General features: G+C 41.5%; 3 protein-coding genes across 3 annotated transcripts in view; all 3 read left to right on the top strand.

The window, feature by feature from the left end:
* The first annotated feature begins 30408 nt into the window (after positions 1 to 30408).
* LOC124272321 (vegetative cell wall protein gp1-like) lies at positions 30409 to 31570 on the top strand. The gene is made up of 2 exons (XM_046707496.1): positions 30409 to 30499; positions 31086 to 31570. Exons 1-2 carry the CDS (start codon positions 30409 to 30411, stop codon positions 31568 to 31570), a joined length of 576 nt encoding a protein of 191 aa, XP_046563452.1.
* Positions 31571 to 32498: 928 nt separating this feature from the next.
* LOC124272320 (RNA polymerase II degradation factor 1-like) lies at positions 32499 to 39522 on the top strand. The gene is made up of 5 exons (XM_046707495.1): positions 32499 to 32901; positions 33910 to 33988; positions 35407 to 35471; positions 36272 to 36323; positions 39244 to 39522. Exons 1-5 carry the CDS (start codon positions 32526 to 32528, stop codon positions 39365 to 39367), a joined length of 696 nt encoding a protein of 231 aa, XP_046563451.1. The 5' UTR covers positions 32499 to 32525; the 3' UTR covers positions 39368 to 39522.
* A 17719-nt stretch (positions 39523 to 57241) lies between these two features.
* Positions 57242 to 72089, top strand: part of LOC124272322 — a 23010-nt gene continuing 8162 nt past the window's right edge. Inside the window, exons 1-4 of the mRNA XM_046707497.1 lie at positions 57242 to 57780; positions 69266 to 69347; positions 70909 to 70966; positions 71612 to 71733. Coding sequence (XP_046563453.1) covers positions 57712 to 57780; positions 69266 to 69347; positions 70909 to 70966; positions 71612 to 71733 — 331 coding nt within the window. The 5' untranslated portion in view covers positions 57242 to 57711. The remainder of the gene's footprint in view (positions 57781 to 69265; positions 69348 to 70908; positions 70967 to 71611; positions 71734 to 72089) is intronic.

The following is a 72089-nucleotide window of genomic DNA, read 5'->3' as shown; positions in this document are numbered from 1 at the left end:
CAAACCTCTTCCTGAATACAAAATTTTCCAAGAACTCTCATTCCTTTCGGGGTATTTAACACGGTGTCGAATTCCTGGGCAGTAACACTGTATGAAGGCCAGCGTGTTAAGAAACAGTTCATTTTCCCGTGTCAAACTGTCAATAAGACACTCAAGTTCAGTGGCACACGTGTATGACTTGTGTTGCAGTAAAGGTGATTCGTCAGTAACATGGAACCTTCGAAAACTAGTGAAACGAATTGAACCGTCCACGTTTTCAAGAGTAAATATAATCAAAATATAATTCTAAAGTGTAACTGCATATGACTGATTCTATTCATTCCATTTAGGTGGAACATGACTCTCCCGTTAGAAACACGGTATTCTGTTCAATAGTACGAGTTGTCCGTCGTCAAATTTAGCCAGGTCCAGAAAACAAAAACAGTTCTACAGCAACCTTCGAATTTGATATTCATTAAGTCTTTATTGACAGTAGCAACGCGCTGTTAACCCCATTTCAAGTATTTTGATGTGGTAGTGTTGCCAAGTATCAGGGGAATTTGAGATGATGGTCAAACATATTTAACACGCCACAATTTAATTCTGGACTCACAAAAGTCCAGAAACTCTCCACACTGTGGACACTTTCTGACAAAGGGATTGGACAAAATTAAACATGCACTTGTTATGAATATATACTAAGGATGAAAAATGAAAAATAACTCAAAATTTAAACTTGCTCGTACATGGGCCGGCCCATGGGCGAGAATGTTTAGTTTCGCTCAAATGTCATCTTTTGGAGGTTGTAAATGAATAAGTGTATGTTCATAAGCATCATGACACAAATTTCAAGTCATTTCGATTTAATTCGGCTAATTTAGAGAGATATCAAAAATCTCTCGCCCATGGGCGAGAATATTTACTTTACTCAAAATGCATGTTTTCCCATGTTTTAGAAGTTGCATATGAATGAAAGTACGTTTATAAGTGTCATGACACAAAATTCAACTCATTTTGACTTAATTCGGCTAATTTGGAGCGATATTAAAACGTTTTGGTGCATGGGCGAGAATTAATGTTTTCTTTTCTAACTGTGTTGGGTTACAAGCTCAATGTGTTAAGCCCATTTCTGGTGTCCCCGCCGTGATATTGCTGGAATATTGCTAAAAGCAGCGAAAACTAAACTCAGTCAGTCAGTACAAGCTCAGTTTACTATGCAGTATTCCTTTTCCCATACTGATATATTAACGGGTTAAAGGTGATGGTCAAACTTAGGCAATGTTTAGATGAAATACTCAAAATAAAGCAACAAGTATTTTTCAGTGTTAATGTCTTCATCAATCTCGATAGCGATTTTCGCCGACATGTTACTGAAAGGTAAATATTCAAAGAATACATAACCTTTAATGACTGTCAAATTGATTTATCTGATAACATTGACAACATAACCAGAACACAACCACCTTCAGAAACAACATGCAAAATCTGTGGCATGAATGTGCTCCACATTTCACACATGCAGTCTGATCGGTGTAAACCTACCTGTAATCATTCCTCTGGTACAACAAGCGGATCCTAACTTTATTTTTATGGATGATAATGCCCGTCCAGGATGATAATGCCCGAGAGTTTGTTAATGATGTTGTTTAGATCAACAACATCACACATATGGACTGGCCTTGCAAGGTCACCTGATCTTAATCCCATTGAACATGCTTGGGACATTATTGGCAGTCGTGTTTACGGTCTCCATGTTCACCCCCAGACTCTGGATGAACTTGAACAGGCGTTACAGAGAGAATGGCAGAACATTCCACAAAGCAACTTTAAAGGCTCATTTGGTCAATGCAGAGACATGTAAAAGCTTCGTGCTCATGATGGTTATACGCATTACTGAACACTGCTTCACTGTCCAAAACTGACTTGAACTTTAATGTTAACATTTTGCTCCATCAATGCAGCACAATTTGCACGACTGTTTCACGGGTTCATGCTTTTGATGATTTGTAAATCTATTATTGCTCAATGTCATTTCATTCATTTGGTAATCGTGTGTACATATGTTTCACCTTTCTATTGCATCATTCCATGATTTGCAATTTCAATAAATGAAAATGTAATGAGACTAAATATTGTGTTGCATAATTTTTTGTGAGGAGTATATATCAATAATATCTGCTTGAACTGACACACAGGTACAGTGCGATGAAACCGAAAAGAAACTGATATTTACATATCTTGGTGAAACACTGACCATATGCTGGTTGTATTTTCCTAATGCTATCCCCGAGTAGCTAACGCGGTAATTGTATTTAGAATTCATCATGATAATGGAAACTTTGAAAGTGAAATTTATGTGCTTAGTCTGAAATACTGCCGAAGTAAACTCACTCTCTCGGATTGTACACACAGCCGCTCAGACAACGATACTGTGCATCGTATATTGGAATAGTCTCCGTATGTATCTGGAAGGTTTTGTGATTGGGGAATGTGCGCGTGATGCCTTCGGTGTAAATGTGCGTGTATGTATATGTATGTACAGTTGATGACAATTGTACCTGAATATATTTAATTTGCACGTTGTTTTAACTCACTTATAGTTTTAAGGCAGTCTAGTGTCTCGAAGGCCTGATGGCTGGATGCTGTTTTATCATATCTGTATGTTTTGTATTTTGTGTTTTGTGTATGTGTTACATGTTTGTCGAAAGAGGCGACTAACGGGATCGGGTGGTCAGGCTCGCTGCCTTGGTTGACACATGTCATCGGTTCCCAATTGCGTAGAACGATGCTCATGATGTCGATCACTGGATTGTCTGTTCCAGACTCGATTACTTACAGACTGCTGCCATGTAGCTGGAAAATTGCTGAGTGCGGCGTAAAACTAAACTCACTCACACTCACTCACTCGCGTGTTTGTAAATCGGAATGTAAATGCGATTTAATGTTTCTTCTTCTTAATCTTTTAGGGGATCACATTTTACTTCTCCCATCTTTTATACCCTTATTTGACTTTCACCAGAAGTACAGTATTGTATTGGCGCGCGGTGGGCGCCAGGCTAGTGATCCAGCGAGGTTGAGGTGTCGGGATCGAGCCCACCTGTGACCGGTTGTAAACAGCTTGGAGTCAACTTTGTGTGCAGACTCTTTCAGTGTTGTCACAACCCCTAAGCCTAGTGTACAGTACACAACCCTGTGCACTTAAAAGAACTCATGAATCCGTTGGTATATGACCAGATGGTGGCCACATGAATACGTGCAAACACCTAGTTGCGGGTACAGCAACGTGCAGTAAACTTGGACAAAGTACTGTGACTATGTGTCCCAGTCCACCCAGCTGTGAATGGATACCTCGTTAGGATGAGAAAGACACAATAAACTCGGTGCGCCTAGAGGCAGCAAGAGTTGTATACTCCCAATGGAGTTGAGATTGATAATACGATGTGCCGTTGAGATTGACATCTAATGATCGAGGGGAAAGTACCAACGCCTTGAGCATGCAATAGATATATAAATATCCTATAATAATTGTTGATACATCCGAGTGAATCCTGGATACAGCTAGCGCTAGCTATCCGATCACGTTCGTCTCCATGGCTCATTGCCCTCGTTGTCTGTATGGCTGGGACTGGATTGTTCAGAGCTGTTGCTGAAACTCTATCACCGTCATCTCGGTGGATGATTGTCTTCTAATCCTTATCTTCTCTTTCTCACATCAATTTTAACACATTCTAAATTCAATTTTAGGATATTGTTTTCAATTTAAACTTTTCAGTGTCGATTCTTATTTGCAGATATACGGCGAGATGTAGACCTGCGAGTAGAGTAGTTTTGGAATCTGAAGCTCGGTGATTTTGTGTTGTTTCCAAGTGTTTCGAACTTTCTTTTTATAATAAGATTGCTATAGGATTCAGCAACAGATTGACAAACACAATAATGATGCTGCCGCGAAACATTATTCTCTATAGTCGAGACGTTGATATTAAATCTGGAAACGCCCGAAACCATACAGTGTTTCACAACTCGAGGTGATCATGCTGAGCGAAGCCTTTGGAAAATCGTTGGCAGAAGAAAGGTAAATATTATTTGAATGTGTATGGAATGGGATTTGAAGCCATTTTGGTGTGAAGCAACTTTCATCACCTATAATACAAAATGGTCTATTTAAGCTGCCCTATGTAAATGGGAAATGCTTAAAGTTTAATTTAATTTAATTTTAGTGTGAGTGAGTGAGTGAGTGAGTGAGTATGGTTTTACGCCGCTTTTAGCAATATTCCAGCAATATCACGGTCAGGCCTACCATAGTGACGAAAAACATTATGTACCAAAGCCTATTCGTCTCCCCTCGCCGCCATCTTAGAAGATTTGTATGCCGCTTCGGGATGCTATGACTGCCGCGTTGGGATGCTATGACTGCCGTTTTGTACGCTCCGTGCGCCCATGGAGCTGATATGCGAGTTTTGTTTCCATTTCAAACGATTAGTCTTCCATTACAGATGTATTGTTTCGGTTTGAGAGGATATTGTTGCAGTTTGGGAAGTTTATTTTCCTATTTTGGTGATTTTCGTTCTGTTTTGGTGTGTATGAGTTCAGTTTTGATAATTTGTTCATCATTTGTATGGTAGGCCTGACGGCGTGGGACACCAAAATTGGGCCTCATACATTTTACCCACGTGGGGAATCGAACCCCGGTCTTCGACGTGTCGAGCGAACGCTTTAATCACCTGGCTACCCCACCGCCCATCGCGCAAAAGATATTACAACTGTCCTATCTTTATGTCATACCACGTCATGCCAATAAACAAATACCGCTCCTTTGAAATTATTAAATTGTTAATATACCCCCGCGGTGTAATTTGGAAATTAAAACAAACTTACTTGAAGCGCTCTGTCAATGACAAAATGCCTACAATATCTGAACATATAAAGGCCTAATATGGCTGGACTATTGGATGTGATGATCTGTTCTACGCAGATGCGTTTCGAAATACCACCATCTATCATTGCTGAGAGAGAGAGAGAGAGAGGAAAAAGGGGAGAGAGAGAGAGAGGGGGGGAGACACCAAAATATGACTTTACCGAATAAACTAAAATGACGAATCAAACCCCAGCATGACAAGGGAACACCCTAACCACTGGGATACCCTACCATACCCAGCAACATTTTAGGTGTATTAGAAACTTGGAACCTATTCTGTTCCACTGACATTTGGTGCTACAAGAAATTAAACAATATTTATCTTATTAAAGCAGCTATCAGGGAGAGGATGAAAGAAAACTCATGATCTGAATCTGTTGAAGAAAAGATGCAGACAAGGCCAAACTAAATTACTTTAAAGTCAACTAATTTATTGCTTCTTGTGTTAATGCCGCAACAATTTAGCAGAAGAAAAGCTCCCTCGGAAACAAGATAACTACCGCAACGCCCCTTTAACTATTACTTGTTAGATCTCAGATTAAATGTAAAGAATGATTTGGCTGAATGAATGTCATCGTAAACCCAGGACGTGGGTCATTGCTCGTAATATCAACCACTGGTGTATCTAGCGCAGCTTCTATAATATACAGGCCATCATCATAGTGTTGGGGTGTACTGTGACGTAAACTAGCAAACAAGAAACATTATTCCTTCCCAGTTTTCCCTCAGATCATACGTGTTTACACACAAGTGCACCCGACCGCCTCCGTGGTGTAGTGGTTAGAGCGTCCGCCCGGAGTGCGGAAGGTCGCGGGTTCGATCCCCGACCACGTCATACCAAAAGACGTTAAAATATGGTACTTGTTGGTCCCTGCCTGGAGCTCGGCATTAATGGGTACAACAAGGACTGGTCGGCTCGGAGTCAGTATAATGTGTCTGAGTGGGGTATTCATGCTTCACTGCGGCATGGTATCTCAGTGGGCTAGCACTATAAAACCAGCTTCAGTCTGGGCTAGTACAAGCAGCTGCACATACACATACACACGCATGCACGTCGTCATATGAGCGAAATATTCTCAAGCACGACGTTAAACCCAATTCCACCGCCACCACCACACAAGTGCACCCTACTTCATGCTCTTCGTTGTTTGGAATGGGAAGTGTTGGTTAGTACAGTGGGTAAAGCATGTACTCGTATCGCCGAAAGAACGGGTTCGATTCCCTATAACGTATCTCTTTTGAATATTGCTAAAAGGGATGATTGACCTGATTTATTTGGTGACAGTTGTGGAAACGTCTTCATGACAATATGGCACTCGATGGGCATGGCATGATTTATGTGAACTGGGAATGGGAGTACATTGCCTCGTTGGCAACAGTTTCATCGGGGCTGGGGGTTGGGGGTCTTGGTGTTTGACTTGAAACGGCTTGAGAAGGAATTTATTTCAGGCAGTGCGAATGTGTAAATAAGCACTTCAATGAATCTTTGTGTTAAAATTAAATGTGAACTGATTGTCCGACATTGCCGTACCCTCTGACCTTGGTAAGCAAGAGAGACAACAGAGAATTGTTCAATTCGAGTACTCCAAGTAAAAAGTACTTCCGGTTAAAAACCGTGTAAAGGTCAAAAGGTACAGTTTATACCTTGTAAACGTCACTTTTGGACGTTATTGAAAAATGCACTGGTTGTGTGATCTGCAAATAAACCAATCAAATCACCGGGAATCCATTAAACTTCAGAATATGAATTTACAACGAAATACCCTGTCTAAGTGACATGTTCTCTTGGTACTGTTCAGTCAAGAACCTTTGTGTGACGTAAAGATTAATTTGTTATTTTGCCCGTTTGTCACTTTTGTCGATTGAGATGTTATGACATTCGACTTTAAAAATGGGTGTGTTTACGAGATAACTACATGTATTACACATTGCTATGCATACGACTTTATGGATAACAACGCCTTGTTTATTGCACAGAGCAATGTAGATTCTTGTATAGATTTTTACACCGTTTTCAATCTAAAAGTGACAATAACCAAGTTCAGTGGCCCGCTAGCCCGTGGCTAGTAAATATCCAGTCGGGTCGCTCCACAGTCACTGCCTCGACTGGCTAGTGAATGTTCACGGGGTCATGCATATATCACTTTCTCCGACTTGTTATAATGCACTTTTAAATCCTGCAGGATTGTGGCCTGATAAATGATGGTATTTTACCTTTTTGTAGTTTTTTGCTTTAGTTTCTACATTCAAATTTCCGGAAAGTGAATTATTTTGTGGGCTAGTAACTTTAAAGCATAGCTAGCCCGACTGGCTAGCAAACTTTGGAAACTATGTCGCACACTGCAGCCAGGTGAGGAGGAGTATACATGCAAGGTAAGTACATGTACATGTTTCGAAACAAATCAGGTGGGATATGATTATTCTCTATCGAACTGGCTTCAATCTAATATATTTACTAAAGAGACATATAACAAGAGTCCAGCTGATGCCATATTAGGTCATTTGGATGTCCCGCTGTTGTTGGTAACGTGTATTAGTGTCTACTACGTCTGTTGCCGAGTGACCCCGACAGTGAAGACGTCATGTCGCCAGAAGGCCATATATCTTCACACAGTGACAACGGTATAAGCTGGACTGGATATACACAAGTATTCATAATGACGACACATTCTGGGATCAATTGTCAGCGTCCTCAAGTCTGTGAGGAGTAGGGCAGGGAGATATCGCCACTACACCTGTGCTCAGGTATTTTGTGCTAGGTTCACTGAGGGCAGAGATATACGGACACAAGTGTTGACCGTTTGTGTTTCTGCCCATAACGATATCCAATGTGTCACGTGCGTCGATAAATATCCACATGATCAACTGTATATAATTCTGGTATATCTGCATGTGCATGGGTGTGTCTCTGTGTGTGTGTCTGTGAGTGTGTGTGTGTGTGTGTGTGTGTGTGTGTGTGTATGTGTGTGTGTGTGTGTGTCTGAGTGTGTATGTGTGCGTGTGTGCATTTGTGTTGGTATTTACCCCGAGTTCATTACGAGCTATAGTATATCGGTGGCGTGTGGCCCGGTGCATAGCGCTCAGGTCACAAATCAGGTGAAGTGAAGCAACGTTGGGCGCGGAGCGTATATTGGATGGGTGACCGTGTTTAGCAGCTTGACTCCTGAGTGTGTCTAGGACTTCAGCCCCAAAACGAAGCACATGTGATACATGTAGTCTTACCATAGGCAAGTGAGTTTGTTAAAAATTGCCTCTGTTCATCCAGCAGGAAATGGGTACCCGGTGAAATAAGTCGTGAGACTGTTAACCTTCTATCGCCTAACCGGCAGTTTGGGTTATCCAGGGTAATAATGATCAGATTGTGTGCTTTGAGCAGGATATCTAGCCTGGTAAAAGCGCGTTATAAATATTCTCATTATTATGATATCGGGCAGTAGAAGGAGTAATCGAGCTTGACAAGAGTGATTGAGTGAGTGAGTGATTGAGTGATTGAGTGAGTGTAGTTTTACACCGCTTTTAGCTATATTCCAACAATATCACGGCGGGGGGACACCAGAAAAGGTCTTCACACATTGTACACATGTGGGGAATCAAACCCTGGTCTTCGGTGTGACGAGGGAACGCTTTCACCACTAGGCTACCGCATCGCCCATCTCCCCACTCTTCTTCCCCGACAATGACATTATGAAAAAGCAAGGCTTTCTGCTTGGTCGGTCGCTGGTATAGAAGATAAATATCCTAATAAATTTGGAAACCAGTCCAGCCGCACTGGTCATTTGGTTGTTTAAAATGACAATGACGTCTTTTGACTTGAGGTCCGCATTCGAGCAAGAGCTGTTAACCACGTCACGGAACAGAAGGAAACCGTTCAAGGTCTATTTATCAAACCATACATGGGTCTTAGGGTGTCTGGTGGTTAAAGGGTTAGTTCTTCTCGCCGAATGTGTGAGGCTCATTTCTGGTTTCCCTTGACCTGATATTGTTGAAATATTGCAAGAAATGGCGTTAACCCCTAAATGCCAGCGGGATACATATATCACTCCTCTTCAACCCTCACGTTCAAGTCGAATAATATTCAACATACATCACGCCCGCAAATACAACTGTTTTGAGTTATGAAGGAAAGTTCCTGGTTTTTTAGATAACCCATAGTCAGAAGCAAAAGTACATCGTAAATCTGGCCATTTTGACAACGGCTATTTTTTATGAATGTGTTGGAATGTAAATATCGGATATTTAATCGGAGAATGAAATATGATAAAAAGTGGCGAAATCTACTGTTTTTCAGTGCATTTAATCGGAGAATGGAATATGATAAAAAGTGAAGAAATCTACTGTTTTCAAGCGCATTACAAAATTTCTGACCACACTTAGCAGTGTTTTATTTTCAAATCGCCTGAGATTTTAACACTTGCTTGTACACCATCTGGTAAGGGATTTAATATTCTACATTTCTGTATAATTTTCCAGTCGTTGGTAGATACAGTGCCGAGTGCAATTCTCGCATAAAGTTCACCTATCAGATTTTATAACAATGTTGTCAAAAATAATCTCGGCATCAAGGGGTTGAACCCACTCTACTCGCACCAAAAACCACACACATGAGTCATTTGGACTAATGTTGATGTGATGTTGATTTTAGGTAGGTTTTAGATGCATCAAACTTCAGGGCAGTGTTAGTGAAGAAAGGCTCTAATGCCTTAAAATTAACTTCTGGCGGTTGACCGAGCTTTGCCATTTTAGCTGGCTTGAAATTTTGTGGAAACTCTACCTCAACCTCTAGATCCCTTTCAACAAGCCTGCCAGGCTCTGTATATAATAGGGGTGACTATTGAGGGGAAACAACTATTGCGATAGCGATAGTCTATTGCAACATACTATTGGGATAGCGATAGTCTATTGCTGTGATACTATTGCAACATACTATTGCAACATACTATTGCGATAGCAATAGTCTAGTATTGTGACAAACCATTGCGATAGATTTTTTCTCCTTGAATTGTCTTATTTGAAGCCATTCCCAAATGAATGTATAGTTTATATGAAATAAAAACTAGCTGAAGCAGTTTGAGTCTCTTTTAATAACTGACAAAAACTTGAAATCCAGATCAAGTTTGTTTAAGAGGTAACGGGACGGATAACTCTAAATCAAAGTGAACGAATCTGGTACTTTCTGTATTTTGCGCTGCGCATTTATCAACGGAAGTCAATTACTAAACATCGATAGTCACATAAACTATCGATGCATCGATAGTTTGTCTTTTCTATCGTCGATTAATTCCTATCGGAGACTCAACAATTGCAATCCATCGATAGTTCGATGCATCGTTACAGCCCTAGTATATACTTTATGTAAGTACCGTGTAGGTACATGCTGCTGTTGAAGGGCCTCTAGTGAACTAAAACGTCAGTTACAACATGGCGGTGTTGAAGTGTCTTCTCTCTGGGGACAGGTGGTGTTCTGGCTACCGTTGTACACAGCAATCTTGGAGCTAAGATGATCGTAAGTCCCACACCATAACATACCCTTACGACAGTCGTTGTGTTGTATAACGGCTCCTTGCCCCCGTTCCCGAAGGGATCTAAGCGCTGAGGTGATCGCAACTCCCATACTTTAACATTGGCGTAGGCTGAAAGTAATCGAATCTGGACCAGCCTTAACGACCGATGTGGTGAGTCGGTTTCTTACGTCAAACATGGGTTACTGAAGATTTGTTCTGACACGGGTAAGGTAAGGTGAGGTGAGGTGAAATGGGGTTTAAATGTCGTGCTTAAGAATGTTTCGCTCATATGACGACGTGTGACTTGTGTATGTGCGGCTGCTTGTACTAGCCCAGACTTAAGCTGGGTTTATAGTGCTAGCTCACTGAGATACCATGCCGCAGTGAAGCATGAATACCCCACTCAGACACATTATACTGACTCCGAGTCGACCAGTCCTTGTTGTAGCCATTAATGCCGAGCTCCAGGCAGGGACCAACAAGTACCATATTTTAACTTCTCTTGGTATGACACGGCCGGGGATCGAACCCGCGACCTTCCGGGCGGACGTTCTGACATGGGTCTTCAGGGGCCATTATGTTCAAACCAGTGCTCGTCATGCTATTCAACCTGTACACACTTCAATAGCTCAGTGTGTTCTATGACGGTCTTCACGGGGTCATTTTGTTCAAACCAGGGTGTGTCGTGTTATACAATCCAGTACACACTACGGTGACTCAGTGTGTTATCGGGTTGATCCTAACCATTAATGTCACTCAAACAAGATATTGAAAGAACTTTGAGTTCAAATGAAATTAATGAATTTTATATAAAACTGTCATTGTTTGTCCTGCTGGTAGTTATACCCATGTGATGTACCTACATTACACAAGGTTAATACGAATGAGTAAGTGGGTTTGGGTAGTTGGGTGAGTGAGTGAGTGCTTGAGTGAGTGAGTTGGTGGGTGGGTTATGGAAGGATGAGTGAGTGAGTTGGTTAGTGTACAAAGGTAGCCGACACGTTATCTATCAATACACTGACTAGAAGACATTTCCACGTCTTTCAGATCGTGATTCACAGTTTGGGGGCGGTGGAGTAGCCTAGTGGTTAAAGCGTTCGCTCGTTACACTTAAGACAGAGGTTCGATTTCCCACATGGGTACAATGTGTAGAGACCACTTCTAGTGTCCCCCGCCGCAATATTGCTGGAATATTGCTAAAAACGACGTAAAACTAAACTCACTCACTCACAGTTTGAATGTTACTGTGTTTGTTGGAAGCATGACACATACGCACGTGGTGTTTGAAGGTGAAGAACACACACACACACACAACACACACACACAGCTGGACAGCTGCCACGAAATCTTAAAACACCTTTGTTTAACCTATACAACGGTGACACAATGCCACGGCTTGCTGAAAATCAACGTCTACGTGCCATGGATATGCTGCAAACCGAAATGGCGCAAAGTACAGTTGTCAGATTCCATGTTTATCACGACACAATATCAACCAGGAGTCATGTCAACCAAAGAACCCGATTCCGTTGGTGCCTTCACGGCATTGTTACCAAACTGCTAAATTAATAGCGCGGACAAATTCTGGTAGGACACATCTCAAAATTGATAAGGGCAAACAAACAGATTGTGACAGACCAGACAGACCCTATAATCAAGACTAACAGTGAGTGAGTGAGTTGGGTTTTACGCAGCTTTTAGTAATATTCCAGCAATATCACGGCGGGGGACACCATAAATGGGCTTCACACATTGTTCCCATGTGGGGATTCGAACCCGGGCCATCAGCGTGACAAACCGACGTTTTAACCATTAGGCTACCCCACCGCCCCTGTGGGGATTCGAACTCGGGTCTTCAGCGTGACGAACCGGCGATTTAACCATTAGGCTACCCCACTGCCCCTCAAGACTAATAGCTTCCCTTCAATAAAGTACAATTATGTCTAAATCAATCAGTTGGAGCTATATTGGTTGTAGTTACTGTCCGACCAATCACGTACATGTAACAAACTCTCCAGACAAAGTAGGGGATATCGGAAAATGACAGATGATGACGGAAATAGAAATGGGTGTCAAATAATTATGATGGATGGATAAGAAAGTAGTGTGTGTAACATGACAATCGACAGGGTGTGCTTCCGCGGTATTGTTAGATACAAACAGCAGCCAAAGACAACAAGGATGTGAAGTCAAAATTGAACGTTTGACATGATTTGATACATAATGGGTGGATCTTCCCCCCAACATTTATAAGGCCTTGCATGGCGTGAATCAGTCTTCCAGTGACAATATGAGGGAGTCTTTCCTACTCCTCTTGCAGTGCCTAGCCAAGTTCGACTAACAATGTGGTTGTCATTTGATATCGCCTTACACGTCTCCAGATAATGTCTTATGTGAGAGAGATCATTTACAATGTGTGAATGGAAGGCACGAAGATTACAGTCTTAAACGAGTGAGTGAGTGAGTGAGTTTACGTTTACTCCGCTTTTAGCAATATTCCAGCAATATCACGGCGGGGAACACCAGAAATCGGCTTCACTCGTTGTACCCATGTGGGAATCGAACCCAGTCTTCGGCGTCACGAGCGAACGCTTTAACCACTAGGCTACCCTCACCGCCCCATCTTAAACGCCAAAACGTAGACCAGCATGACAGAAAGGCACAGTTATAGAGGCCAGTATCTTGCCACAGTGATACTGTTCAGTCACCATGAACACTATGCGTTCTGTATAGCTCGTAGTCATTGAGATCCTGCCCCGTATCAGTACAAACCCACCCCTGAAGTTGTTATGGTGCCTTACGATGACGTTCGCATGACGTGCGTTAATACACCTCCACTCCTATCTAGAGATTTCGGAGTGAATTTGGTTTCATCTGAAAGCATTACAAGAGGCCATCGGGGCGTCCTGAACAATCTCTGTAGATCATCTCCGCAAGGATCAAGCGACCGCTCAGACCATGACAAATAGCTGTGACGTATTTAGTGATGGATTTTGTTTATCATCTAAAGCATTAATGTGTTATTTATTGATGGAGAAGCGTCATACACCTGCATGTAACACAGGGTTACCTCTACCTGGATAGTAAAAATGTCAGACTGTATTTCGTGACCGATCCTCGCCCATTCACAAATGGTCACATTCGCATTATTGAAACCGACACACTGTGTTTCAGGTGATATACTATTCACATTTTGCTAAGGATCAAATCATGGATTCAACAGAAAACTACTATGATGTGGGGTAAAATTTGGTTTAAATATCTAAGCGTATTGTAAGCATGGATCCTAGGTTTCAGTATGTCATTTCATCTTGTGGATCCCATACCTGCTATTGACAGGTGTTGTGTACTTGTCAATGACTCGTTCCATGATATGCAAAATGGTTGATTGGTGCCGTGAAACCACTTTTATGGTTACTCATGTATCAAGTACATAAGGTTAGGTTAAAGTGACTGTTTGCCTAAGGAGGGGTTACCATACCATTATTTATCCAGTTTTGATTGGATACAATTTCAAAATATAAATCTACGTTTAAGTAAAGTTGTGAATTTTTGTGATCCTTAGCAAAGTGTGAGTAGTATATCAATAATACTCGTTTTCAAAAAGTTTAGGCAATTCAAAAAGACAATAAGTTTGAGTTCAGACACGTTGACAACCCTTTTGCTGTTAGAGTGATTTTCTTATTTACTGACATGGACATACGGAGGTTGATCACACACCCCATCCAAACGTGGACTGGAATTCAAATACAGGTTAAAGAACATGATATACGACCTACAACAACTTTTGCCTATGAAATAGACATTGAAGCATGTGATAAACTTTCTAAGGGACAAATATAACCTCTGGGTAGTAATACGCCTGAGAAATAATAATAATGGCCATTTGTTATGCGCTAAAATCCACACACTAGTGCATGCTCAAAGCGAAGGAATTTTACCCCGGATAACCCCAACTGCATTTGAGGCGCTAGAAGGTTAATAGTCACATGACTTATCCCACCGGGTACCCATTATCTGCTGGGTGAACAGAGGCAATTTTGAACAAACTCACTTGCCTAAGGTGAGACCATACGTATCACATGAGCTTCACGTGTGCTTCTTTGTGGGGCATGACTGAAGTCCTAGAAACTCTCAGGAATCAAGCTGCCAAACTGCTGTATCTAAACCCAACGTATCAGTGAGTGAGTGAGTATGGTTTTACGCCGCTTTTAGCAATTCACACATTGTACCCATGTGAGATATCGAACCCGGGTCGTCGGCGTGACGGGCGAACGCTTTAACCACTAGGCTACCCCACCGCCCACCAACATATCAAATAGCTTCGCTTTTCAGTATGTTTGGACAAGTTATATAAAACGTAAAGCGACTCATTTTGTCAGCAAATTCACATTAGTCGATCCCGGATCAGCTGATTCGTGGCAATGGGTTCGAATCCTGTGACCCATAATATAGACGATCGGTCCACCTCATGCCCACGCCTAGGAGTCACCAAAAGGAGCAACGACCAACTATGACCATATAGACGTCCCTTAGTTTTCCTGATTTATCCCTAGTAAATGTGAATACCCTTTTCCCGCCTGTATAGCCAGTGACCATATTTGGAAGTAAATGTCACGCGAGAGGATTCCGGGTTCGAACTGGACCAAGGAACATGTTACTAAATGGATCAGTGGTCAGGCTCGGCAACGTGGTTGACGTCAAGGCATCGCACTCTGACGGTGGTGCTCATTATATCAACCACCTGCCTGTCAATCCAGACTCTATTACGGCAGTCGTAATAATAGCTTTAATGATAGCTGAATACAGCTTTACCTTGAACAAGAAACAAGTCCGAAACAGTTGTAAATATTCGTATGAGCAATTACTCAATTTTGCATAGCTCGTGACCGCTCCGTCCCTCCATCATAGTAATAATTCCGCTATTCGTTGTCGTAATACACTGTAGATCGACTCTGTACACCGCAAGTACGTTACAAGTACAGTAAACTATTAAGTCAAGAAGTGACAGGCGGTTTCACGTTGACGTTACATATACTGCGTGTCCCAACAAAATATATCGTAAGTTGTGTGGACAATACGATCTATTACCAAAATGACTTCGGTCAAAGGAGCACGTTCTGTCAATTACGTGCTGTTAACAAAGACGAATGGTGCTACTTGTCACACAACTGTCCATCAACTGCTCGTCCTGCACACGGTGTGGGCGGAGTCTAAAGTAGAAACGAAAATAAATAGCAACTTTTATGCAAAAACACCAGAGTCACTGGCAAGCCTGCCCTCGTAGAGGTTCTGGACATACTGCACTAACCATGGCTTTCTTTCGAATTTTGGCGGTAAGTAGCCATTCATTTCTATCTGAAGTTGATGAAACGATACAGAGAGATAAGAAAGTACTTATTCCGGTTCTTTCTCTAACACGTTAGAAGACCCGGGTTCGATTCCCCACATGGGTACAATGTGTGAAGCCCATTTCTGATGTTCCCCGCCGAGACATTGATGGAATATTGCTAAAAGCAGCGGCGTAAAACCATACTCATTCTTGGATACATTCAGTAGCAGTAATAATAGGAGTAGAAGTTGTAGCAGAAGTAGTAGTAGAGTAGTAGTAGTAGTAGTAGTAGTAGTAGTAGTAGCAGTAGCAGAAGTAGTAGTAGTAGTAGTGGGAGTAAGGAGCTAGTGCTTTCCAGAAATGAGCTGGCGGACTGTGTGTCCATTGGATGTTGACCAATCTACTCTGTGTTTGACTGATTATGTCCAGATAACGGACATTGAGCTGTAATGTTGCTGACACAACAGTTTTCACTAATTCATTAACCGACTTACACATTAAATGCGCCTGGACATCATTGATCACCTTGTCTTACCCTCAACACTGTTGGCACTCAGTGTTAAACTATTTCAACATAAAAATTTAATTTGTATTATTTACGAGAACATTTGTTAAAATTATATGGCAATGCCAGAGAATCGCAAGTCTCGATTACCGTCGATATAGAAAATAGAAAGCGGCGAACATTATATGAATGAATCACTGATTATGGTGATGACACCGGGTGTCTTCGAAAGGGATAAGCACGCCTGCCGTGCCGATAACACCCGCCACATACAATTTTCAAAAAAGGTAGAGTTTGTTGCCTGACTGCACTACAGCCATGTGAAGGCGACTGTGAACAACCAGACCATCAAGTTTATGTATCTGTACATTTTTAATTAATTCCGCTGCGTACAATTTCTGATCCTGCTGCTCACAAGTAAAGATAAGGGTTTAAGAAGTTTGTTTGTTTAATGGTGGGATATCGTCAATTGATGAAGGTTTAACGTTTGATAGCTGATGTAGTAGTTTCATGGTAGAGCAATACCGCCATTTAAATATCAAATATTGTATTCCGATAAATATTGGGATATTGTAATTAAATGATTTCGAATGGAGTCACTATCTCTAATCTACCGACACCAAACACGACGTTGTCACGCGTGACTCCAAAACATTAAGTCAAACCTTGTTTTTTGTTTAACGCTCCAGATAGCAATATTCCAACTGCAGGTGACGACAGCTTCCGTTTATAAGGAAGAACGCAAGAAAAGTTGCCAAATAAAAGTGTTTGTTTGCAAAACCAGAATAGGTCAAATGTCCAGGGAGACACGTCTATTACCAAACGACAAAAAATTAATATGATTACATCTTATGTCGTCAATGTGAACGAAGTGGAGGCAGCGTATCAACAGTTTCGTCTCAGTGGTTATATATTCAGTGTACAATCAACTACCTAGACTGAAATCAGCACATGAAATAATGTAATCGTCGCGTTTCTTCTTTGTGGTCCGGTGCTAAACGATTACTGCAATACAGTGACCAGATCGTGTTCTACTTTGACAGGGGGCGGTGGGGTAGCCTTGTGGTTAAAGCATTCGCTCGTCACGCCGAAGACCCGGGTTCGTTTCCCCACATGGGCACAATGTGTGAAACCTATTTCTGGTGTCCCCCGACCGTGATATCACTGGAATGTTGCTAAAATCGGCGTAAAACTAAACTCACTCACTCTGCTTTGACGGTTCAGGTGCTCCAACAAGTCTGGTGACGCGCTGACCAAAGTAAAACGTTCACGTTATTGGCTTGCATGAGATCTCTGGCAGGACGGGATAAACGGGATGTTACCTTTCTGAAACCCGCCATGTAGCTGGAATATTGCTGGAATATTGCTGAGTGTAGCGTTAAACAACAAACAAAACTCTCTGAAACAGTTCCGGGATTTGGTTAATTGATCAATGGCAAGTATCCTGATGATATTTTCCTCCCCCAAACCACCAGCCCTATTCGGCTGGTTACGGATGCCGTCAACCCATAATGCTACCCCTCCAAACGGCTCGACGTCTTGAACGTGGAAATTCATGCCGTTAGTTCTCCTCGTAGATACGAATTAAGTCTTCCATCTGCTTTCAAAAAACTTAAAACTGCTTTTGTCTGTGAACACGATTCTTAGCCAGCTTCTGTTCTGGAACTGTCGCAGTGTGCGACGTATCGCTTCGTCGTGGTTTCTGTGCTCCGATAGTGTTCCAACACAGGATGGACAATAAATGTTACCGCTGATGACGTCACCGTTAGAATCCATGTGCACGGTATCTCGGTTAACAGTAAAAGATCTGCCACCGCTATACCTGTCTACAATTACCCCTCAACTTCAACTCATTTCCCCTGATCTTGGTACTGTAGCACGTGCACTACTCAGTAATTACTCGTTGAGTTTGAGAGACTCATTTTTCAAACATTTCGTAACACTCTTCGGGGATACGCCGCAACTTATCAAAAGTGCCAAATGTTTAGTAACGTTTCTTTTGGTCGTCAGTATAAGAGCTTCTGTATACGACAAACTTCAGATTGAGATTATGACAATCCACCCCGTCGGTGTACGAGGCCACGCAATCGACGTCACCGACCCTGAACAAGCGATCATTACGTCATCGTGTACGACAATTATAGGTTACTGGGGAACAGCCTAAACTTGAAATCATTTGAGCTGGAAGAGGATAGTGGGGTAGCCTAGTGGATGAAGCGTTCGCTCGTCACGCCGAAGACCCGGGTTCGATTCCCCACATGGGCATAATGTGTGAAGCCCATTTCTGGTAAGCTATTACTGGAATATTGCTGAAATCGGCGTAGAACTAAACTCACTCACTCGAGCTAGGTAAATGTGAAGATCCGGGTTAGAATTGGTCTTCAGCAACCCATGCCTGTCGCAAAAGGCGACTAACGGGATCGGGTGGACCTACTCGCAGACCTGGTTGACACATGTCATCGTATCCCAATTCAGTAGATCAATGCTCATGCTATTAAGCACTGGATGGTCTGGTCCAGACTCGATTATTTACAGACCGCCGCCATATAGCTGGAACTTGCTCAATGCGGCGTTAAACAACAAACCAACCAACCAACCAACCAAACCAACACTCGAGCTGCAAGGCAGCAACACGACGGAATCTCCTCCACCTCTGGTTTGTCTCACAGCCATTACACTATTCATCTTGGTCCACTGTCACCCGAGTTACAGTAGTCACCTAGATGACAAGCACATCCTAAAAGTTAGTGACAGCTAACAAGGCTCCTCCCGTTTCAATCATTCATGTCCCCTGGCGCAGACTGGAGTCAAGGGGGAATCGTGACTAAAAAACAAATCTTCCGCCATCTGTTACAAATGAGAGGTAATAAATGGAACGCAGTACGGTAGCTGCTTCTGTCTATCTCTTCTCTGTATATGATTCCAAAAAGGGTAGTTTATCTTAAAACTTCTAAAAATATTTACGGAAGTTGCTAATACGTGGTATGGATGAATAGGCAATACTAAAGATGTTCATTATCTCATCTACGACAGTTTATATTTGCCGTGTAAATAGATGTTTATAGACAAATTATATGTATTGTTTTACGTTGATGTACCATAAACAGAGATGACTTTGGCTTAGAGACAAATTACCAAAGATATGGCGTAGTATATCAAATATAAACTGAATTTTATTTAAATCCATTTTACAACTGGTTGACCTAGTGGAAGCGTGAAGGAGTGTTGGCCCGCAACCTTAGCCTTGTTCGACGTCAGTATATGACAGCTAAACCTTCCAGTTTAATGTCACTTTATTTATCCATTTCACAGCGTCTTCTCCCCGGTTTGTGTGTTTGTGTGAGTGTGTGCGCGTGTGTGTGCGTGCATGCGTGCGTGTGTGTTTTTCTCTTTAGATTAATTGGAAGATTTTGATTGGTTAATAGCCAATGTATTGTATGAACGACCTTACAAGTTTCCGACCTTAAAATCCAACACGCTATTAATATCACAAAAACTTCTTTTAATCATCATTTTATTAAAAAAAAAATCATCTATGATCTATGATATTTTTTATCTATGAAGTGGTAACAGATTGGTCCTAAAGATATATCCTAAACGGTGGTATTATTACAAGTCCCCGAAAACAGAGTTTGTAAGACTACAAGAGTTATGCCCCATCCCTCATAGAATACACAATGAATTGTCTCATTTGTAGTTTCGGTTTATCGTAAATATTAGATTCCACTTAAGTATATTTCTAGGATCGGATAATAGGGGTTGAGTACACGGGTACAAAATCCGTCCCATCCCTCTTACAGTACATTGTAAATTGTGTCGGTTTATCGTAAATATTAAACTCCATCTAAGTAAAAATAGCAGCAAAAATAACTTAGTTTCCGTTTTTCCACTACCTTCACTGCTACAAATGGTTCCACAAACGCGTTTTTAACGCAGCTGCATGATCCTGTGGCGATTATGAAAGCAACTTAAGTTCTTCAGTGTCACTGCAAGACACATTTTACAACCACATTATGTATATCCCGAGGGCGTCCTCATATACTTTGTTTGTGCACACAATTGGACCGTTGTCTGAAAATATGTCCATAAGGAAGCGGCCAAGCTTACCATGCTTCAGTTGTTTCTTGGTTGTCTTCTTTGTGCGTATTAATGTTTCATTGCGTGAAGACTTAGCCTAGAGAGCCTTCAAGCATTGCGTGAAGACTTAGCCTGGGGAGCCTTCAAACATTGCGTGAAGACTTAGCCTGGAGAGCCTTCAAACATTGCGTGAAGACTTAACCTAGAGAGCCTGCAAACATTGCGTGAAGACTTAACCTGGAGAGCCTACAAACATTGCGTGAAGACTTAACCTGGAGAGCCTACAAACATTGCGTGAAGACTTAACCTGGAGAGCCTTCAAACATTGCGTGAAGACTTAACCTGGAGAGCCTTCAAACATTGCGTGAAGAAGATCTTAACCTGGAGAGCCTTCAAACATTGCGTGAAGACTTAAACCTGGGCGCCTTCAAACATTGCGTGAAGACTTAACCTGGAGAGCCTACAAACATTGCGTGAAGACTTAACCTGGAGAGCCTTCAAACATTGCGTGAAGACTTAACCTGGAGCACCTTCAAACACTGCGTAAAGACTTAACCTTGAGCGCCTTCAAACATTGTGTAAAGACTTAACCTGGAGAGCCTTCAAACATTGCGTGAAGACTTAACCTGGAGAGCCTTCAAACATTGCGTGAAGACTTACCATGGAGAGCCTACAAACATTGCGTGAAGACTTAACCTGGAGAGCCTTCAAACATTGCGTGAAGACTTAACCTGGAGCACCTTCAAACATTGCGTGAAGACTTAACCTTGAGAGCCTTCAAACATTGCGTGAAGACTTAACCTGGAGAGCCTACAAACATTGCGTGAAGACTTAACCTGGAGAGCCTTCAAACATTGCGTGAAGACTTAACCTGGAGAGCCTACAAACATTGCGTGAAGACTTAACATGGAGAGCCTTCAAACATTGCATGAAGACTTAACATGGAGAGCCTTCAAACGTTCTGTGAAGACTTAACCTGGAGAGCCTACAAACATTGCGTGAAGACTTAACCTGGAGAGCCTTCAAACATTGCGTGAAGACTTAACCTGGAGAGTCTTCAAACATTGCGTGAAGACTTAACCTGGAGAGCCTACAAACATTGCGTGAAGACTTAACCTGGAGAGCCTTCAAACATTGCGTGAAGACTTAACCTGGAGAGCCTTCAAACATTGCGTGAAGACTTAACCTGGAGAGCCTTCAAACATTGCGTGAAGACTTAACCTGGAGAGCCTTCAAACATTGCATGAAGACTTAACATGGAGAGCCTACAAACATTGCGTGAAGACTTAGCCTGGAGAGCCTTCAAACATTGCGTGAAGACTTAACCTGGAGAGCCTTCAAACATTGCGTGAAGACTTAACATGGAGAGCCTTCAAACATTGCGTGAAGACTTAACCTGGAGAGCCTTCAAACATTGCGTGAAGACTTAACCTGGAGAGCCTTCAAACATTGCGTGAAGACTTAACCTGAGCTTCAAACATTAACGTGAAGACTTAACCTTGAGCCTTCAAACATTATGCGTAAAGACTTAACATGGAGAGCCTACAAACAATGCATGAAGACTTAACCTGGAGAGCCTTCAAACATTGCGTGAAGACTTAACCTGGAGAGCCTTCAAACATTGCATGAAGACTTAACCTGGAGCGCCTTCAAACATTGCGTGAAGACTTAACCTTGAGCGCCTTCAAACATTGCGTAAAGACTTAACCTGGAGAGCCTACAAACATTGCGTGAAGACTTAACCTTGAGAGCCTTCAAACATTGCGTGAAGACTTAACCTGGAGAGCCTTCAAACATTGCGTGAAGACTTAACCTGGAGAGCCTTCAAACATTATGTAAAGACTTAACCTGGAGAGCCTACAAACATTGGTGGAAGACTTAGCCTGAGAGCCTTCAAACTGCGTTCGTGAAGACTTAACCTGGAGAGCCTACAAACATTGCATGCAGACTTAACCTGGAGAGCCTACAAACATTGGGTGAAGACTTAACCTGGAGAGCCTTCAAGCTTTGCGTAAAGACTGAACATGGAGAGCCTTCAAACATTGCGTGAAGACTTAACCTGGAGAGCCTTCAAACATTGCGTGAAGACTTAACCTGGAGAGCCTTCAAACGTTCCGTGAAGACTTAACCTGGAGCACCTTCAAACATTGCGTGAAGACTTAACCTTGAGCGCCTTCAAACATTGCGTAAAGACTTAACCTGGAGAGCCTACAAACATTGCGTGAAGACTTAACCTGGAGAGCCTTCAAACATTGCGTGAAGACTTAAGCTGGAGAGCCTTCAAACATTGCGTGAAGACTTAACCTGGAGAGCCTTCAAACATTGCGTAAAGACTTAACACGGAGAGCCTACAAACATTGCGTGAAGACTTAGCCTGGAGAGCCTTCAAACGTTCCGTGAAGACTTAACATGAAGAGCCTACAAACATTGCATGAAGACTTAACATGGAGAGCCTTCGAACATTGCGTGAAGACTTAACCTGGAGAGCCTTCAAACATTGCATAAAGACTTAACATGGAGAGCCTACAAACATTGCGTGAAGACTTAACCTGGAGAGCCTTCAAACATTGCGTGAAGACTTCTAACCTGGAGAGCCTTCAAACGTTCCGTGAAGACTTTAACCTGGGCGCTTCAAACATTAAGTGAAGACTTAACCTGAGCTTCAAACATTGCGTAAAGACTTAACCTGGAGAGCCTACAAACAATGCGTGAAGACTTAACCTGGAGAGCCTTCAAACATTGCGTGAAGACTTAACCTGGAGCACCTTCAAACACTGCGTAAAGACTTAACCTTGAGCGCCTTCAAACATTGCGTAAAGACTTAACCTGGAGAGCCTACAAACATTGCGTGAAGACTTAACCTGGAGAGCCTTCAAACATTGCGTGAAGACTTAACCTGGAGAGCCTTCAAACATTCCGTGAAGACTTAACATGGAGAGCCTTCGAACATTGCATGAAGACTTAACATGGAGAGCCTTCAAACGTTCCGTGAAGACTTAACCTGGAGAGCCTACAAACATTGCATGAAGACTTAACCTGGAGAGCCATCGAACATTGCGTGAAGACTTAACCTGGAGAGCCTTCAAACATTGCGTGAAGACTTAACCTGGAGAGCCTTCAAACATTGCATGAAGACTTAACCTGGAGAGCCTTCGAACATTGCGTGAAGACTTAACCTGGAGTGTCTTCAAACATTGTATAAAGACTTAACATGGAGAGCCTACAAACATTGCGTGAAGACTTAGCCTGGAGAGCCTTCAAACATTGGCAAGGAAGACTTAACCTGGGCCTTCAAACATTGCGTGAAGACTTAACATGGAGAGCCTTCAAACATTGCGTGAAGACTTAACCTGGGCCTTCAAACATTAAGTAAGACTTAACCTGGAGAGCCTTCAAACATTGCCTGAAGACTTAACCTGAGGCCTTCAAACATTAGCGTGAAGACTTAACCTTGAGAGCCTTCAAACATTGGGTGAAGACTTAACCTGGAGAGCCTTCAAACATTGCGTAAAGACTTAACCTGGAGAGCCTACAAACATTGCGTGAAGACTTAGCCTGGAGAGCCTTCAAACGTTCCGTGAAGACTTAACATGGAGAGCCTACAAACATTGCGTGAAGACTTAACCTGGAGAGCCTTCGAACATTGCGTGAAGACTTAACCTGGAGAGCCTTCAAACATTGCATAAAGACTTAACATGGAGAGCCTTCAAACATTGCGTGAAGACTTAACCTGGAGAGCCTTCAAACATTGCGTAAAGACTTAACCTGGAGAGCCTACAAACATTGCGTGAAGACTTAACCTGGAGAGCCTTCAAACATTGCATGAAGACTTAACCTGGAGAGCCTTCAAACATTGCGTGAAGACTTAACCTGGAGAGCCTTCAAACGTTCCGTGAAGACTTAACCTGGAGAGCCTACAAACATTGCATGAAGACTTAGCCTAGAGAGCCTTCAAACATTGCGTGAAGACTTAACCTGGAGAGCCTACAAACATTGCGTGAAGACTTAGCCTGGAGAGCCTTCAAACATTGCGTGAAGACTTGGCCTGGAGCCTTCAAACATTGAAGAAGACTTAACCTGAGCTTCTTCAAACATTGGTAAGAAAGACTTAACATGGAGAGCCTACAAACAATGCTGAAGAAGACTTAACCTGAGAGCCTTCAAACATTGCGTGAAGACTTAACCTGAGCACCTTCAAACACTGCGTGAAAGACTTAACCTTGAGCCTTCAAACATTGCGTGCAGACTTAACCTGGAGAGCCTACAAACATTGGCGTGAAGACTTAACCTGGAGAGCCTTCAAACATTGCGTGAAGACTTAACCTGGAGAGCCTTCAAACATTGCGTGAAGACTTAACCTGGAGAGCCTACAAACATTGCGTGAAGACTTAGCCTGGAGAGCCTTCAAACATTGCGTGAAGACTTAACCTGAGCCTTCAAACATTGCGTGAAGACTTAACCTTGAGCGCCTTCAAACATTGCGTAAAGACTTAACATGGAGAGCCTACAAACAATGCGTGAAGACTTAACCTGGAGAGCCTTCAAACATTGCGTGAAGACTTAACCTGGAGCACCTTCAAACACTGCGTAAAGACTTAACCTTGAACGCCTTCAAACATTGCGTAAAGACTTAACCTGGAGAGCCTACAAACATTGCGTGAAGACTTAACCTGGAGAGCCTTCAAACATTGCGTGAAGACTTAACCTGGAGAGCCTTCAAACATTGCGTGAAGACTTAACATGGAGAGCCTTCGAACATTGCATGAAGACTTAACATGGAGAGCCTTCAAACGTTCCGTGAAGACTTAACCTGGAGAGCCTACAAACATTGCATGAAGACTTAACCTGGAGAGCCTTCGAACATTGCGTGAAGACTTAACCTGGAGAGCCTTCAAACATTGCATGAAGACTTAACCTGGAGAGCCTTCAAACATTGCATGAAGACTTAACCTGGAGAGCCTTCGAACATTGCGTGAAGACTTAACCTGGAGTGTCTTCAAACATTGCATAAAGACTTAACATGGAGAGCCTACAAACATTGCGTGAAGACTTAGCCTGGAGAGCCTTCAAACATTGCGTGAAGACTTAACCTGGAGCGCCTTCAAACATTGCGTGAAGACTTAACATGGAGAGCCTTCAAACATTGCGTGAAGACTTAACCTGGAGCGCCTTCAAACATTGCGTAAAGACTTAACCTGGAGAGCCTTCGAACATTGCGTGAAGACTTAACCTGGAGAGCTTTCAAAATTGCGTGAAGACTTAGCCTAGAGAAGCTTCAAACATTCCGTGAAGACTTAGCCTAGAGGACCTTCAGACATTATTTTACAATATAAATGAACTTGATATCTTTACCTCAAATCTCCATTTAAGTCGTAATTGACTATTTTGTTTAGGGAGAAATATTTATTCCTAAAACAATATTATATGTATCAAATAACAGATTGTAATTAATTAGTAATTACCACCAGAGGGTACCTGTGAATTTTCGGGTTAGAATTGGTCTTCAGTAACCCATGCTTATCGTAAGAGGCGACTAACGGGATCGGGTGGTAGAGAGTACCCAACATGTATAGTGTATGTGATATATGTCGTGATTTAAAGGACTGGGGGTTAGACTCGGCGATTGGTTTGTGGATTGTTGCTCATAATTACAGACACTGGATTCTCTGGTCCAGACACGATGTACAGATCGCCGTTATATAAGTCGAATAATGCAGTAGAAAACACACACACACACATACTGTAACTGCTACAATCTCCCTGAAGTGAAAACAACGAAACATTTTGGAGAAAAGAGAAAAAGGCATTCTGATTTTAATTTTACCTATCTGACATTTATGACTGAATACCTGTACTATTTTGGACACTTTGTGCGTCTCTCTCCTCTCTCTCTCTCTCTCTCTCTCTCTCTCTCTCTCTCTCTCTCTCTCTCTCTCTCTCCCTCTCTCTCTCTCTCTCTCCTCCCTCTCTCTCTCTATCTCTCTCTCTCTCTCTTTCTCTCTATCCCTCCCTCCCTCCCTCCTCTCTCCCTCTCTCCTGTACTATTTTTGGACACTTTGTGCGTCTCTCTCTCTCTCTCTCTCTCTCTCTCTATATATATATATATATATATATACTCTCTCTCTTCTCTCTCTATATATATATATATATATATATATATATATATATATATATATATATATATATATGACACCCGCAATGAAAGACTGATTGAACTTAGGATGTTTTTACTATTACGGGAATATCCAAAATCTGTTGTTGAAGACGGAATAAATAAAGCTTTACAGCTTAATAGAGAAGATCTTTTGACAGGAACGATAAAACAAACCGATGAGGAAAAAGTAATTGCTTTTGTATCCGTTGAATCCAAATGTGTTCCAGAACATAAAAACAAATATTAAATCTTAGAACAAGATGAAAAACTGAAATCAATGCTGAAATCTAGAAAAATAATAAATAACAAAAGACAAAATCAGAATCTTAAACAGATACTAACAAAGGCAAAATTTATTTAAAGAAACAGAATTTATCAAATCCTACTGTGTCTAGATGCAACAGAGGTAACTGTGGAACCTGTTCTCGCTAATTGTTGAAGGACACTCTGTAACTTTCACGAGACACGGAGAATTCTATGTAAAACAGAATTTTGACTGCTCTTCCAAAAACATAATATATGTCATAACATGAACAGGCTGTAATGAACAGTATATTGGTCAATCATAAAATTTAAGAGCGCGGGTTCATGTCCACAAACAACAAATAAAGTGTCCTGACACCCGAAGTATCCCACTGAGTGAACATCTAGATGTCTGTGCGAAAGGAAACGATGTTAAGTTTACAATATTTCCTTTTTATCAAGTTCAAAATTCGGACATAGTAAAACGAATTTTAAAAGAACACTACTTCATAGACAAGTTCAAACCAATGTTAAACCATTGCAAGCTGTGACCTTGTCGCTCTAGAATGTTGTCCCTATTGTGACGTCACAACATATATGTAATGACGTCATACTGTAACCGCTACAATCTCCCTGAAGAGTAAAGAACGAAACATGTTGGAGAAAGAAGCATTCTGTTTTTATTTATCTATGTTATCTATATATATACAAACTGGAATGGGTGATGTAAAACTAAATAAAATTATCTATTATCACACACACACACACACATTTATAATAACTGATCAATCCATTTATAACCTGTGTTTTTTCCGGTTATATATTTTTATATCATGTGAGATCTATCATATTGTTTTGCCGATTGCGATTTTCAGTCGAAACCACTTAAACTGCTGCTGTATTCAATGGAGTTACTTGGATTAAGGTACACTTGCTTGGGTAAATATAACGCGGTTGTTATGACTCGTATGAAAATATTTGGGAATATTTTACGAAATTGTTGAGTCAAATACGCAGGAAATATGCGTCATGTAAAAGCCTTTACCTATTGTCACGATAAGTCATCGATCAAGAGACATACGTGTATGGCATAAATGGTGACCCATAAATTATATGGGCGGCGATAGCAACTCGTTGTCTCCATTCCAAATCCCCTTATGATTCACGTTGTTGTTATTGTAGCGACCTATGTTGAAGGGCACTAAACAATGTCATGGATGTAGGCCAATCTCGTACAAGGCTTACTTTATTTTGTGTTTAAACCAATGACAATGTCACTTTACGAACAAAATGTATGTATGCAACCCAAATCGTGTTGACCTACTGAGCCTACTACAGAGTGAGTGAGTGAATTGTACGCCGCTCTTAGCACTATTCCTGCAATATCACGGCGGAGGACACCAGAAATGGGCTTTAGGACATGAATTCTGAAACAAAAACTCACAGAGTTGGTCTGATGATTTGATTATGATCAGCGTTTCATTGAGCATTATATGTTTATTAGTTTTCGAGTTAGATTGCAATTCATCCATGTGCATTTGAACCAAACGGACCGTACATCCTAAGTCTGCTCTGTCTTTGTCTCTTAAATAAAAGCGGTAAGATAATATAGAAAATCTGCTAATCAGCACAAACAAAAGCCTGTGTTTATGAATGATTAGCAAGTATACCAGATATTCGCGAAAAGGTGAGCGTATTCGGTCCTTATGGTGCCTGGCATCACAAAAACACGCAAAGGCAAGTCAACTGTGAGTCAGGAGAAACACAGGAACATATAGTCGAAAATAGAGTTTTGAATCACTGAAATGAGTGAGGTTTGGAAAGTCCTCAGCATGTCTGAGTGTCATTAAATGTTTTCAAAGCTCTTCTGGGAGGTTCATCTTGTAAACCTGATCACCCTAATCTTTAATAACCAGCATATGGAGAAGACTTTGAAATCGTAGAAACAACATACTCACTTGTACCTAGAAGACTGTGAAAATGAGACACCAAAGGCTTGGTCTGCTGGAATGAGGCACCACGTGAAAAGGGAGAGTAAAAATCATCCTTCGTGCAATTAACGTATGTTGATATAATGATAGACGACCTACGAATGGCTGCTAGAACCAAATAAGGCGAGGCCATCAAAAGAAAAAAAGAAAGGGTGTTGTTTGGAAACTGTTTTGTTTTTAAATGTCCCGCTTCTTTACTGCCACTTTCATCAAACAGTAAATCTTGGCACACAAGTTCCCTAGACGTTTCTGTAGGATACTTTGTACCTTTAAACATTCATTGACTTTGAGGTACATGTACTTGTACTTATGAAGGTTTTTCATTAGTGTAAATATTCCAAATATAAACTGAGAACACGGGTAATTTAAACTGGAATTTACGGTAGTAGTTTCAAGGAACTGCCATCGCTGACGTAATTCAGAGGTCTGCTTTGACGTAATAAGTAATGACGTCACTGACTATAAATGTTAACATTCTAGTGACCCCCTTACGTTATTCAAGAAACATGACGTCATATCACATCGTTAACTGTTAATTATAACATAATCCTAACCCAGCACTAATAAAAAGTCGAGACATTTATAACAAAAAACACTATAAATTGTCTGAAAACCTAAAAACAATAATCTTTGTGGTGAATTCAAGAAATAATTTTTAAAAATAGCTTTGTAACATTTCTAAATTTAAAGAAGCTTCGCTACTATTATTTCAATCAGTGCAGTAAGTTGCATTGCCATCCATCGTGTAATGAAAAAAGGTCCTTTTCTGATGATCATCTTGACATCAGTAGAAAGCATTACGACAGTTTTATGAAGCTTTTCACTTTCGAGATGACATTTATTTGGCATTAACCACCTTTTTTCTCTAAGAACTAATTTTTCATTTTATTATGGGTGATTAAATATTTTATAAAAACTGAAAATGGATAACTATCAAAAAAGATTAAGTGTTAAATGCGCACAGGGGTATATTTCAAGTAAAACAGTATTCGTATGTTTCTAAATTTACGAGCTTACCTGACACACTTTTCTCCCCTGTCAACTTTATTAGTCATATGACAGTTGTGATTGACACATGTTCATATCCAGGTACAAGTTGACAATGTGTGACGTACCTGGATATCCACTGAGGCAGGTGACACGCGAGAAAAGGAAAATGCGGCTTTGAGGATGACCTCGTTAAATTACATCAGGAAAGCCTGTAAAAATCGCTGGGCTCAGCATTTTGCTAAATACAACATTTTAAGTCCCATGTAATAGGTAAAATGTAATAATTTTCAAATTATTTGCTTTCTATTTCACGGTCCTCTTAAACAGAGATGAACTGGATGAACTGGGTCTTGGATGACACTTGTTGATTGTGATATAAACACGTGTTGATCCTTTCGCGAACACCTGGTGTTTGCAATCATTTTCAGCGATCAATTCATACTGGCGTGGCCAGTTTTTTCGCCAAAACAAATTCGAAAAGCATGACAGAACATCAATTAAGATCTGTAGGACGTCATCAGTCTCAACTCTATCCATTTACATCAATATCCTTGTCTGAAGTCTTGTGTCCATCTCCAGGATATCATTAATGTCTGCACATTCAACGTTACAAGCAAGGGGTGACTTGGTTTTAAAGAAGGTAACCTGTTTATAATGCATTACATCTTCTGTTATGTTTGTCTGGCAGGTGAGCCTGTGTGTGCAGATGGCGCTCGCCATGATGCCGACGTCACAGCAGTCTCCACAGCAGGTGTCTGGCGGCGTTGACATGTACGTCATGGACCCAAACACGGCCAGTGTAGCTCTAGGAGGTAACATCATCGTTTCATTGACAGGAAACATATGAAGAAGCTTTGAAAACCACAAAACTATGAGGGCATCGGGTACATCGTGAAGACTACTTCAGAATAGTTCAGATGAAGATGACACACTGAATGTGATTTATGACTAATAATTTTGAATCAGAAGGTTATTGTGTTATTAATGTAAACTTAGATGTGTAACAATGCTTCGAATTGTATCGAAGTTATTATTCATGGTTTTCAGCCTTATTGGAATTTGACTTTCAATTTAATTTGAGTATTTGGTAGCCGCAAAAGAAATAAATCAAAAAGTACTTACTCCAAAATATTTGTACTTCTGTTTATGTTTGGAGACTTTAATAGCATCATAGTAAGTCAAGTACTGCTAAAAACGCTGAGAAGTGTGTATAAAAATATTGTACTCTTTTTCCTTTGCGATTGTCTGATTCTTTCTTTATCTGAAAAGTAGATACCTAAGACACGGTACAGTTCCTAACATGGACAGAAAATGCGAAGAAACTTACGGACGCCATAATGATATTGTTAGTGTGCTGCTACATGTTGTGTAAGACTGTATAATTTCATTTATTCACAGGCCCAGAGGCCATTGTAGCTCCTGGAGATCCTTCACTAACCAACATCGTGCCTAACGGACCAGAACCCCTACCCGCTCCAGCTATAGTACCCACCCAACTGACAAACCCTAGCGCACCACAGCCAACATACATAGATCCCGTCATTAATGATCCTGTCCCCCAAACAAACCCAGTCCCCAATGTAGCTCCCGTAGACCCCTCGACTGCATATGGAAATCTTCCCGTAGATCCCATCCAGAATACAGTAACTAACCTTGACCCTACTGCTGCGGCACCGATAGGGGTTGACGGTACTGCTAAACCTTTTACTCCTACAGTTGTTGGCCAGGAACCACCACCCCCTTCAGGGTCAGCCCCTGTTGGTACAGGAACAGATCCCGCATCCATCCCACCACCTGATATAATTCAGCAGGGGTCCGCTGCCCCATCACAACCTTCAGGAAACAGTCTTCTGTCCTTAGGTACGTTTACTTGTACAGCTTAAAATGAGGAATTTCGTAAGGACTTTCGTGAGGAACATAATTGTTTAGGACCTTTGAATGGCTATTTAGCTGTTTAGCTCTTTAGAAGTGATACACCTAAGAAAGAGAGTTTTTATGGATGTCAACTTCTTTATTATGAGGAACACAACGTTTCGGAGTATATCCTTACTCATTTATCACCTGATGAAGGAGTAAGGATATACTCCGAAGCGTTGTGTTCCTCATAATAAAGTAGTTGACATCCATAAAAACTCTCTTCCTTCGTAAACCGTTTCAAACTTCCTCATAGCAATAGAAAGAATATCTCTTGAATATGTTTGTATGCATGGTGTTAAAACCAAACTGTTCAGTATGAAAATGTAGGTGTGGGTCCTCCTCTCGAATTAGGACATTACATTTGCAGCTTTAAGTCAAGGTGCCCCAGCCACAGACCCTGCGGCGCCGATTCCAACATACGACCCTGCAGGAACCGGCGCACCTCCTTTGGGTGGAGAAGCTGCAGGGGGACCGACGTCGTTCATGGGCGGTGCACCTCAGCCACCAGCACCTCTGGGAGGAGCACCACTGCTGAATGCGCCATCTTCACCAACGGGGGCAGCACCTACCCAGTTTATGTCACCGCCAATGGGCGGGACACCTCTTCTTAATGCGCCATCATCACCAACGGATGGGGCATCTCAGTTCAATGCGCCATCTTCACCAACGGGGGCAGCACCTACCCAGTTTATGTCAGCACCAATGGGAGGGGCACCTCTTCTTAATGCGCCATCATCACCAATGGATGGGGCATCTCAGTTCAATGCGCTATCTTCACCGACGGGGCAAGCGCCAACGCAGTTTATGTCCCCACCACCAATGGGCGGAGCACCTCTTCTCAATGCGCCATCAGCACCACCGACGGGTGCAGCATCTCAGCTCAATGCGGCATCCTTTCCGACGGGAGCAGCACAGCCACCAATGGGAGGAGCACCTCTGCTGAATGCGCCATCATCATCGACGGGAGTAGCACAGCCATCAATGGGGGGAGCACCAGTGCTGAGTGCACCATCATCATCACTACTTAACGCAGTATCATCCCCCATGGCAGGATCTCGCCCTCCATCAAATCCATACAGACCTAACACTTATCAAAGAAGTCCATTCTCGCAGAGCCAGCAGTCATCCTTTGGATCCAACCCTTTCCAGCCTCCATCCAGCCCATGGGGACAGCCTTCGTTTGGTTCATACACGAATGGCGGGCCTCTGGATCAGTTCTCTGGCTCCGGGAACCGGATGGGACAAATGAGTCAGATGGGCCAGTTTGGACAAAGGAACCGTTATAATCCATACACTGGTAAGTTAACCTGTTGATAAGTATTAACAGTAATAATAATTATTATACAAACATATCGATTTATATAACCGAATATCCAGATGTGTCCTGCTCAAAGGTGCTTTCGTATAAGTCTGATAAGGAAAGGGCCACTCGGAACTGTAATATGATTTCAAAAAGAATGTTTTTAACGTTCTCTTACATGCACAGATTTCCTCTGCACTTTTAATGCACAATGGGATGTTGTTCCAAAGCATAGGACCTGCTTTTGAAAAGCATCCGTCTCCAAATGTGTTCGTCCTCGTACATGAGGGGCGGTGGGGTAGCCTAGTGGTTAAAGCGTTCGCTCGTCACGCCGAAGACCCGGGTTCGAATTCCCACATGGGTACATTGTGTGAAGCTCATTTCTGGTGTCCCCTGCCGTGATATTGCTGGGATATTGCTAAAAGCGGCGTAAAAACCAATCTCACTCACTCACTCGTACGTGAGCGGTAAAGAGATAAGTCTTCAGATGAGTTAGAAAAGTGTCTTTTATTGGACAATTTCCAGTGGTAGAGCATTAAAAAATGTTGGAGCTACAAAGCATAGAGCCACTTCATCCATTTCTGTTTTAGTTTTGGGAACTTGAAGCAGTCATCGAGCTTATATCCATGTTTGTCGCCCTTTTAATAAGAAACGGTTATTCGTACGGGGTCCTGTTCGAATCCGGCTTTGGCAGCGATTGATATTTGGATCAGGTGTGACATCATGCCACATGTTGACTGTTGTGCATGCTATCACCCTCTCGTTTGCTGGTTCTGACTCGATTACTTACAGACTGCAGCAGTCTAGCTACTTTAGTGCAACATAATCGTATGGACACCATAAATGGGCTTCCCACTTAGGGCCCATGTTGGGAATCGAACTCAGGTCTTCGGCCAACGCATTAAACACAAGGCTACCTCACCGCCCCCAATGTGTTAGAAATTTCTATATAGTAGTAATAGTTCATGTGTATTGATAAACATGGTATTGTTCTAAACATTACAGGCTACCGACCACAACGCCAGCGACAGCAACAACAACAGCAACAGCAACAACAACCTCAAATACCCTTCCCTTTACTGTTGTAAGTATTTATGTTACACAAAAGGAAGTCTTGATTCTCCTACACTCGGTGATGAAAGAGAATGTCCCTCTGATCTATACGAATATGGACGAAACATTGGAATAGTTCTCTATTTTACACCTTTTTCACCTTTTCTTTATTGGTATGCTAAAATATGCTTTCTGTTAAATATACCTTTAGTGTATTTGTGTTTTGTTGCTGTCATATGTTTTGCAGTCCCGATTCTCGCATTTCATAAATGGTAACCCCTAAACATGTGATTAGTGTACACAATGAAGATGTTCATTCCATTTCTGTTCCTCGTGAAGGTCGCAGGTTTCGATCCCCGACCGCGTCATACCAAAAGACGTTAAAATATGGTACTTGTTGGTCCCTGCCTGGCGCTCGGCAGTAATGGGTACAACAAGGACTGGTCGGCTCGGAGTCAGCATAATGTGTCTGAGTGGGGTATTCATGCTTCACTGCGGCATGGTATCTCAGTGGGCTAGCACTATAAAACCAGCTTCAGTCTGGGCTAGTACAATCAGCCGCACATACACATACACACGCATGCACGTCTTCATATGAGCGAAATATTCTCAAGCACGACGTTAAACGCAATTTCACCTCACCTCACCTCTGTTCCTCGTGGGAACACCCGTGAAGATCCGGGTTAGAATTGGTCTTCAGTAACCCATGCTTGTCGTAAGAGGCGACTGACGGGATCGGGTGGTCAGGCTCGCTGACTTGGTTGACACATGTCATCGTATCCCAATTGCCTAGATCGATGCTCATGATGTTGACCACTGGATTGTCTTGTCCAGACTCGATTATTTACAGCCCGTCGCCGTACAGCTGGAATATTGCTGAGTGCGGCGTTAAACAACAATCAATCAATCAATCCTCGTGGTAACATGACCGGAATTTCAAAGACATCGTTCCGTCCATAACCTTCGAAGCCCAAAATGCACCAGGATACATGTAGAAACCCACGATTGTCCTAAGAAGAGACTAAGGGGACCGGGGATCCAGACTGACTGACCGGGGATCATCATACTACAATGGCGTAGATACATGATATTGATCACTTGATTATCTGGCCCAGACTTGATTGTTCACAGACTGCCATTATACACCTGTGATATTGCTGAGTTAAACAACAAACAGTTCTGCAAAGAGCCAAGGATCATTATCAGATGGTGTAATCGTGGTAAACGGTTTGCCTCAATATTAAACTGACACACCGTTATATAACGGAATTGCGCAGATCGATGCTCATGGTGTTGATCACTGGATTGTCTGCTCCAGACTCGATTATTTACAGACCGCCGCCATATAGCTTGAATATTGATGAGTGCGGCGTAAAACTAAACTCACTCACTATATAACGGACACCCTGTTTGGTCTTACTCATCCACTGAATCTATTTTCATCTTCAGCTCCTTGTTAGGAGGCGGAGGAGGAGAGGGGGGACTCGGAACGCTGTTGTACCTGAATGCAATGGGTGAGGACTTCACACAGTTCCTTAGAAATAGTCTCCTTCTGAGACATTTGTGAAAGTCATCATAGAATGGGATAGCAATACCTACGAGTGAGAGATGGAGAAACAGTCGGTTTTCAGTGGCATTGGAATATTTTTAGTCTGTCTCACAGTCGCTGAACCATATTATTTTCCCTACAGCCTAGCCCTTCCTGCAATGCTAAAGCCCTAAATGAAGCAAGTCTAGATTTCTCCAGGTTCCTGGGTCTACTTTTCAATTTAAAAGGGTTTATTTGTTACAGTCAAAATAACATATATTCAGAGACTAAGCGTTAGTTTAGAGTATTTTCTATAACCACACTTATTCAAAACGGACTCTTATCATTCCCATAGATATCCTCGTTCTTCATACGGTACAAAGTTCAGTACTGCAGGCTTACTTGCCTCGTTGTTTTGTTTTACTTTGGAGACAGATGTCATGTGCCCTATGGGGCAAATGATAAACACTGTACTTTAACAAAATAAAAAACCCATTTACTGAAAACAGATATATCGAGCAAACATTTTGTTTACGATTAAACTCTCTCAGTAAAGGACGTATTTTAGTACTTTTGGGGGGTTTGCAATTTAACCCACTCAGCCATCGGTGTTTCGACAAAATGGAATAAGTACAGGGCTCAACCCTCAAATGAGTACTAGAATATGTATTTCACAGGCAAAGTGTAATCCAAAATGTGACATGTTACATTTGACCACTTTCTGAAAGGTATCTTTTCCATATTGATAGCTGAATACTTGTATTTACATGGTATCGTCTCTTTCAGGTCAAGGCCAAGGACAAGGACAAGGTCAACAGATGCCATTTCCCCTGATGATGTAAGTTCAGGTCCTTTCCAAGGTTATCCATATCCATGTTTGGTTTACAATTGGTTTTAGGTTTAAAGAAAACGCAAATTCTAGTCTCCACGTCGGAGAGTTATCGGTCGGGGGAGGCGGTAGATTGTTGGGTAACAGTTTAATATGGAAACCATACTCCACGCAGTCCCGCCCCGCACAAACCAGTCCCACTTCATCCACCCAACCAAACCCAACCCGACCTCAGCCTAATCAAAATCACCTAACCAAATCAAAGCCGACGTCACCCTAACCAACCCAATCTCACTGAACCAAATCCAACAGCACCTTATCCCACCTCAGCCAAACCAACCCCACACCACACCACACAAACCAGCTACAACTCCAAACCCCAACCAGTCCCACCTCACCAAACCAAACCTAACCACACTTCACCTCACCTCACCTCATCTAATCCAACCATAGCTAACCACAGTATCCCCAACCAAACCTAACCGGACCTCACCCAACCAAACCTATCCACACCTCACCCAACCAAACTTTACCACACCTCACCCAACCAAACCTAACCACACCTCACCCAACCATAGCTAACCACACCTTACCCAAACCAAACATAACCACACCTCACCAAAACAAACATAACCACAACATATAACCCAAAACAAATACCCAACCAAACATAACCACACCTCACCAAAACAAACATAACCACACCTCACCCAAACCAAACCTATTCAACCACACCCAACCAAAAAACAAACCCAACCAAACATCCACACCTCCACACTTACCCAACCAAACATAACCACACCTCACCAAAACCCCTCAACATAACCACACCTCACCCAAACCAAACATAACCACACCTCACCTCACCTAACCAAACCTATCCACACCTAAACTCACCCAAACAAACATAACCACACCTCACCCAAACAAACCTATCCACACCTCACCCAACCAAACTCTAACCACACCTCACCAAACAAACCACACTCACCCAACTCACCTCACCTATCACACCCTCACCCACCAAACATAGTCACCCAAACCATCATAACCACACCTCACCCAAAACAAAAACATAACCACACCTCACCCAAACAAACCCCAACCACACCTCACCCAAACCAAACCAATCCACACCTCACTCCCCCACTTCAACCAAACATAACCACAGCTCACCCAACCAAACCTATCCACACTCACCCAAACAAACCTATCCACACCTCACCCAAAAACAAACCTATCCACACCTCACCCAAACAAACATAACCCACACCTCACCTAAACAAACCTATCCACACCTCACCCAACCAAACATAACCACAGCTCACCCAAACAAACCTATCCACACCTCACCCAAACAAACATTTACCACACTCTCACCCAAACCAAACTCTATCCACACCTCAACCAAACAAACATTACCACACCTCACCCAAACCAAACCTATCCACACCTCACCCAACCAAACCTAACCAAACCTCACCCAACCAAACCTATCCACACCTCACCCAACCAAACATAACCACACCTCACCCAACCAAACATAACCACACCTCACCCAAACAAACCTAACCACACCTCACCCAAACAAACCTATCCACACCTCACCCAACCAAACATAACCACACCTCACCCAACCAAACCTATCCACACCTCACCCAACCAAACCTATCCACACCTCACCCAAACAAACCTATCCACACCTCACCCAAACAAACATAACCACACCTCACCCAAACAAACCTATCCACACCTCACCCAAACAAACATAACCACACCTCACCCAACCAAACCTATCCACACCTCACCCAAACAAACATAACCACACCTCACCCAACCAAACTAAACCTAACCAAACCTATCCACACCTCACCTAAACAAACATAACCACACCTCACCCAACCAAACCTTGCCACACCTCACCCAAACAAACCTAACCACACCTCACCCAAACAAACCTATCCACACCTCACCCAATCAAACATAGCCACACCTCACCCAACCAAACCTTACCACACCTCACCAAACCAAACATACCCACACCTCACCCAAACAAACATAACCACACCTCACCCACCCATAGCTAACCACACCTCACCCAAACCAAACCTTACCACACCTCACCCAACCAAACATAACCACACCTCAACCAAACCAAACATAACCACACCTCACCCAAACCAAACATAACCACACCTCACCCAAACAAACATAACCACACCTCATCCAAACAAACCTATCCACACCTCACCCAAACCAAACATAACCACACCTCACCCAAACAAACATAACCACACCTCACCCAACCAAACATACCCACACCTCACCCAAACCAAACATAACCACACCTCACCCAACTAAACATAACCACACCTCACTCAAACAAACATAACCACACCTCACCCAAACAAACCTATCCACACCTCACCCAACCAAACCTATCCACACCTCACCCAAGCAAACATAACCACAGCTCACTCAACCAAACCTAACCACACCTCACCCAAACAAACCTATCCACACCTCACCCAAACCAAACATAACCACACCTCACCCAAACAAACATAACCACACCTCACCCAACCAAACCTAACCACACCTCACCCAAACAAACATAACCACACCTCACCCAACCAAACCTAACCACACCTCACTCAACCAAACCTAACCACACCTCACCCAAACAAACATAACCACACCTCACCCAAACAAACCTAACCACACCTCACCAAAACAAACATAACCACACTTCACCAAAACATACCTAACCACACCTCACTCAACCAAACCTATCCACACCTCACCCAACCAAACCTATCCACACCTCACCCAACCAAACCTTACCACACCTCACCCAAACATACCTAACCACACCTCTGATCATAACACCTAACTGGCCCTTATACATTCACGTCCAAATCCATTTCAGGTCCATGATGGGAGGCGGTGGTGGGGAGATCTCGCCGTTGATGTACATGATGGGGAGCCAGTCGTCGCAGATGATGCAGAATCCGGTGCTGATGAGTTTCCTCTTCCGGTCTCTACTTGGTTGATGACGTACACTGAGCTGCACTTGAGCGACGTTTCGCATGCCTGTTCCGGGACGTCCCAGTACAAGGCATTGTCCTGCATTCACACATGCATTTCATCGTGGCAACCTGTGTGTCATACTTTCAGCCATTTCATCGGTTCATACCATACTTGCATTCGGGAAATTTGAAGGGAATAGTAACATAATACATGACTTATAGATACTTCTACAAATTGTATTTGCATGTATTTATTATTATAAAAACATTTGAAAATAAATATCTTTTTGTTAACATTTTTTTGCGCTTGGTGTTGTATTTGCACATTGTAGTGTTTGTGTTATTTTTGTGAAATGATCCGCATTTCACATTTCGCATTGGAGTTCACATTTTGTAGGTTTGAACTGATGCATGCGCAGAGGCCTATATCCGGTTGTGAAATAAAAACTGACAGTAGTGTGTGAACTACGTTGTGTCTTGGTTCAGGACGACTTAAATGTGTATTCTTCACACATAAAGATAAATTCACTGAAGTAAACGACTATTTGCATCCATTTGCATGTGGTTTATAGTGCAAACACACTTCCGGGCGAAAGAAGAACACCTCTGACAAATGGATTTAAAAATAAGACTTGAAAACAGTCGCCGAGATGCGTGCTACACGCATCAAATAGATCACCATCGAATAACCATGTGTTGGTTGTTTCATTTCTATCCACCAGGAAACTTGGGGATATACTATCTTTTGCCTGGCAGTTTACCAATACCAGTTCCAACAGAATGACATCAGAATAGAGTGATACTGCATAAAATGGAACTGACTTATCCATATGGGTACTGGTCCCATTCAAACAATATGTGAGTGAATGTGTTTTACGCCATCGTCAGCAATATTCGAAATGTATCGCGGAAGGCGTCTAATAACGCGGGGCGGAAGGGTAGCCAAATGGTTAAAGCGTTCGCTCGTCACGCCGAAGACCCGGCTTCGATACCCCACATGGGTACAACGTGCGAAGGTCATTTCTGGTGTCCCCTGCCGTGATATTGCTGGAATATTGCTAATGCCAGTAAGTCAATCACTAATAACGCAGTTGCATGGTCAGGCTCGCTGGGTTGGTCATTGCACGTACTCCTATCCCAATTGCGAATATCGATGCTCATGGTGTTGATCACTGGATTGTCTGGTCCAGACTCGATTATATACAGGCCGCCGCCATATAGCTGGAATATTTCTGAGTGCGGCGTAAAACTAAACTGAATCAAAGTCATGAACTTCTCCATCCAGCTTAAATATATGTCAAAATAGAGAGGTCTGTCAGACTCTTTGTACTCCATATCAATCACCGGAACGTCTGGTCCAGCCCCGATTGTTTCAAAAGCTGCTGGAATTACTGGAACATTGTTGAGTGTCGCGTCAGACAATGCGGATCAAAGTACACAAAATGTCTGATCCTGGCAGCCTGTCTGGCGTTAGACGGGTATCGACACTACCGGGTACCCATTCTCTGTTGGATGAGGCATCGAAACGAGGTCACGAGCATAAAACAGTAACAGGGGTGACCTAGAAAAGTAGCAACGAGAAGTCCCAAATATACCACAAAAGATATATCATAAACAGTGTCACTTATTTTCAAGACATGCCTCTCGAAGATTAGTGGAACATGATTCCGACATTAACCTGTCACCTCGTGAAGTAACATTACTCGCGACGATGCTAGGGGAGGTAAAGAAAACATTAACGACACATTCACCACTAAACTGTACAGCGGAACGAAATATACGGAAGAGGGTATCACGTTTTTGTATCCATTAGGTATAGACGTATATATCACCATAGGGGTCACTCTAGTGCTTCAGACAAGCTGGGCCTTTGACCGTGTGTTCGGACATCTGTCATTGTTGATTTGATGGTCTCGTGAATGATCCTTGAGTGCAATGATATCAATCACACTGCCAGGTTCATTCGTGACTACTCGTGTTATTTCGGTGCAGGCAGTCGACAATCCTCGCCCTTTCCCGTCACTGCAAAGATGTCTCGGCAGTGAATGTAAGAAACGAGCTAAGTTGTGGTCGTGAAGAGGCCTTTTTTGTGCGTCAATAGGTTCATCTGTTTTTAATTTTGGTTAATCTCATATGTAAGTATTCTTATATATACATATTGCATCCTAAATATATCCGATAAATACCCCAATTCTTTACGTCGTTTTGAAACGTGAAGATTGTACAAGCACGCTGGTTGTCAACATTTTTAAGCACCTGCTTTAGAGTGAGCAGTATCTATATCTTTCATTGTCGTGAATCTCGTGATCTATCAGACTGTCAAAGTCACATACCACGACCACAGATGAAGCGAGATCCATACGAGCACCCATGAAAGAACATCACAGAAAATAATGTCGGCCTAGTCAATGATTATTTTGTAATATCTTTAGAAGAGAAGAGCCTAACTTATAATTCCTTGGCCTTAGGAGCATGCGGAGTTTGGATCAAAATATGACTAAAAGCCACGTTTTTTAAATTTCAGTCGCCATGATTGTCATGTAAGGAAGGTAATCAACTGTAAATAGAGTTCGGGTCGGGTCGGGTCGGCGGTCAAATGTTTACATCATGTGACGGGCTTGCGAGTTTCGATCCGACGAAAAAGGCCGATTGTGTTCAGTGCACTCGTAGGTCACGGAAATAAGAATACGAATGGTTCCGAATATAACTCTGAAAGGCGACTAGTTTTATTTCTGATAACTTGATTTTAACAAAGGGTGTCTCTTATGTCTGATTACAGCGATTTTAAAACATATCTGCTGGATTAAACATATCTGCTGGTTATCCTGAAAATCATGGGGTTAAGTGTCCAGCTGAAAATAGGAATTTCGTTTATAATGTATGGGGCATGACTAAGTTGACATTATGTCCTTTCCTCTACAAATCTACCTTGGAAACGACTTGTGGTGACATTAACTTAGGCGTTTTTATTTGCTTGGTTTACGGGTTCTAAAAATATATTAGGTCGGTAGGGAGGGGGATATGGAGATATAATATGCACACTTGAGTATATCATATATGCCTGAGCAGCCTGTGGCATTACCTTTCTCTCTCTGTTCCACTCTGTTTCTGGGAATATTTGAAAGGTATCATTTGCTATTTGTTCTTATTTTAGTTACTTGTTCACTTTCTTTGGTTTTTTTACCAGATCGGCGGCATATAATGGCAAAAAAAGTAATAACAATATTTTTTCCCGCTTTCTTCATATTTCGGGGCGGAGGATCCGTAAACCAAGTAATATAAAATGCCTTTGTGTTTACAGACGCTGGGTGATGGTTTCATGCTCACTGTGACATGCTGTATGCAATAGAAATTGTAAGGTCAGCATATCGTGCTCTTGAATAATTAACCCCTAACCACATTTTACTCATGTGGCGACATGTCTTGAAATGTTTTACACGGAAGTATATAAAACTTTGGTTCAAACAGTCCTAACATATTGCTTCTTGTTTGCGGTGGTTGCGATACCTGGACTGGTTGGCTGGTTGGTTGTTTAACGTCGAACTCCAACTATGGCGGTGGTCTGTAAATAATCGACCCTGGACCAGACAATCTAGTGATCAGCATCATGAGCATCGTTGTACGCAATTGGGATTCGATTACATGTGTCACCCAAGTCAGCGAGCCTGACCGCCCGATCAAGTTAGTCGCCTCTTACGACAACCATGGTTGCTGAAGATCAGTTCTATCCTGATCTTCACGGGTACCCGGAGGTGCCATACTTAGCAAGAAGAAAAGATTTGGCCAACAAGTGAAATTATAGCATGAATCAGCATATGTGTGGTTCAGACGCGAACGCCCGACAGACAACAGATAAACATGGATGTAGACTTGATGGATAGCTTCGGAAGTCCGGTAACTGTAATTTTTTCAAACAATATTTTCATAAAATTGCATTGATTAATGTATTGTGTTCAGATAAAAAATCGCTAACCAATGTGCTCAATAGCATTTCACTTTTTTCGATATTTATTTATAAAACCAAGTAAAGCCAAGGAGTTTACTTTTCAAATAAACACTAGTTCAGGCTTATGTTACTTTTATGCATCCCATTTGTATAATGAAATATCAACGTGAACCTACTACAAAGCCAGCCATTGCCTCCCTTCGTTCAGTGATCTGTAAAGTCACAGATTAAACAGGCAGATTTGGTATTTAGGTGTTACGTACGGCATTAAACAAACAAACAAAGGCATCGACGAACTGGATTTGGGGTTTGAGACATTGCTTCAGGTAGTGTTTGAGGAGTACCAATTCTAACCATATCCACATCTGGTTCCACAACAATAGCTTTTGCAGAAAATATCTGTTTAATATACACCTATATCCGTATTTGTACCTTTGGAATACAAGTCCGGTTTTTATTCGATCTGGAACGAGTTTTGTGAATGCTGATTGGAATGCGGATGGAAACCCATTGTGACGTCACATCAGTTGGCTGATGAATGTCATCGTATTCCCATAACGTAGATCCATGTTCATGATGTCAGTCACTGGATTGTCTGGTCCAGATTATATACTAAGCAGCAAAAGAAACGTCAGTTTGGAATTTGCCTTCGCAGAAACGGATAACTGTAAACTCATTTAATGTTTTGATTGTATATTTTTGAAATCTCCAACTTTCCCTGAGCAAAGACATTCCTTCCCAAACTCAGAATGGAACCCAGGAAATGGTCTCAAAAGCGCAACCTGATCTCGGAGATGGTACGGTGTTCTCCATGTTTTTCATGCAACTCATGCTGCACGTGCTTTTCACAAGGACCAGCCCTATAAAATGCACCCCCAAACCTGGTTGAAACATTCACATTACAACGTCAGCAGGATGCCCCTTCTCACGACAGCTCAGAGGAACGAGGCGCTAGGAAGACTAGAAGCTGGCCACACTGCACAAGCCGTTGCCAATCACTTCCAGATCAATGTTCGGACCATCTACAGGCTGCAGCAACGTTTCCGGGCCACCAACACCACAAATGATCGCCACCGTACAGGCAGACCAAGGGTGACCACAAGACGACAAGACCGCCATGTTGTGCGACATCATGTACAGAATCCCTTCATGCAGGCTTCCGAAACAGCGCGCCAGACAGTGGGAACACTCGGAAGACCAATCAGTACTGATACAGTACGCCTCCATTCCCGTAGACCTAACCATGGACCTATCCTCACCCCTCGTCATCGGAGTGAACGTCTACAGTTTGCCCTACAACACCAAACCTGGCGATACAGGCAATGGAGAACTGTTCTTTTCACAGATGAGAGTCGGTACTGCGTATCAACCGCAGATGGCAGACCAAGAATATGACGACGACGTGGCCAGCGTTACTCAGGCCAATGCGTTATGGAAAGAGACTCATGGGGAGGTGCAAGCATCATGGTGTGGGGTGAAATAGGCCTGAACCAGACAGTGGGTCCTGTGGTGTTCCAGAACCTTGGTCCAGGGAGAGGAGGCGGCATCACAGCGGTGCGCTACATCGACCAAGCTCTCAGACCCACGTCATACCACATTTCGCAGGTCACTGGAACAACATTTTCAAGCATGATAACGCCCGGGCCGATACTGCCAGAGCTACACGGGACTTCCTACAGCAGAACGGTGTCAACATTATGCAGTTGCCAGCCCTTAGTCCTGATTTAAACCCAGTTCTTTGGGATGACATTCAGAGGAGATTGAATAATGTCATACCAAGGCCGAACACAGCCGATTTATTGCGCCAGGCCTTTTTCCGAGTGTGGTTCAAGGTGCCAATGGCCTTCATCAATCGATTGGTGCGCTCCATGCATAGACGCTGCGCTGCAGTTATTGCCGCTCGTGGTTGTCACAAAAGATACTGAAGTCAAGAGTCTGAATGGACTGCAAACGTTCACGTAATGTCTTGAAATTGTGTTATTCATTCATGTGTCAAGATCCTGTATACAAAAAATGTTTTTGATCCGCTTATTATGTCCATTTCTGTAATGATTTGATTACAGTGCCTATCTAATTTTGAATTCGTACTGACGTTTCTTTTGCTGCTGAGTATTTATGTACCGCGGCAATATCTCTAGAAAATTGCTGGATGCGACTTTAAACTAAACTTAAACCCTTTATCACATGGAAGCAAACAACAAAGAGACGACTAAGGTTTAAGTCATTACGAATGGTTGTTTGACTAGTTTTTGTTTTTCTTGTTGTTGTTTTTTATTTTATTTTATTTTGTTGTTGTTGTTGTTGTTGTTGTTTTTTCATGTTTTTATTGTTCTCAAGGATACATCATTACACATCAATTCATATTGTTTAGAGTTTGTAAGACAGAATTCGAAATTCCACAGAAATTGACATTTTAGGGTTTTGACACACAGAGTTCAAAATTATGTACCGAATATAGAGTATAGGTATATTGTTAAGTTTGGAATATAGATCGCCATTTAATGTCATGCTTTTAAAGGCTATTATTCTTAATTGCAATGAACCTTTCCACATTGAAAATTTCTCTCAAAATAACCAGGAACCTTTGAAGTTTTGGAGTATGTTGTCATTTTATAAAAAGTATTTATTTCATTAATAGCAGCCTTTAAGCTTTCTTCATTCCCATCAAGAAATAGTTCCGTATCTTCTGCATATTGGCTTTAATTTATACTCATTATTGCCAATAACAATACCCTTTATGTTCTCATTACTTCTAATCATACAACCAAGTATTTCAGCGACAAATATAAAGAGATACGGTGACAGAGGGTCTCCTTGCCGGCATCCCAGTTCATTTACGAACAATTCAGAGAGTTTACCATGTTGGATGACACAGGATGTTGTTTCATATGTCAGTATATTTATCCAACGAGTGATTTCAGGACCCAAAACAAATTTAGATAAAACAATATTCAAGATTTCTTTGAATACTGTATCGAAACTTTCTCAAAATCTTAGGAGAATTAGTAATCTATTAGTTGTCAGACTTACATTTTTGTGGAAGCCACTTTGTCTGAGCAGGTGCACCACTCTAAGAGACAGGATATGGAGTTTTGGATGGCACTCTTGAAAAGAACCAGAATCTGTGCTTTACTGAGAAATTGTAATCACAATTATAAGTTGTTTTTTGACCAGTTTCTAAAAGGTATTGTATGCCCATTTCCAATGTTGTTGTTTTTTATTGATGGTTAATTAGCAAAATGAAACTGGTTACTTTTTTATTTAAATTGATAAAAAGTAAAACCTTTTTCAGCACTAACTCTTCGGGACATCAAATATAGTGAGTAATTTATAGTTCAGACAAGCGGAGAAACAACACAAGGGCACAAGTGAGTGAGTGAGTGAGTATGGTTTTACGCCGCTTTTAGCAATATTCAAGCAATATCACGGCGGGGGACACCAAGGGCACAAAGATTCTGTCGAGACGCTACAGTTTTAAGGGACGCCTTACATCGCGTTTACCGAGTTTGAAATCAGCTTTTAAATGACTTCAAAATGTCCCTTTTTATGTTTGAAATATTTCGAGATTTTAGACTGACTGACTGATTATGGTTTAACGCCACTTTTAGCAATATTCCAGCAATATCACGGCGGACGACCCCAGAAACGACGACAGAACGCTTAAACCACTAGACTACCCCACCGCACCTCGAGATTTTAGAGGTACCAAATGATAGTGTGAACGCTCTTTCGATACCATGGTTCTTTTCTTGGGTAATGTAATGTACAATTCAAGGTATATGGTGTTCAGCTATACACTCATCTACTTTCAGACTGGTTTTCACAGTTCTTTTTTAAGTTGAAAACTCAAAACGTCAACGCCAGAATAGTCTGCCGAAACAGAATCCCATATAGAAGCGTCTGTAAAATGAAAGAGAATCGGCATTCGATGAATCCAATGTATTGTGTAGGTTGTCGAGATAACTAGGGGAGTATGCATTGAAGTCTGAACACAAAGCATGTCAGTGTATATATGCCTAAAGATTTGGGTGGTTTTCATCAACCTGTCTATACGCAGATATACCAGCCATTGAAAGTGGACGGCATTGAAGCCTTCAAGCTGCCACCTAGTGCCGAAAATATGCAGTTCTTACAAGGTTCAATTCAGTTCTGAGCCACACACCATATAGCCACACGCCATAACGTTCATTTTCTACCAAGGATATGATATCGAAGATAAGGAAGCGTCAAATGTCAAGCTCTAAATGGTAAGCTCTAAATTGTGCCTATAACTTTGAACTGCTTGGACGAGCTTATGGAGATTTCTGCGCAAAATGAATTACATTAACCTGTTATCTATCTATCTGTCTGTCTGTAGTGAACTATTTATCTATCTATCTATGAAAATACAGATTTTTATTTATATTATTAAAATGCCAACAAGTCTGTCTGTCTGTCTATTTATCTATCTATCTATGAAAAACAGATTTATTTATATTATTAAAATGCCAACAAGTAAGACAAAATTCAAGACTTGCACGCACACTTAATATCATCACTATTCGATTGTGCTAGCATATAAACATGCTTATGATGTAGTAGATAATGTGTCAGTATTAATCACTACATGCTCACAACGCACAGATAATTCGAGTACACGTTGCACACTTGTTTAACCAGTCTCGCACTGGTTACTGTCTTGCTTCCCAGCTCATATTAAAGGTTACTCTTAATACATGTCAGGCGTCTTTGTTTTGAAACTTTATGAAATATGCGAGTTTCATCCTTGACGCAAGAAGGAAGCTATGGCATTCCTCGTAGCTGAATGTCAAGCTTGGCGGAGACGGGTTTCCGTCTTGCATCAAAACAAGGTCATAAATCTCCAGATACATCAGAGAAGTGGAGTTGCTAATGAAAGTAGGCTTCCCGGCCTACTGGCTGGCTTAAGACCAGTTGGGACTCGGCTTTTATTGGATATTTTATATCATATTTTCTATTTATTATGAGGGACGCGTTGAGTGAATGAGAATGGTTTTACAAGGCTTTCATCAAAATTCTAGCAATATCACGGTGGGGGACACCAGAAATGGGCTTCACATTTTCTACCCTTTTGGGGAATCGAACCCGGGTCTTCGGCGTGACAAGCCAACGCTTTAGCCACTAGTCTACCTCACCGCCTCTGGCACACGTTGAGAGAGACTGCTATTTATTTCCTAAAGGCTATTAAAGAACAATATAATTCTGGTCTTGTTTTCATTGAGGGACCTAGTCACGATATGGCTAAAATTTTGCTATTTTGTTTTGTTGTCTGGGTTTTTTTGGTTGTATTTTGTTTTATTCCAGCAAATTCAGGTTACATGGATACCAGCCGAAAGTGGATGTATGTATATATAGATTGCATAATGGTTACAGGTAGAATAGGCAATAGTTCGCAATAGAGAGACAATTTCAAATCTGGTATTAACACACTAAGCCTCACTAGCAGGCTCAGATTGATGAAGCTTCCCTGTTAAAAATAGCAACGTTTTGGCACGACATATCGACCCCCACAGAGTTATCTATTGCATGCAGTGTACGTCAGCGTCAGTTAAGTCATTTAGTCAGTGCAGGTGTTCACAGATTTAAAGGGGCGGTGGGGTAACCTAACGATACCTTACGTTCGCTATAAACGTGAAACCGTGACGCATCTTTTTGCACTGGTCATACCCATCCTTTACAAACACACGCAATGGCCAGTCGATTGTTCACTTTAGAAAACGGGAAAAATTGGTACAAATTAAAATTAGGAATTGCATTCAATAACAACCGTGAAGATCCGGGTTAGAATATTGATCTTCAGTAACCCATGCTTGTCGTAAGAGGCGACTAACGGGATCGGATGATCAGGCTCGCTGACTTGGTGGACACATGTCATCGGTTCCCAACTGCGTAGATCAATGCTCATGGTGTTGATCACTGGATTGTCTGGTATAGACTCAATTATTTACCGGCCGCCACCATATAGCTGGAATATTGCGGCGTAAAACTAAACTCACTCACTCACTCACTCTTCTCGAGGAAGACCAGGGTTCGATCCCTCACGTGGGTACAATGTGCGAAGCTAATTTCTGGTGATATTGCTGGAATATTGCAAAAAGCAATGTAAAACCATTCTCACTTGCTCACAGATTCGATAGTCAATCTCTTTCTCAACATCTGAAGAAGCCGATCATACAAGTGCAAAGTCATAACATTGTCAAAACTTCGCGGTTTTGTATACCCTATGCCAATCACTAAACATACACTGACCAATTTAAAACTGCGTTGATCAAACACATATTTTATAATATTGTATTTACATTTGTGCCAAAACAAACGTGTGTGTATACGAGTGACATCGCTTTGTGGTTGACATAACGCTGATTCGATATTAAATTTTAACTCACTCACTCCAGTGAAATCAGCGTTTGTTACGGAGAACAGAACTGAGAGGGAGCGAGAGATAGAGGAGAGAGACAGAGAGAGAAAGAAAGAAAGAGAGAGGGGGGGGGGGGGGTAACTGAGGTACTGTAACTGCTAGCCTACAATCTCCCTGACGAGTAAACAACGAAACATGATGGAGAGAATGAATTCTGGGTTTTTTATGTATCTATCTGATGTTTAACCTTACTTGTTATTGTATAATGTTGTTTGAAACTGTATACGCTGGGAAATGCTTACAGATCAACCAGATTAATCGGATTCCCATTTATCCAATATGATATACTCACAGAGTAGAAATAGGAAGGTTTAGGTATAGCTGAGCGAAGCAATGGGTCTATTTATAAAAGTAAACAAGGAATAGTAAGGTGCTTTGTATTCGCCAGGAATATGTCAACAATAAACACATGATTCAAATGCATACATGTACATGTCCAAAACATTACTATCCAGGATTGAATGCAAGGGTAATGAAAATATTAACGTGAAAAACATACCGATAATTGTCATTGCTTCGCGGATAACCATTTTGTTGCCAAAAAACATGACAATGTAATTGTGTTTGTTTAGGTATTTTCATTCAAAAATCACACCAAGAATTCTAGTTATGTTTTATTGATATTATTCATTCATCCAAGTCTATCATTTTCATGGGCACAATGTGTGAAACCAATTTCTGGTGTCCCCTGCCGTGATATTGCTGGAATATTGGAAATAGCGGCGTAAAACTAAACTCGCTCACTCACTATCAATTTCATCGCATCGTTTCTGATCTGTGTAGTTTGGTTCAAAACAAATTTGAGATAAATCTCTGAATAAAATAAATAAGGAAACAAATGATTGAGGAAGAACTTAAGACAATAACATGGAGCGTGTTTCTCTGTTTTGCAGCTGTGAATAGCATAAGAACATCCTCAGTCTGAGACTGACAGTCTTACACGTACACACATTGTGCCGTACGTGAACCCTCGCGACCACACCCAATGAGTCATAGCGGTAGTGCGGAAAGAATACTCGCCAAAACAGAGAGTAGAGAAAGATAAATATTTGAACTTTTTTTCACCGGGCTGAGAACGAAAGTCCAATATTATCGTGTTTCTATGTCAACAGTCACGTGACTACTTAAAAGGCTCAGCGGATTGGCGTTAACGAGAAGATGCTTGTGAGGTTCCAGAGGGGTATCCTTGGGTGTCGTTGCAGGTGTTTTTAAGAGGGTCGAGAGGAAGCATGACAACATGCGCGTTTTGTATTTTGTCTTTAACAATAATTTTGCGTTTATTCCGAAAAAACGAGTGCTTGAGTGTCGTTGCAGAGATAATTTGAGGGTTAAAGGAACCACTACATCATGCGCGTTTAGTATATTTGGTTTTAAGTAGAATTTTGCGATTTTACCAAAAGAACGAAACACTGAGATGAGACTTTGAGTTAGACTTGCACAAGTCTTAAAGGAATAAAATAATGGTTTAAATGATAATTTCTAAAAAAATAATAAATAACAGACTGGGGTACTGTCCGCTTATCTAGACTTGCCTCTTCCAAGGATTGAGTTACCACAACCTTGTTTAAATTGGTCTTCAGCAGCACATGCTTGTCTGCGACTAACGGTATCGGTTGTCAGTCTCACTGAAAATCGTATCCGAATTGCGTAAATCAATGCTCGTGATGTCAATCACCGGATTGTCTGGTACAAACTCGTTTATTTACAGACCGCCGCCACATAGCTGGAATATTGCTGAGTGCGGCGTAAAACAAGAAAACAAATACAAAAACATGCAGGAAATGCAGGGTACACATACAGGTAGGACTGAAGCGTGTCTTATTACTGCATTAAATGAAGCTGCTGTAGAAGTTAAATGAGACGTATGTGCTTGCATTTTGTGCCAACCGTACCGTTACGTTAACACGAAGCGATGTTGTGAAGCCGTATGGCTGCAGTAGATGTTGCAGAAGATGTAGCGCCTGCAGGACGTTGCCTGACCGTTCGTTGTTCAGGAAGGTGTTTCCCTCTAGATGGAACCAGGCTGTGTCTTAATTCGACACAGCGATACCATCCAAAAATGGTTTCATGTATTAACTAACGAGTGAGCGAATGAGTTTAGTTTTAGGCCGCTTTTAGCAATATTCCAGCAATATCACGACGGGAGACACCAGAAATGAGCTTCACACATTGTACCCATGTGGGGAATCGAACCCGGGCCTTCGGCGTAACGAGCGAACACTTTAACCACTAGGCTACCCCACCACCCTTATTAACTGATGAAGAAGGACCTGTAAACCAACCCATGAATTACTGTCAATGGTTCACGACGCAGCCAGCCAGCTCGATTGCATTGTCATGTGGCAAAGCCAGTTGTCAGGGTTTTTTTATACTTACGTTATATTGACATTTTCCTGTTCACATAAAATCATTGAACCTGTTTTTCCGAAGTCTACATAAGGGCATCATCTTTTTATATGTTTCACGTAGCCACCAAATTCTGAACATGGGTCGGTCGGTTGGGGAAAAATAAAAAAAATAAATAAAAAAATTAATAAAGACAAAATTATCCGAATAATGTTCTTGATTCTCATTTATTGTAATTCTTATTACAATTTCTCGAGTTCTTTGGACTTGTGACAGCGACTGATTAAAACATTTTAGATAGATGAACATTTTATATGACGAGGCGGTACGTTTTTAGGTTCGAGTCGGTGATGTTGGAATGAAAAAAAAAGTTTTTTGGGGGGGGTCGGCAATAAAATTAGAAGGGTCAGTCGGGCGAGGAGAAACACAAAAAATAAAAATGCTGCCCTTAATATCATCGACACGAATAATTGAAAGAGCAGGGCTACATTGCTTTATTATTAAGAGACTTGGTGATAAATCGGAAAATAACATGCTCCATTATTCAATACGTCCCCATACAGACGCAATTATACGTTTGAACCCCGTATTGAAAGCCGAACTGAAAGTTTTATACGTTATGAGAGGGAATCTTTTTCCGCGCCATGGTCAATATTCAAGCAATTACATTGCGGGAACATTACGGAATAGCTCGCAGAAAATAGGCATTACCTGGTTAGATATCGAACTGGAACAGTTGGTGTGACAGGCGACCACTTCATCTGTTCCACCTCACAGGAACGTTTCATGTAACATGAGTACAATGTGTGATGCCCGTGTCTCGTGTCCCCCGCTGTGATATTGCTGGAATATTGCTAAAAGCGGCGTAAACGTGTTAAAAGCGGAAACTAAACTCACTCACTCACATAACACTCATATAACTCAAACAAACGTGTTTAAATCCCAACATTTCGTTAAAAGCCACACTCACTCACTCACATAACACTCACTCATATAACTCAAACAAACGTGTTTAAATCCCAACATTTCGTTAAAAGCCACACTCACTCACTCACATAACACTCACTCATATAACTCAAACAAACGTGTTTAAATCCCAACATTTCGTTAAAAGCCACACTCACTCACTCACTCACATAACACATCGTTAAAAGCCACTCATATAACTCAAACAAACGTGTTTAATTCCCAACATTTCGTTAAAAGCCACACTCATTCTAACACTCACTCATATAACACTCCCAACTCACACTACTAATAACACTCAAACAAACGTGTTTAATTCCCAACATTTCGTTAAAAGCCACACTCACTCACTCACATAACACTCACTCATATAACTCAAACAAACGTGTTTAAATCCCAACAATTCGTTAAAAGGCACACTCACTCACATAACACTCACTCATATAACTCAAACAAACGTGTTTAAATCCCAACATTTGGTTAAAAGCCATTCTATAAAATAGCAAACCTTTACTACAGACTGTAAACTTCAAAGTCTGTTGGTCTATTCCGGCTGCATCACATGTGCAGCGCTCTTATGAGTTATGATTAAATAGTGACAATACCATATGTTCGCTATAAACATAAAAATCGTTTTGCACTAGTGAAACCCATCCTTCACAAACACACGCAATGGCCAGTCGATTGTTCACTTTAGAAAACAGGAACATTTGGTACAAATCAAAATTAAGAATTGCATTCAATATCACTGATAGGTCAAATTTCAAAATGTCCAGCACAAATGTCATTCACAAGTCTGTGCCTATTGGAATATTGTATTTTCAAGTCATGTTTATTCCAAGGATTGCATAAAACACGCAAACATGCCTGCTTCAGGTTGATATAAAGCAACTATCTTTTTTAGCAGAAACGTTCAATACATCTGAAGTACTGTTATGCAGCGCCATTGATCCTCTCATACCATTGTTCATCTTGATCTTACCGACTTTCAAAGAACACGTGATACATGTATTTAAATCGCCGTGCTAAAGAGGTCGGGGATCTCTCCTAATTATCAATTAAACGGAGGGTTGGCTGGCGGGATGGCAAATCGTTGTAACAATACCTTCAATATCCGCATCGTAAACTGTGAACCAGTCTTATAGTTAATGATTACAGAGACGATATTTCCAATGTGGCACTGGTTTAAAAGTCGAGACCGACACTCGTCTCCCAAAAAATGCATTCTTTATAATATCTTTACCTTGGTTCTTCATTAAACTGACGGTGAAAAGAAACTATACTCCAAATTAGTATGTGGCTACAAATTACCTAAACAAGAAATGGTTTGTTTTCTGCTATAGACCCACGTTTGAAATTGGCTAAAATGAAACAAAAAATATGATAGTCTTTTGATCGTGATGTGTGCGAATTAAAGCCGATATTACAGGCATCATATCAATAAATATCTCTCAGCGTGATCTACCTTTTCTACCACAAGCACATGGCTTCACGTGGAACATGGTTTTGCAATTTAACAGGACACAGAAATACGGTAGCGTTCATTATGCATTTTCAAATTTATACTTTCTTTTGCCTGGGCAATATTTATCGATTTTATAATTATCGACCAAACGAGATCAACTGTGCGTATGAAACGCTTGGAACGATTCTAAAGTTATTGGTCATGCTATAATGATGAATGTATGAGTGAGTTAACTATACTCACGCCGTCACGTAGGTAATCACGTTTTGATCAACCTTATCCATGATCAACAGCCGTAGCAACGTTCCACGCGAGCCGTGACACCGTTGGGAGAACAGATGCAGTGTGGATATGCATTGATAGTGTCACTGATCAGATAATCGTCTAAGGCGACGCAATTAGTTGTGCAGAGATGCGTCCTGTTAAGAAACCTGTCCTTTTTGGGTTCGAATTCGCGATTATTACATTTCTAGTTTTGTCAGCACCATTCACGTGCTCGTATGTTTCAACAAAGTCGTTATGTCTGAGACCATTCTCTTCCCGCAGAGGTTACTCGAGTCATATCTTCCTACGTACCTCTGTTCTAATACGGCCCTTTCATGGTGCGAGTGTTCAGGATTCGTGATTGATTGCAATAAGATTTAGTTGTGCAATCAGCGACGTTGTTTCAAAAGTGATCATTCGAAAAGCCTCGGTAATTTCTGAATGCTTCGGGAAAACTAGAACATCTTCCCCTGCGCAAACGTTTCTTGTAGACAGAACTCAGTCATGTAATGGCGGATCAATGGCGTCTCCATCGCCCTTGTTGACATCGGACATGCTAGCCATTAAATGTCTTGTGTGACACATCAACATCAGTTCCCGACAGAGGAGGTATATTTGTGGCTCCACATTTGCTAATATTAGTCAGGTTGAGCAAGTGTTGGGAAGGAATATCCACAAGAAACAGGGATCGAGATCGCCATATTGGATCTAAGTCGATGTAACACGTGTTCTGATTGGATAGAAAGAAGGGGAGATAATTCGTGTTGCGATTTTTGCCGCTAGGAGATTTTAGGAGGACCGGAAATATGGCCGTATTAAAACAGAGGTACGTAGGAAGATATGACGAGTAACCCCTGTGGGGAGAGAATGGTCCGAGACCTGTTTCACTTAGGCTTCCTTCCAACATCAAGCCGGTATAACTGCAATACTGATCCCAAAGTGCTGCATATTGTAGATCAATTGTGTAGATCGATGCTCATGCTGATGATCACTGGATTGTCTGGTCCAAATTCCACTATTTAAAGACCGCCGCCATATAACTGGAATATCGCTGGGTACGGCGTTAAACAATAATGCAGCATCAAAAACCTACGAGAAACACAAACTTCTAGAGATATTTTAAGCCAAGAATCCCCCACGGAGAGAAAGCAAAATAAGCGTCAGTTCGCACGCACTTCCAGAAGTCTTATATTACACTCAAATACTACAATATGCATGGAAGCAAAATTGATTACCGTTTTTTTCATTCCGTTGGACACGACAGAATGATGTCTGTTTTCAAAGACTTGGATCAGATGCTATAATCAATGGCATGTTCACTGATGTATGTCTGGGCGTTTGATGCAACACAGGTGATACTGTTTGATTCCTGACATCCCATATACATAGGTGTGTCATACATCAAACACAACTCACTGATCACACCCGTTTTCAATGAGCGTTCGTGAATAAAATATAATGAATTTAGGTTACCTGATTGCCTTGGTCAGCGAGCTCAACAATATCAATTCCATTTATCGAACCGGAGATACCAAGTATATTTTCTGGGTGGATGGGGACCAGTTACTTTCAAAGAAAACAATAATCTGGCAGCGGCTTTAAAAAGTTCCAAAATATGCTGAAAGTCCTTGAATGAGGGTGTTCTTATCATAAACAAAATTGCGTTCCTTACTTGCATTATAAACTTGAAAATAATATACGAACTTTTTAATTTTACGAGGCTGAATGTCTGGGCTGATCGTGACATCACCATGGAATAACCATTTTTTCTCTTATTTAACCAGCATCAATCATGGGTGTTACTTTATATATCCCGATAGTTTTAAGAAACAATGAACTATAATGACCGCAAATTGATGTTTCAATAAGGACAGAGTATTGTTATGTGGGTACTTCTCAATATATCCGTGAAGATCAGGGTTAGAATTGATCTTCAGCAACCCATGCTTGTCGTAAGAGACGACTAACGGGATCGAGGGGTCAGTCTTGATTGACACAAGTCATCGTATCCCAGCTGCGTAGATCGATGCTCATGCTGTTGATCACTGGACTGTCTGGTCCAGACTCGATTATTCACAGACCGCCGCCATATAGCTGAAATATTGCTGAGTGTGGAGTTACCCGCGAAATTCGTCTAGGAAAATGCTTCATTTGACGGAATATACTTTATGTATAATACAACATGCGGTAGAAAAACTAGTCTCGATTATACAACGAAAGAAATTCCATGAGCCATGACAAAACTGGAGAAAATTATACGAATAGATCACTGAAACACAGGGATTTTGTCGAAAAGGGTAAGCATGTTGGGTCTTGATTTATAATATTCGTCATCAAATCTACATGTATCGCCTACTGGCGTCCCACTAGAATAGCCCCCTGACACACTTCCTGGTGAATGCGAGCCAGATGGCAGCCGAGGGGAAGTTAGCCGCGCCCAGCACTGTACTCCCTGCTCTGCGGTGGACTGTTCTGTAGATGATGTACTCTCGCCGTTCATTGCCAGTGACAAAGAGAAAGCCATGGTCTGCAGCAGAGCGATAGGCTTTATCAATTTTGAATTAACGGTTCGCTTTGACGGCGAGCAGGCAAGTTGGCGCATCAGTTGAATATTGGCGGGGAATATGCAGCGTTGAGTGGAGATATAGTGAAGCTGGGTTGTGGTTGTTAACGCTCAGTTGCCTGTACATGTGGATGTAATAACAACAGCTCGTGCTGTACAGAAACTGTACGGAAGACAAACGCACGGATTTGACTGATTGTTGATTGAGTTTGACTCTGACAATAAGCTTGTTTAAACTTTGTAACATCACGAGATATATTATCAGGAAGTCACTGATATATTCTGGAGTGAGTTGAACTGAGACCGCTGTCATTTTAACAAGGAACCCGTTCTCTTTCATCCCGGATTAGGATTAAAGTGGATAAGGATTAACACTTGAAGTATGACGAAGCAGGGAAACTCCGGACAGGTGCAGGTTATAGATGGGAAGAAGAAGTCTTTGTGTAGAAAGGTGAGATGTCTATTTGCGCTGACCACTGACTGGCCACTGACTGTGCCAGGTACAGGTCAAGAGACGGTGGAATGTGGGAAAAAGAGGGCAGTGAAAAGATACAAGCATGTCTATGTCTAAATTTAATAGGATTGGTTTAACTTATCTTCAATTTTACAAAGCGATCAGAAGGAATATGTATTTTAGCTGACAGAAATGGAAATGTGGTATTGCTACGGGCTACATAATACGCGTTGATGCTGGAGTGCGCTTTTGGAACGAACTATGTTACAGTAATGTTGCCGTGATATAAGGAGCGAGTGAGTTTACTTTTACGCCGCTTTTAGCAATATTCCAGCAATATCACGATGGGGAACACCAGTGATGGCTTCACACATTGTACCATGTAGGGAATCGAGGCCGGGTCTTCGGCGTGACGAGCGAGCGCTTTAACCACAAGGCCACCCACGCCCGCCCGTGGTATAATGTAGGTAACGGAATAATCCGCGTGAATCTGAATGTGGAGGTATGTCGTGACCACTGGGCATTACCTGGACAACCAGAACAAACGGTCACGACTCCACCACATACCTAAGAAATCCTTATACAAATACAGCATAAAACAGGCTTCTTTTGGGTTGAGTGTTAGAATACGTTACGAAGCTCCCGTTGCCATGGCTACATTGACTGGGTGATTAAGCTTGTGTTATCATTAACCGATGTCTAGAGCCGTTGTTCATAATATCTATCACTGGTCAAGGCGCGACTTTTAGTTGCCGCCGTCTTATAGTTGAAATGTTGTCGAGTGCAGCGTTAAAGAAAGCAAGACACATAATTATCACAGTGGCAACGTTCTTCCTACCTCGCTCGTATTATTCTTTTGATAAACAGATTAAATTTAATAAACATATTTAATAAAAAACAGATTGAACCTAAAATCCGAATCCAAATACATGTACCTTACATTAACAATTTAAGCTAGTTGCTATGTTTTACTAAAGTGAATTAGTTTTAACAGTTTTTTAATGTTAGTGTTGGGTTTTCAATCAAGAGGTGGTTGGGTAGCCTAGTGGTTATAGTAGTCGCTCTTCACGCCGAAGGTCCGCGTTCGAATCCCCACATGGGTCCATTGTGTGAAGCCCATTTCTGGTGTCCCCCGCCGTGATGTTGTTGCAAAATTTCTAAAAGTGGCATAAAACTAAACTCACTCACTCATCTAATTAAATTCAAATAATTTAGTAGTTCTTTCATACTAGTACCCGACATCCCTTGTCTAAACAACGAAACAATATACAACAATAAAACATTTAATCAATATTGTAAAATAATTTATTCACAAAGTGAATAAAACAAACTCTTAATGTAAGAAACTAATTAATTTATATCGATTATTTCAGTGCCTTGGTCTTAAAGGTAAAATTAATGTAAACCATCAAATATGCCTTATGTCTGAACGAAAACTACAAAATATGGGATGTTTAATGCCCACCAATCTATTCAATTATTCAGAAATTATCATGTTCTAGTCAATCTGGTGTGTCATTGATGCTGCTGTCGACAACGTTCGCCTCATTGTGGACACAGCTGTGTTCTGGCCTAAACATTGTTTTGCTTATTCCAACAAACTATGATCGATAATGGAATATGTTCATCACGGCAATGCACAATAATGTCCCAGGCAAGAGCTGTTTACTATCGTACTATAGCAGCAGTGATAACATATTTTACGACATATATGATGGCGATTGGTGGGGACTTATTCCAGCACCGTGCACATGGTATATATTTTCCAATTCTGAAATGGACACAGCTAAAAATAGCAACTAAAGCTTCCGTCAATTGTTGCTTTGTCAACACCTTGCCGAAATGTTAACCAAGTGTTTTTAATTCACCGACATAAAATTGCATATTTATTAGTTGAAATGGCCTTTGTGTAAGTAGACTAGCTCTGTCGATTACTGCTTGGAGCAAGTGTAAATAGCTATACCCGGTGTGTCAATTTCTGTCAGTCAGTAGGGAATTCCACTCACGTTGTCAATTTCAGTAATTGATTACCAGCAATTCATATGTTATGATTTATCAGTGGTTTTAATATTCTCCATTTTTCAGCAATATGTTACATGTAAACAGCAAAAACCAATAATCAATTATCTCATTACCAGTAATATATGTTTTTATATTCTATTCCATACAAGTATCAGAAAGAAACTGAGTGATCGTGCCTTCAGTTTAAGTATTCACGACGTCATTAGCTAACAAGCATAATTTGTAAACGCACCTGTCGCATCAATCGATCAGATGACAGACCACTGGTGCATTAAGCGAAGAATCCATACTGTTGTTAATATCACTTGAGTACTTGTAACAGTATATGTCAATTTTAAAGTGATATTGATTTGTAGCCATAACAGGGAAAAAAAATTCACGCCACCGGTGTTTAAATGGTCCCCATACTTGCTAGATATTAGCTTAGAGGCAAGAAGTTATGGATGTTAACTTCTGTATTTTGAGGAACACGACGCGAATATACTCCGAAACGTCGTGTCCATCAGAATAAAGAAATTGACATCCACAGATTCTCGCCTTCATGTGTATCACTACTAAATGCCGTGTAGAGACTAGATATTAGCTGCATTTATACCTAAATAGTGAGTGAGTGAGTTTGATTCTGCTTTGAACAGTTTTCCAGAAATATCACCACGTGTCGGTTTGTTGTGGTAGAAATACCCGTGAAGATCTAAACAAACTGTTTTGTACATACCAATCCCGTGAAGATCCGGGTTAGAATTGATCTTCAGCAACCCATGCTTGTCGTAAAAGGCGACTAAAGGGATCGGGTGGTCAGGTTCGCTGACTTGTTAAATGCATGTCATTGCATCCCAATTTGGTAGATCGATGCTCATGCTGTTGATCAGCAATATTCCAGCTATATGACGGCGGTGTATCAATAATCGAGTCTGGACCAGACAATCCAGTGATCAACAGCATGAGCATCGATCTACGCGACTGGGAACCGATGACATGTCAACCAAGTCAGCCAGCATGACCACTCGATCCCGTTAGTCGTCTCTTACGACAAGCATGGGTTGCTGAAGACCAATTCTAACCCGGATCTTCACGGGTCTCTTCGGAATGAAAACACTCCAACTTCGCCGTCAAACTACATTCATTCACTTGTCGGTCGGTGGGGTAGTCTAGTGGTTAAATCGTTCGTCACGCCGAAGACCTGGGTTCGAATCCCCACATGGGTACAGTGTGTGAAGCCCATTTCTGGAGTTCCCCGCACGATCTTCCTGGAATATTGCTAAAGCGGCGTAAAACCATATTCAATCTCCATGTGCACGTTACGTAAAAAACATCAAAGACATTACATGCTGAGCTGTTAATTTCATGCCAGCCATTCACATAACTCGGGACCCAGTTCTACAACATTTCCGGCGTTATTCGACGAATGTATTTTAAACCAAATCCAGTCGTTTTACCATTTCCCCATGTGGAATCGCACAGAGCGAGCAATAACCATTCCATGATACGACTTTCACTCTACAGATGTTGCCAACCCCACAACTTTCCCTGTGGTGCTCCTGTTTTCGCCCGTCACGTGCTGAAGCTTTCGTCGACGACACGATCAACACCTCACGCGGTGTGTAATTCTTATCGGAAGATCCGGGCGTGTCCATTCAGTTGCGTTTTGGCGAGAAGGGCATGACTGGGAACAATTGAAAAAGTATCATCACTGCAATTATGGGGGTGTTACCCTGTGTTCTGTACTTGAGGCCTGTGTCAGCTGTCGATTTTTCTTGCATCTGTAAGTGTTTTGCGATTTGTCAGGTTCCTCCTCGGTGAAATATAATGTACGCAATACGTGTGCTTTTTCGTTATCGTAGTTACCTTTTCGAGTAGGGATGCATAGAAATGCGATGGCGGATACATCAACAAAATCTGCTTTAGAAGTTGACGAATCGAAACGAATGGCCACGTTTCTGTAGAAATAGGTATCTGTGAGACATATTCATGCTAAGGAAACATGACAACAGCGATTGGCATCATCCTGAGTGAGTGAGTGAGTTTACTTTTACGCCGCTTTTAGCAATATTCCAGCAATATCATGGCGGGGAACACCAGAAATGGGCATCACATATTGTACCCATGTGGGGAATCGAACCGGGGTCTACGGCGTGACGAGCGGACGCTTTAACCACACCGGGACACCACCTTTATAGCACTGAGCCTAATATCCATGCATCAAACATTTAGATCTATCACAGTTCCGGGTCGGTGGGGTAGCCTAGTGGTTAAAGCGTTCGTATGTGGATACAATGTGTGAAGCTCATTTCTGGTGTCCCCGGCCGTGACATTGCTGGAATATTGCTAAAAGTGGCGTAAAACTAAACTCACTCACTCACTTTCATTATTACACTACCACTTACGACAAGTATGGGTTACTGAAGGCCAGTTCTAACCCGGATTCACATCCTACTACAAACATGTGTTGATGAAGATCAGGAGAGACTTCTTGGATGGATCACGATCAGTTCTAACCCGGATCTTCTTGTCTGGGTCACGCATGTAAACGAATGCTTTAAGGACTACCTGATAGAGAAGTAAACATTACCCACGATACGATGTTCGCATTTCATTGTATCCCAATTGCGTAGATCGATGCTCATGGCGTCAACCACTGGGTTATTTGGTTCAGACTCAGATAGTATGGGGGCGGTGGGGTAGTCTAGTGGTTAAAGCGTTGGCTCGTCACGCCGAAGTTCCCCACATGGGTACAATGAGTGAAGCCCATTTCTGGTGTCCCCCGCCGTGATATTGCTGGAATATTGCTAAAAGCGGCGTAAAACCAAAACTCAGTCAGTCAGATGGAGTGGTGCTGAGTGTTATACAACCAACAATTAATACAGTCCCACTTTAATTGATTGGTGTTTCCGAAATTATCGTTGAAAACAAGGACGATTAGACTAGGAACCAGCAACTCAGTGGGGCAATATTTTCATTAAACTGACATTTGGGAATTGTCGTTTGCATATATTCGAATGTCAATCACATCATTATCTCAGTCATAGTCCTAATGTTGGCGTCCATGTCCTACCAACTCATGTGCATATCCGAGGCACTGCTGAGTGTCACAGACATTCTGATTAAAGACACGCCGAATGAAACGCGAGACCTCATGCACCTCTCGTGGTAATATTAGACTGGGTTTCGTCTTAGCGTTAAAGGAAGGAAACACCCGTCTCGATGGACGACTTCCAACATGGCTGCCTCATGTTGCATGGATCAGTGACAATAAAGGTCGCTCGGCTTATACCTTTAACGCCATGATGACTTTAAGTAGTATTCTAGCTGTATGTCTGTGCTCTGTACATAATCGAGTCTGGACCACACAATCCGGTGATCAATGTCATGAGCATCGATCTACGCAATTGGGATACGATGACATGTGTCAACCAAGTCAGCGAGTCTGACCACCCGATTCCATTAGTCGCCTCTTACGACAAGCATGGGTTACAGAAGATCAATTCTAACCCGGATCTTCACGGGTTTATGTTATGTATACTACCCGTCAAAGGTTCAGACTCTCGTAAAGCACTAACTATATGTTATGTATACTACCCGTCAAAGGTTCAGACTCACGTCAAGCACTAACTATATGTTATGTATACTACCCGTCAAAGGTTCAGACTCTCACGTAAAGCACTAACTTCAGACTCACGTAAAGCACTAACTATATGTTATGTATACTACCCGTCAAAGGTTCAGACTCACGTAAAGCACTAACTATATGTTATGTATACTACCCGTCAAAGGTTCAGACTCACGTAAAGCACTAACTATATGTTATGTATACTACCCGTCAAAGGTTCAGACTCAGGTTCAGACTCTACCCGTCAAAGGTTCGTAAAAGCACTAACTGTATGTTATACTACCCGTCAAAGTATACTACCTAACGTCAAAAGGTTCAGACTCCCGTCAAAGGTAAAAAGCACTAACTGTATGTTATGTATACTACCCGTCAAAGGTTCAGACTCACGTAAAGCACTAACTATATGTTATGTATACTACCCGTCAAAGGTTCAGACTCTCATAAAGCACTAACTATATGTTATGTATACTACCCGTCAAAGGTTCAGACTCTCATAAAGCACTAACTATATGTTATGTATACTACCCGTCAAAGGTTCAGACTCTCATAAAGCACTAACTATATGTTATGTATACTACCCGTCAAAGGTTCAGACTCACGTAAAGCACTAACTGTATGTTATGTATACACTACCCGTCAAAGGTTCTCTCATAAAGCACTAACTATATACTACCCGTCAAAGGTTCAGACTCTCATAAAGTTCAGTTATGTATACTACCCGTCAAGGTTCAGACTCAAAAGCACTAACTATATGTTATGTATACTACCCGTCAAAGGTTCAGACTCTCATAAAGCACTAACTATATGTTATGTATACTACCCGTCAAAGGTTCAGACTCATGTAAAGCACTAACTATATGTTATGTATACTACCCGTCAAAGGTTCAGACTCAAAGCACTAACTGTATGTAAAGCACTAACTATATGTTATGTATACTACCCGTCAAAGGTTCAGACTCTCATAAAGCACTAACTGTATGTTATGTATACTACCCGTCAAACCCGGTTCAGACTCATGTAAAGCACTAACTGTATGTTATGTATACTACCCGTCAAAGGTTCAGACTCACGTAAAGCACTAACTATATGTTATGTATACTACCCGTCAAAGGTTCAGACTCACGTAAAGCACTAACTATATGTTATGTATACTACCCGTCAAAGGTTCAGACTCACGTAAAGCACTAACTATATGTTATGTATATATATATATATATATATATGAATATGAATATGTATGTGTGTGCTTACTTCGAAGATGAATTTATCCACTAACTTGGGGGAACCAACTTCAAACCTTATGCAGATGAATTGCACGAGGACCATGCATCAAATTGCTGAAAAGCATGTACAAATATCGTGCACGTGAACAGCTGCGTTTTGATGTTAAGTTTTGTTAAGAATTCACCAATTTTCACTGAGTTACATCATTTTTTGAACTCATTACGATAATATTTTCAACGTTACGAATTTGTTTTACAATACATCAGTTCATGTGTAAACAGTGCCTTTAAACAGTAGGGAATATTTTGCAAAATCTAGTTTAGAGGGGCGGTAGGGTAGCCTAGTGGTTAAAGCGTTTGCTCGTCACACCGAAATCCCAGGTTCGATTCCCCACATGGGTACAATGTGTGAAGCCCATTTCTGGTGTCCCCCGCCGTGACATTGCTGGAATATTGCTAAAAGCGGCGTAAAACCATAGTCACTCACTCACTCTAGTTTAGAACGTTGACTGAAGTAAGTGGTTACATTTACACTAGTGAGTCTAAACTTTTGCTGGGTAGTATATATAATAATAATAAATAATAATAGGGATATTTATAAAGCGCCAGTGTCCACCCACAAATGCATGCTCATGGCGCTGAGTACTTATGTACAAGGAGAAATGAAGAGTCACTGGATATATATAGCGCAACGTGATGCCTGAAACCGAGTTTGCAAACATGAAGTGATCGCCGAAACGTGTACTATTTGTTTGCCTCAGAGAAAGGTCGGTTATTCGTGGTCGTGACCTGCGTGGGGCGTGATACAAATTCTTATCACGTGTTGTGGGAACACCATCTCTAAGGGATTCACTCAAAACTACGAAATATCTTTTATGTTATTTTAGACGTACATTTGATTATTTCAATACATTCATAATATCACAAGTAATAACTAATAACTGAGACGACTGGACCAAAAGGACTAGGTTACACATCACAGCTATTCCGAAGTCAAAGATTTAGAAGGAAACGTTTTGATACGACCCCTTCATGATGTACACGCAGGTGACACTACTTTGAACCTCTTCCCATGCTTTTTGGAAATACAAATTTCCGTCACTCGCAGTGGCTGTGCATTGTCTGTTTCAAGATTAGATATTAACAATTTTTCTTTGCGAAAGACTTGGTATCTGACTGTTATTACCGCATCGGACTCTATACTCAGTATTTTCCCTGCGGTTGTGCTACTACGCTGTTGCTGGGGGTGGGGGGTTTAGCCTAGTAGTTAAAGCGTTCGCCCCTTATCCCGAAGATAGGGGTTTGATTCCACACATGGATACAATATGTGCAGCCTATTTCTGGGGTCCCAGGCCGTGATATTGCTGGAATATTGCTAAAAGCGGCGTAAAACTAAAACTCACTCACTCACTTATGCGCTGTTGTATTCTTTAAAATAATCATTTTCAATTTTTTAATATGCATATCATACGCCATATCATCTCATACGTCATATCTTAAAAAATTATATATTTGCTGTTCTTTCGGCATAAATGTACATTTTCAACACAGTAGGAGTGATATAGTCGCATGTTAATGGCTTGTCCCGGAATTTTTGAAGCAATATATTTGTGCACAAGATTACCAAGCCCCTAGATGCTTTTACAAACTGATGCAAGTTACGGATGAATAGACATAATCACATTTAACAACAATTCTTTTCAATTTAGAAAAAATAAGATATAACTTTATTATCCCGGAGGAAATTCTTATTGTATCAAAACGGCCTCAAAAATGAATATATACAAAATCCACAAAATATACACAATAATTACATGCACAAAATGAATGCTGATGATTCCATACAATTGACCACATAGGTAAAGAGGCTGAGTCAGTAGGTATCGCATGCATGATGACTATTCAAAAAACATTTGTTGAATTAATAACACGAATACTGGATGGTGTGGTATATTTCATATACAATAACAATCTCGATATGAAACATAATATGTGTCATGGTCCGAAATAGCCACTGGCCCGCTAGCCCGTGGCTAATAAATATCTAGTCGGGCCAGCTGTAAATCTCCAGTCACTGGCTCGACTGGCGAGTGAATTTTCATGGGGGATTTTGTAAAATATATCGCTCTCTCCGACTAGTTAAGTTATACTACACTTTTAAATCATGCAAGATTACGGCCTGGTAGAACTGTTCATCATATTAGCAGATTAATGATGAAACCCGTTTCATGCCGACAATATCTTATTCTCATCTATTTTTGTAATCTTTTACTTAGTTTCTACATTCAAATTTCGGACTGGTGAATTATTTTGTGGGCTAATAACTTTCAGGCATAGCTAGCCCGACTGGCTGGCAAACCTTGGAAACTATTTCGCACACTGATATGTATGTGAAGTTTGATTTAGAGTTATCTACTACAGAGTCAATGTTGTCGAAAACTGATGTTGTTTTTCCACATCATAATCAGTGTGCGAAATGTACGCTGGTACAATGGTTGTTCTCTTTTATGAGTATATCCCAGTGCCAATATTCCAGACCGCGAGAGGATATATATCACACGATCACGCACTTGAACGCAACTTGATCTCCTCATTACCTCCATAACAATTATTGTTAAATCGCCCTTTCAAAACCAATCGATTCTCTTCATGGTAGGTACCAGAGAACGAGTGATTGTGAGCGTGTGAGAAGGGTTTAGACATTTAACGATGTCAATGCCGTACAACGGCGCTCACACCAATCAATGGCATTCACACGAGTGAATTCAGATAGACGGTGATTGAGTCAAAGTGTAGTCATGGGCCTGATCGAAATATATCAAATATTCTAACCTTTTCAACTGCAAGAGGTGGGCTCAAAGTAATGCGGGTCACAGACGTTCGCGTCTTTGATGAAGGGAATCCGTGTTGTTTAACCTAGGAGTGAGTGAGTTTAGTTTGACGCCGCACTCAGCAACATCCCAGCTATAATAATCTAGTCTGGACCAGACAATCCAGTGATCAACAGCATGAGCGTAAAAAGCAACAAAATCCGTTCCATACTCACAAGAAATATCTGCTAAAAGCAGTTTCCAATGCACAGTTGTATCATGAGTGCGAGGTTGGAACCACTATTAAATAACGAATGACACCCACCGAAGACACTGATCACAAACACATGCAGAGGCAAATCAATTGTTCACCTGAAAAATAGCACGGAAACCCATGAACTGCGTACCCTGATGCAACAAAATGAACTAATTTCAAAAAGACCTTTTCAGGTCAACAATGTCATTTTCAAATAAAGGTTGCCCAGTACATTCTAAAATCTATTAATTTTTTATCATAAACGAGAAAACGATGTACATACAATGCAGATCGAATTATTGAATCCTTGTCCAACTGCTATTCAAATTCTAAGCTTTCACATACATTAAATGTTATCAATACTATTGCTTATATTACATTTCTGCAATGATTGCACTACACAGATGTTTCAGTGATTAGGAATGTATTTTTCACGGTTACAATCCCTTACATATATGGAATGTAAACGATTGCTCCGTACATCAAAAACTGTCGCACGCGGTGTTGTCGGTGTTTGCCGAACTGGCCTCAATCACAAGTTGCGTAATAGGATATTCAATAAGAGCGTTCCAAGGTACGTAACTCTATGGGGTTCGCTTGAAATAAAGTTCGGTCGGTAGAGGGCGCGAGAGTCGATTTAATGCAACGTTGCATTATTTCATTCGAACTTTTTAATTTCATATTGTAATCTTGATACGTAATAGTTTTCGGAATAAAGTATATGTTAGCTTCGCTAGGGGCTGATAGTTAGTATTAATGAGAGAAATGATATATTGATTTTTAGGGAAGAGTGGCGTGATAGTGTGCCTTTAACGCCCATAGAGCACTCTACATGTACCTGTACTCCGGACAAGCTGCGTGACACAGATATTGATTACCTAACGATGAGTGCAATATGATGCTATTACACATGTACGACATATGTTACATACGAGACGTGTTTAAGGTCACGTACTGTGTAACTGTCAACCAATTTATGTTTGTAAATAAGCTAGCGAATTTTTTGAAGCGCTAATAAAATATATCTGTCATTAGCGAGAGGTACACGTGCTCGGTTGTGTTCAGTCCATAGCAAAGCGGCATGGGTTGTTTACGACGTCTTGTTAGTGAGTGAGTTTAGTTTTACGCCGTACTCAGCAATATTCCAGCTATATGGTGGCGGTCTGTAAATAATCGAGTCTGGACCAGACAATCCAGTGATCAACAGCATGAGCATCGATCTACGCAATTGGGAACCGATGACATGTGTCAACCAAGTCACCGAGCTTGACCACCCGATCCCATAGTTGCCTCTTACGACAAGCATGGGTTACTGAAGATCAATATTCTAACCCGGACCTTCACGGGTCTACGACGTCGGAATTCGCTGTGTAAAGTAGCGTCGATTTTCATAGCAGGATTACTAATCGTGGGTTCGAATCCTAGACTTGGTTTCTCCACACGATACACGAAAAAACACCTAACTGCTCCCTGAACTTTCGTTTTATCAGTGATGTACCTGCTAAAACAACAATCCTTTCTGCACAGGTTGTGTATTAATAGTATTTTTAATTTCTTGTTTCAGACCGCGTGCTACAAGTTCACCCTGTTCATCGTGGCGGTGACACTGGCGTCGCTCATCGTGTCATGCGTCGTCGTGGTTGTCTGTAAGTATTATTAAGTACAAGCTGAAAAACAGTCACAACTGTTTGAAGAAACATTATCCACCTAAACAATTTCTGGCAAGTTACCTTGTATGTCCGCGTGGTGGGCGAACTGTCTAAGGCGCTAGGCTAGTGATCTAGCGAGCTCGACGTGCCGAGATCGAGCCCACCTGTGACCGGGTCTATAAACCTAGGAGTAAACTTTGTGTGCAGACTCTTCCAGTGTTGTCACAACCCCTAGTGTACAGTACACAACCCTGTGCACTTAAAAGAACCCACGAAATTACCCAATGGTGGCCACATGAATACGTGCAAACACCTAGTTGCGGTACAGCAACGTGCAGTAAAACTTGTGACTATGTGTCCCAGTCCACCCAGCTGTGAATGGGTACCTCGTGAGGGTGGGAAAGCAAGAGTTGTATACTACCCAGGAAGTTAAGATTGATAATACAATGATCGAGGGACATCTAATGATCGAGGGGAAAAAAACAAAGCGCTGAGCTGAGCTGGATATTGGCGCCATAAAAAATCAAAATAAAAAATACATGTAAATAAATATATAAATAAATAAATATGTCAGTTGCGATCAATCGCTAAGTTCTAATAATACAATGTCTGGGAAATGCGAAATGTATGCATGTCATGACAACCACTGAACATAGCTACTTGGCCCAGTTGGCCTTAATGTAGTAGTCAGTCAATAACATGAACGATATACCTTTACTTCTATGAAATATACGTTCTTATCCATATTTGTAACATGCATTTGGCATTAAAGTACATATTGATTATATACTGAGCAAAAAAAGAAACTTCACGTGTTACTTTATGTCCCGAATATACCCATAGAGAACAGGGTCGCGCTTTTACAAAGGAACGTGCTACTTGCACCCCGCGTGGACCTTAATTCTGAAGACCGCCTCCGTGGTGTTGTGGTTAGAGCGTCAGCCCGGAGAGCGGAAGTCGATCCCCGACTGCGTCATACCAAAAGACGTTAAAATATGGTACTTGTTGGTCCCTGCCTGGCGCTCGGCATTAATGGGTACAATAAGGACTGGTCGGCTCGGAGTCAGTCTGAGTGGGGTATTCATGCTTCACTGCGGCATGGTATCTCAGTGGGCTAGCACTATAAAACCAGCTTTTGTCTGGGCTCACACGCATGCACGTCGTCATATGAGCGAAATATTCTCAAGCACGACGTTAAACCCAATTTCAACTCACCTCACCTTAATTCTGAGAGCAGAGAGTTCCAGAACATGGGACAGCAACCTGAAAAGGCGCGATCTGACATCACAGAGGTGGATAGAAGTTGATTTAGTTGGTGATCACATGAACTAGGCCTAGTGAACTGGGCCTAGATTTTCGAAGCTCTCTTTGCGCTAATATAGTCGTAAGTGCCATACATTAACATTAACTTACGACTATCTTAGCGCTAAGAGAGCTTCGAAAATCTAGGCCCTGGAGAGTAAAGGGAGATCAGGTCATTTAGATATGAAGGATAACTGTCATTGAAGAGACAATCATATATCAAAATGTGATAACTTAGTGTAAATTCTATTTTCAGTGCGTGGTCATTTGATTGAACCAGAGAAGGTGAAGGTCACAGTAGGAAACCTCGAGCTGTAAGTAAGGGCCGGATGCTCCGGGTTTAAGAATCAGTTTAAGCGGAGAATAATTCAGGTTCTTTTACAATATACTTTTATATTCTCTAGATTCAGGGAATAACTGTACTGAACGAATTGGGGACGTATGCCGGTGGTTATATAGCCGCAAATTTAGTTATAGTATTTACCAATCAGAAGTCGTGTTACATACTAAGTTGATGTAGAATAATAAATAATCGAGGATGAAATGACGAAAGTGGTTGAAGTAGGTCGGATAGGATCAGTGATGGGGTGAGGCCGCTCTACTGATCTTACAAACACCCCCAACCATCCCACCTCCATTTCACGTAGCATTTTCTCATGCCACCAATCCCCCGAATGATAAATGACCAGTCCCTGAATATATTTCCACTTTATCATTATACTTTGTAAAGTACTTTGGAATGTTTTCATGATACTTTTTCATAACACGAACGTAACACTTCACCCTCCGATCCCCATGTCCCGGAACCCTCCCTAGAATAAGTTACCAGTCCCTAAATATATGTTCTAATTTACTATGCTGTTTACTTGTTCTTTATAATTTTTGAAATCAGTTTTTCATAACACAAACGTAACACTCCACACTCCGATCCTTATGTTGATGTTTTCACCACATTGCAGGGAAGTAAACAGAAATGTTTACGACAAGCTGAATGATTACTATCGCATGCTCGACGTAGACGGAAACGGAACGTACTCGATACAGGCGGCCAAAGCGCACTTCAAGTTTATGGACAAAGACAGTAAGTTGGAAAAGGGCACATTTGCTCTTTTGTACACTGATGGTCTTTTTGTACGTGATATTACAGTAACTGCTAAAAGCAGCGTAAATCCAGATTCACTCACTCACTTTTTGTAATTCCAGAAATCGGTTGAGATGGGTTTGATGTACTTTTTAAGGTTTTAGCATGATGCATATGGGAGGAAATCTTATAATTTTACCCATTTCGTGAAACCTTCAACCGCAGGTATTGTGCTGACAAATAAATATAGCCGAGAATGAATCAGGATTAGAAGTCGCGATCATCGGTTTCTTATCCGACTTACCGACTGGCATCAAGTGGAAAGCATTGTCTTACAATGAAATCTCTTGTTGTCT

Source organism: Haliotis rubra, unplaced genomic scaffold, assembly GCF_003918875.1.
Source record: "Haliotis rubra isolate DU_JTF1 unplaced genomic scaffold, ASM391887v1 Scf1685, whole genome shotgun sequence".
NCBI lineage: Eukaryota > Metazoa > Mollusca > Gastropoda > Lepetellida > Haliotidae > Haliotis > Haliotis rubra.
This window is presented reverse-complemented; position numbering and strand designations above follow the sequence as displayed.

Coding starts and splice junctions, on each gene's coding strand:
- LOC124272321 (XM_046707496.1), top strand. CDS start 30,409: ATGCCGACGTCACAGCAGTCTCCACAGCAGGTGTCTGGCGGCGTTGAC. Junction 30,500..31,085: donor GGCCAGTGTAGCTCTAGGAG/GTAACATCATCG, acceptor ATTTATTCACAG/GCCCAGAGGCCATTGTAGCT.
- LOC124272320 (XM_046707495.1), top strand. CDS start 32,526: ATGGGAGGAGCACCTCTGCTGAATGCGCCATCATCATCGACGGGAGTA. Junction 35,472..36,271: donor GTTGTACCTGAATGCAATGG/GTGAGGACTTCA, acceptor CGTCTCTTTCAG/GTCAAGGCCAAGGACAAGGA. Junction 36,324..39,243: donor ATGCCATTTCCCCTGATGAT/GTAAGTTCAGGT, acceptor AATCCATTTCAG/GTCCATGATGGGAGGCGGTG.